Raw genomic sequence first — 68,286 nt, 5'->3', positions numbered from 1 at the left:
TATTACGAAATTACATAGTTATTGAATTTTTCCCACGAGCAACAAAATCCATCTACATTTCATTGTTATTACATCACATAATTTATGGTTACCACTAGGAAATAATAATGATGTGATTACAAAATCTCTAAAAGACAGATGGTTATTCATAATTTACTTTGATTTTGTTGCTGGTGAAAAAAATTCAACAACTATTTAAGTTCGTGTTTGTGATATTGTATGGCAAGTTCAAAGTTCGTAAGAAAAAAATAAATTTTTGAAAAGTTTCGTGGTAGGAAGCTCCACTATCTCTATGGTGTTTCACCTTATCTGTAAATTTTAAATTTGTTGCATTTCATGTTACTATTATGTTTCAGGACCTATGTTCTACAATAATATGCATTTTTTATTTTGGAAACTCTTTTCTTCCTAATGAGGTGATATCAATTATCTACTAACAATACTTTAATATATTTTTTTTTACCTCTCTCTTACTTTTTCAATTATTCATTAAAATTCGTACTCAACCAAAAATACATATTATTATGGGACAGAGACTCGTAGAGAGTATATTCTTATGATCTACCGACTACCAGAGTACCCGTAGTTAAACTAGTCCGACTAACTGAATCATACATCATGATAGACGGATAGTTTTGCTGGTTCACTTAATGTTCTCATTTTCAAAATAGCAAATTATGGTGTAGCGCATCATGGACTCCACCATTTAATGCATTAACTACAGAAATTAAGATATTAATCATAATAATTTAGTACTGTTGGCAATTGAAACTAAAAATATAACATATTACATATCCCACATCGGTGTCAAGAGAAAACTGAAACTAGTATATAAGTCTCATGGGCCCTCCTCCTATCACCAATTGGTTTTAGGATAGAACTCATGGATTTCTATCAAGTACTTGTAGATCCGAAACAAAATACACATTGATCTCTGGATTCTCCCCTAGTACAAGAAACTAGGTGGATGAATGGTGGCACAAACTCCGGCCCTTCAAGCCACATAGATACCTCATCCGCGACCGCGCTTTAGGCGGCTTCTTCTGCACCGTGACCGCCACCACAGCCTTGGCGCTCGGGGGCACAAGGGGCGCATCAACGTGCCTATCGAGCCATGATATGATGTCCGAGAAAACCACCTCAATGTTGTCGTCCGGCTCCCCTGCTGTGAGGCCGTGCCACATCCCCGGGTAAAGCTTCATGGTCTTGTCCGCGCTGCTGGCCCGCTGGTACAGCGCCCGGCTCACCTCCGGGTCAGTCACCGTGTCCGCCTCCCCGTGCAGCACGAAAAACGGCAGTGTCACCTAACACAACACAATGTAACATATCCATCATTTTTCTTGAATTTCATAAAATTGATCATACATTATATGTATATACCTCATTCAAGCTATCTTCAAGATCCATGCTAGTCCGGAGCATTTCCAACGCGGTCTTCAGCCTAGGCTTCTGCTGATATATCAGCTTGTTGCAACGAATCTGCAGCAGCACGACGAAAATAGATAAAATGCAACAGCAGCACCAGCAACAACAACGAGATTTCTTCAACTGACCTCTTCGCGCTTTGTAGGGTCCTTGAAGGCTGCATTGATCACATCTTTGGTTGGGACTATCTTCCACTTAGGTATCACATCTTCAACTTGGGTTAGCATACTGATAACTATAGGGTGTGGCTTCACCTTCTCCGAGATCTAAAGAGGCGAAAAACGAGCTACACGGATGAGACCACAAACCTAGTGCAAATCAATAGGCCTAAAACAGAGGAAGCAAGCTGTGGTGGATATGACCTTACACATAGGAGCAACAAGAACAGCGCCGTGCCAGAAACTAGGATCCTTCTTGTGAGTCAGCAGCGCCACTGCCCCGCCCATCGACTCCCCGTATAAGAATCTTCTATGCTCCCTATACTCTTCCTGTGCTGAAAAACAAGATTCCAAGAAAATGGCCTTGGTAAACGCTTAACTACTACTAGAATTGATTAGGATTTTTATCAAAAAAAAAACAACTGGCATTTCCTCCATTCACTCAATTAAAATAGCTGTAGTTATGATTATAAAAAAATTAAGGTGGGAGAGTTTGGTAACTTACCACATATTGACTTGAAATGGTTGCTACAATCATGTACAATGTTGTCAAACCTCTTGATGTAGCAGCGAGCGCCCATTGACCGGCCATGGCCCTCGTAGTCAATTCCAAACACGGCATATCCATGCCTCGCAAGCTTCTCCCCTACACCTAAATCATCAAATTTGAGTTGAACAGTATCAGAATTTGAAGTTTTAATAGTGTAGTATATCCCTTGTTGAATGTTTTTATATGCTTATAAACATTAGTTGGTTCATAGTTCAAAATTCCATTTTTTAATGTATGTTAGAATTTAAGGTGTGAATAAGTGACATTTGATGCTTACATATAACTGCTAGCTAACCTAATCAACCAAAGTAAGCCACCAAACTCATTTTCAAACTCTGATCACATAACTTAATTTCATGTTTCCTTATGCACTTAGGAAATAGTTGTGAGCAAGAAATCACACAATTAAGGGAAAATAATAGTAACACTATTGAAAAAGCACAGGTGATCATTATTGAAGGTTGGTGTCGGTTAGTAGTGGAAATCATGACTAAAGATCCAATTTTATTACAGTGATATATCTTAGATATGAGCAAGGGTAAAAAACTGAAATGTCTGAAATGCAGATGCTATTATTGTCTGAAATAGTAAAATAAGAAATAAATAATGAAGTTGCTATATAGTATGGGGCTTACCTTTCATGAAATTACTACACTCCATGCCATAACCTGCAACAGCACTCATGAATGCCATTTAATTTTTACAACAAGCAAACCCAAATAAAGTTTCCAAACTTTACACCAAACACGTGACACACACACACACATAGAGAGAGAGAGAGAGAGACCATGGCAGAGAAAAACCAGAGCTTTAGGAGAAGACAAAGGCAGCCATCTGCAAGTGAAAAGCTGCACACCTCTGGAGTTCTTTACATACTCCTAAAAGAAAGGGGGAAATATCATAACATTCAACTTAATACTAATTTCACAAATCCAAGAACAGGAGAAGTGCCATGTATCATCACTCCAAATATCACAAAAAAGAAGAAAAACAAAAAAACAAAAGAGGAAGAGAGAGAAGAATTGAGCAACCTCATGATACTGAACATCCATGCTTGATTCTCAGACTCGGCTCTCACAAAACAGCATCAAATCATGGCCACCACAATTCAGCTAAATATCAAATGTTTTCAAGAAAAGAATAATGCAAAGCCAACGTTTCACATTATGCATAGCATCACATCTCTCTCTCTCTCTATATATATATAGTAGTAGTCTCTAAAAAGGGGGAGCATTTTCATCTTGGCGTTATAGTAATATTAAGACCATATTTAGGTAGCATACGTGTCAATATAATTGGTGGATTGTCAAAATGGATTTATTATTGGCGGGTGGGCTGCAATTATTTTTTCACCTACACCTGTTTTACTAGCCGAACCCAACGCCCCCCCACACCTCTCAATCCAAGCTATTCACTACTCATTGCTAATTCTTTTAGCAATCAATTCTAGACCTGCCCAAGGTTTACCGAACCAACAGTTAAAACCGAAACCGTAACCGTTGTTTACGGTTCCAAAACTTTGAGAATTTACCCGAACCGAAACCGTCGATTTTTGAACCGAAACCGTGCCGGAACCGCCGGTTCCGAGCGGTTCCAAACCGGAACCGCGAAAAACCGCCGGAAAACCATGAAACCAAGCCGGAACGGCAAAAAAACGGCGGTTCGGAACCGTGAAAAACCGCAAAAAACCGTCGGAAAACCGCCGGTTCCGAACCGAAATCGAAACCGGCAGTTTTGGAATCGGAACCGCGAAAAATCTCCGGAAAACCATGAAACCAAGCCGAAACCGCAAAAAAAACGGCGGTTCGGACCCGTGAAAAACCGCAAAAAACCGTCGGAAAACCGCCGGTTCCGAACCGAAATCGAAACCGGCAGTTTTGGAATCGGAACCGCGAAAAATCTCCGGAAAACCATGAAACCAAGCCGAAACCGCAAAAAAACGGCGGTTCGAAACCGTGAAAAACCGCAAAAAACCGTCGGAAAACCGCCGGCTCCGAACCGAAACCGAAACCGGAACCGCGAAACACCCTCGCAGTTCGGTTCCGGTTCAACAATTTCCAGAACCGGAACCGGTGGTTTCGAACCGGAACCGCCAGTTCCTGAACCATGGGCACCTCTTCAATTCCACTTTTTTCCTATTTCAAATTATCACAATACTAATAACTCAATCACAGAATTTCAGCCATAATTTCACTTATTTCATTCATCATATTATCATCTTCTAGTAAGTATTTCATACAACTTGGGTGCCTTCAAACAATTTCCCACATGTGTTAGTACTTAGAAATTAGAATTGCTTTCATTGTGACCCTGGCTAAACCGATCTTAACTAGATATGCCACCATATTTGCTACTGGATCCACCAAATCTATGCAGTCTTTTCCTCTCATTTGAGGGAAGGATGTATTGTAGCGATTGCCAAAAAATTAATACACCGTAAAATGATAAATGATCGATCGATCATGTATTTGAGCAAGACATTTTTGTCTAAAAATGTACTAGTATATTTTATCAAAACTAAGTTGGTTTCTAACAATTAATTTCTACTTACCATTTTAATTATTTCGAATTGTGCCTCTATAATAAATCCCATTATTGTTTATTATCAGCTAGTACTCTATTATCTAATTTAATTACAAGAGGCGTGCTTTGAATTAATCCATGTGAATAAAATATTGTAGGGGTAGTGATAAATGTACATAAATGCATTAATTTTAATGCATGCATAATTGAACATTTTAAATATTTTATATTAAAAATTAATTTATAAATATAAATTATATGCTAATCCTTCTCTAATTACAATTGAGGAAAATATAAAATTTTAAAATTAAATATCTATAAATTTAAGAAAAAAGTAATTAACTACTCCATGAAATATTTTATAATTATTTTGAATTAAGTTCAAAATTATGTGAAAATTTGTTATAAAATTTTCATAGCACTTCTTTCGCATTATTATAGCATAACTAAAAACAAACTAATTTAAAGTATAATTCATTTAAATATAAATTTTGAGGATATTATGTACATGTATTTATTATATATTTATCTTTATTCTAATTGTAGTTGTTCTGGTAGGGGAGTACTATGGTGCCACCATAAAAAGGGTAATACCATACCACAAATATAGTCTGTTAGATCTCATTTATGGACGTCTAGGATGAAATTTCGTGAACATAACACGGATTGCAGTCGTGATAAACTGCAATATTGTTGTGGTAAGACTGCAATATTCAATTAATAACATTACAATCTGGTAATGTAAAAATTAAAGATTTCCTATTTTACCCCCTCTGCATTTTTAATTGATTCAGCATAATGCTGCCACATGACAACTTAACAAGCACACGATTTTCAGATCCAATTACCTAAAATAGTAATATAGTATCGTGACGAAGACTACAATACATCTATGTTCTCTTATTTAATCATCAACAGAAACTCCTAAATTATCGACAGATACTATTGGTTACTCATGTAGGCTGTAGCCATATATATACCATATTCGAAGACAGAAAAAATGTATATTAATTATATAATGAAAGGTTGGAATCGATTTAGACAAAGTGGAACTAGTACAGCAAGTGGTTAGAGATATTTAATAATTCGGCGAAAAGGTAATTTCGTAGAGTTTACCTACGTTTTTATATAGTAATAATAATGGCTAATATAACAATAATATGGGTAATGGCGTATTTGATGAAAGTCCTTATTAATATATTAATTACAATTAAGGCTGTATTTGTAGCTTTAGCTTTACCAATTCCATATATATATGTACCCATAAAGTAGACAAAGAGATGGATATTTATTTATGTCAAATTGCATTAAATATGTGCAGAGGTACCGATTGCAGATGTACTCATATTTATGGATTGTACTAACATTTATTGGAAAATTAAAATTTAATTTCTTGTTCAATTTTATGAAATGGGAGATTTTCAGTGAGAAAAAGTTAGCACTTCATAATTCAGCATAACCTTAATGCATTCCAGAAATTTTTAGTAAAAAATTCAAACCCAGTTAGAGCTTGTTTCATAAAAAAAACAATTTAAAGCTAATATAAATCATATGAACATTAAGGTTTGATTTTAACTAAAAAAATTACTCCTTAAGGCTCAAATGTGGCTTCATGGTGACCACAGTTCAAATCTCTCAAGTGTGGCAAGGGGTTTTGATCACTCCAGAACTAGATATAAATGCAAAAACATAGAATAAAATTATATGGAGAGTATTTTTAGGTCACTGGTAGTTTATTTTTAGGTCATTTCAATAAATGATATCCTAAAACGGTCTAACAATAACATCATATCCAAATTTATAAAATGACATGAAATAAATTAATAATAACTTTCCATGTTTTTGGTCAATTATTGACCATTAAATCACCTAATATTAGGTCAAACTTTGAGCTACATTTCTAGGTTCAAATGTATTATTGTTTGGATCACCCAAGTAAAAATAGTTTATTTACTATAATACTTGGGGGCTAAACCACTTTAATAGGTGTTGGGTATTTTACGATGTTGATGTCGGCGTCACCAAAAGCTCGAATAATCAAATTTGCAGTTTTACTATAAGTACAATAACGGGTGAAAGTAAATCTTTTAGTATGATTTTTGAATGTCGATCAATACATTTTAAAATGTCGATATTTAGTTGTTTGGAATTTTTCTATCATTTGATATCGGTATTGCCAGAAGTTTAAAATAATCAAAAATTTTAATCAGCGTTGTATGTATAAGAGGAATCTTTATAGGGTGTTTAAATGGCACAAATTTATATATCAAATCGTGTTTGAAGTGAATATTTTTTATGATGTTTAAACTATACCACTAGTCTTTATTCTAAAACATTTATATTTGAAAACTTAAATTATGTGATAAAAGAGACTATAAATGTCTACATTAATATATGATCCCACTTTCCATATTATGATCCACATTCCATGTTGAATATCCAAGATTGGAGATTTTATTCTCTATTATTAATCATCATAAATGAAACGAAGAAACATTTTTCTGGTGAATAAAATAACCCAAACATATTGAACATTAAAAAAAAATCCAAGTCCATGTAAAATAGATTATTGTTAATACTCTAATCACGTGTATATATATATACTCCATAACACACTTGAAAGTAGTAATAGATATTCATAAATATATGAGAGGTCTAATCTCCCCATGTAACCGGAAGGGATCACCTCATACATAGCATAATACATTTTATAATACACTACTAAATCTTTGACAAGTGTATACCATTTTATAGTAAAAAAATTATTTCTAAAAATTATTTCCTTTAAACTTTCTCACTACTATATCTAATTAAAATAAATTTGTTAAACTCTTGTTAAAAAATATCGCAGGTCAAATTTTACCTTTTTTAAAGATCTATATAAAAAAAGTGTAATTTTTACGAATTCCAAAAATGTAAAAAATTTCCCTTTTTATTTCTTTTTTTTATTATGATGATTTACTTTTAATATCACTAAAGAACGTCCGTAGCTCTTATATAAAATTGTAATAAATAAAGCTTGATCAAATATACTATGTTTTTTATATAGCTTCTATCTCAATATAAAATAATATAAAATTTTATTATATATATTCTATAAAAACTATTGCAAAATTTTAATAAGTTAAAAAAAAGTTGACATAATTAATTAGTTGACTATGTTTTTGTAAAACTTGGTCTCGTTATAATAGAATCAACTAATCATGTCAAACTTTTTTTAATTAATTAAATATTCAAAATTACTTTTATGGAGTACTATATTTTGTATGTATATTATTTTATATTTTGATAATAGTCGTATAAAACATGAAATTTGGTCAAATTCTAGTTAATTACATTTTCTTTATAAAATTAACATCTTTTACATATATTAACAATTAAATAATCTCAATAAAATTAAAAAAGAAATAAAAAGGAAAATTTTTAATTTTTTTGGAATACATAAAAATTTAATCTTTTTTATATAAATATTTTGAAGTAAATAAAATTTGACTTATTAAATATTTTTAACAACATACGTAACTTCTTTGATTAATGTAATAAGTAAAAGTGCATGAATATAGTAGTGAGAAAGTTAAGGAAATAATTTTTAGAAATAACTTTTTACCATAAAATGGGATACACTTGTCAAATATTTAGTAGTGTATTATAAAATGTATTATGCTATGTATGAGGTGATCCCTTCCGCCATGCAACTATATGGGCATGGCTCACTTGTCTTCTAATGTCAATCCCAAGATTAACAGGATCAAATTCAAAGTCTCCAGTGATCTCCAGGATCACAAATAACTCCCCATATTTATCCTCGGATATTTTTCCAGACTTTATCGATACAAACCCTGTAAATCACAAAAGATTGTCAAATTATGGTCATTCCATATTTTCCAAAATCTGAATTGTAAATTTCAAAGTTTACATTTTTACAATCATTCATCCATCTATTTTACGATAAAATATGTGATGACCAAACAACCGATTTTAAATACACTACCTACCATAACCATATTTATGTATCACCCTTAGAATGAGAGATAACAATCCTAACTTAGTCATAACTCTTAACATATTATGTTGAAAATCAAACGATTTAGAAAATTACAAATTTTACAAGCTCTATGATTTAATTCTTAAATACACTACCTGTTCATTCTTAAATGGTGGGATAAGACAGGTGATTTAATAGACAACCTAAATAAAAGTCGAACAACAAGTAACAATCTAATGATTAGGGAAATACCACTCTATCATTAAAATTAATAATGAAGCTTATCACAAGTAATAAATAATGAAACTGATTAATAATTTAATTACCTGGAAAATTCTCTACAATATCAATGGCTGTTTGTTTTAGTTCCTCAGGAGACTTTGAAATTGGTTTCTTACCAATTACTTTTGAAAGCATAGATAGAGATTTCATTTCACTCAAAGGCACACGTAATTTAAGCACCTGTTACGTGAATTAAAAAAAAAGGAAGATTATTTAGTCCCTACCAAATAAAAGAAAACAAAAATAATTCAACAATAATTTTATAAAATACACCTTGTTAGACATTGTAGTTTCTAGATCGAGCAAAGGTATATGCAAATTATGCGTGCTATTTATAGTTTTTCTGGAACAATGTAAAATTATAATACAATGCAATTATTATTTCGTTTAATGATTAAATATTTCATTAATAAATGTCGAAATATTTTTTTGTTTGTACTATTTATTTAGTTAAGAAATTTTCGTTTATAAAAATGTGGAATATAATACGAGGTAATTAAATGAGTACATAAAACCCCCGTGTTTCATTATATTAGTCGACAAAATTGTTGTAGTGTGGAAAATAACGTCATTGAATTTGGATCCAATAATTTTTACTAAAGAAATGAATTATATATGCTACTATTAAATATATATTGTTAATGTATGATTTTAATTAGACTTCTAAAATTGTTTAATTAATATATATATGCTGATTTTAATAAATAATTTCTTTATTATTTATATTTGACGTGTAATAATTTGACATCAGCCAAAAATATGAACTTTTGAAAGAGCACAAGTTTTAATGCATGATTGATAAAATAAAAGAGGTCGAAAGAAAAAATTATTAATGTATAATGAGAAATTGGTCCCAACATTATTAATTTTGGCCAAAATTTAGTATTTTCTGCAAACTTTAAAATGGGTCTAAAATATCATAATTTTTACTATGTTTTATTTATTATTTCTCGTGGCGAGTAAATTATCATATCCAAACTTACAACATTTTTTTTATCTAACTTGACACTACAAAATCAACGTGGTATTTATTCTATGAGGCTTGTTATCCATTTTGTGACGAACTTAAAAATAGGTCTAAAATACCATAACATTTCACAGTTATTCACATAGAATAAGTTTTTTTGTTGAAGATATATTTTTTGGATTGAAACAAAATTTAAACTCTTGAGAATTACTACTAAATTTTGGCTAAAATTCATGGTTTTTAAGAGTAATATCTCAAATATTATTAATGGAGAATGTATTCTATGTCATTAGATAAATTATTTTTTATAATGTACTGAAATTTTTTATAATTATATGGGATGTATCAAAAATTGGGTGGGAAGAGCACGTAAGACCCATTGATAAGGCATCAGCGGTGAACGAACCGGTTCAATCAAACCAACCCGGGAACTCTTCAATTCCAAAACCCTAGCCCAGCAGCCTCTCTACATTTATTCCGTTTCTCTCTACACACACATCACGCAGTTGGCGGCCGACTCCATAGACGTAAGCTCCACTCCATTACTGCTATGTATCTGAACTCAATTTCAAAATTTCTCATCGGAATTCGTTGATTCGGTTGCAGGAAGGCGGCAAAGATGAGCAAAGGCGCGGCGGTGGCGGGGGCCAAAGGCGGGAAGAAGAAGGGGGCGACCTTCGTTATCGATTGCACAAAGCCGGTCGACGATAAGATTATGGAGATCGCCTCGCTCGAAAAGTTTTTGCAGGAGCGAATTAAGGTCGGCGGAAAAGCCGGAGCTCTCGGGGACTCCGTCACTGTAACTCGTGAGAAAAGCAAGATCACCGTCACTGCTGATTCCGCTTTCTCAAAGAGGTAATTTTACTTTTCAGTTTGTTGGAGTTCGTATTGACGATTTATGCTGCCTTTCTTATTGCAGGAGTCTCTGAGTGAGTATAACGTTTATATAAAAGTTGTGCCAGTGAATATTGAACTCTAACAAATACTATCTGTTTGAATATATTGGCTCATTTATGATGTCACTACTCCTAATTGCAAATGCTTGCTGTTGTCTTCCTCATATTCAAACTATGTTGTGGAAGAGCTTCATAATCTTTTGGAAATTTTCCTACAGATTGAAAATGTTGGTTTTCTCTTGCGGTATGTGTGATTAGTATAACCTTCATGGAGGCTAGAGTAGTATATGCCGTTGGATTATGCAAGCACTAAACTGGATAAAAGTATCTCAAAAGGGATTGTGATTTAAGTCTATCTAATTATTTTGAGTAATATATAATCTAGTCCATATAATTTTTGGATCTGCCACTTGATTATGCAAAAGCTGATACTAACATTTTGAAAAATTATTGACCCATATGTAGTGTTAGCTTAAGATGCCAGTACATTAGTTTAATGAAATACTCCTTTTTTTCGTGGTTTGTAAGAAATGTGAGTTGAAAAAGTTAGTGGAATGTGAGTAACACTTAGTTTGATAGACCAAAATGGCAAAAAGAGGCTCCTATTGCGGATGGTGAGAGTATTGATTTGGTGTTTGCTCAACCTACCTGGTACAATTTATTAAATAACTGAATCAAATGACCCGCTTAGGATACAAGTATCTGTTTTTTTCACTATATTGAAAGTGGATGAAGTTTCTATGATCTTTTTCGCTGCCCTGTCCAAAGCAAATTGAGGTGTTAAACTTTTCTATACCATACATTTTTTGCCATTTAAGCGGTACAGTATTTTGTAAGAATCTTAACAATTAAAGAGTAAAAAAACAATTCTCATAACTCATATCTTGTTTTTTGACATTTTATTATCATCGCCATTGTTGTTGTTGTTGTTGTTATAGGTTATTGAACATAGATAGATATTGATATATTTTCTCTCATGGTCTTTATTCCTCATTTATCCTCCAACCATTGTCATTTTCAATATAGACTTAGTGTCGTTTTATCTTCAGGTATATCAAGTATTTGACTAAGAAATACTTGAAGAAGCATAATGTCAGAGATTGGCTTCGGGTGATCGCTTCCAACAAAGATCGGAATGTTTATGAACTGCGCTACTTCAACATTGCCGAGCAGGAGGGCGAGGAAGAAGATTAAATGTGCAGCTTGGGTGGGTTGCGGTGCTCCACTTTTTGGATCAGTTCGAGTTGTTGATTTTGCCTTTCATCTAAAAAAATAACAATTCCCTTGATTTTGTGCTTGGATTTTAGCTCTCTTATTACTTTATGTTGCTCGTATTTCATATAATGATTCAGCAGCAGTAGATCCCTTTTTTCAGAAGTGTATTTTTGGTATAGTTATTGCCAAGATGCTTAGTGCTTTCTGGAGTATGTGTATTGTGCGGCTGATGAAGTTTTTAGCAATTTCATCTCATCTCATTTTCCATTTCTACTCTTTCAAGTTTCAACTAAGTGTAGCTTTCTTTCATCTTTCGATATAAAATCCTCATCCTGATTCCTGACTATTTGAGCTTTTTTCGATTTTCTGATTGATAAATTAATTCTCTTTAACAATATGTTTGATTTACATAATTAGGTGTATTACAGATTATTGACCAACATCTAATTATTCCATTGCATGATTATTTTCTCACTCCAAAACTGGAGAAATTATTGATCATTTTCTAATCTATAATTAAAACATTCCAAAATTCCATCATGACTCATGAGTATTAGACTATTAGTTTTGTTTGTTTTTTATTTAGTATTTTCATATTTGTTTTTTTTTAAATAGTATTTTTTTGTATTTTAGTCATGATTTCAGTTTATCTTATTCGACAACCAATTCAAACAAAATTAAATAATAAAAATAATTCAATCTTATTTGTTTTATTTATCAATATAATTGCTCCCTTAAGTGTTTACTAGTATTTCCTATGGTTATTATCTGATTTGTCCCTTTACATTTTGCGGTTAACACTTTCTGCCATCTGACTCGAATAAATTTATTGGAATTTTCCAATGTTATTTTTCTCGGGTTCTATGAGATTTTCTCAATACTTGTAAAGAAGATAATTATACTCCTTTCAAAGAAAAGAAATAAGCAAAGGAAAAGACAAAAGATCTAATTTACTCACGTGATACTCGCAAGATTTTACAGCTTGCATCAGATCATGATCACCTATCCACAGCATAATTGCAATTGCCTTGGTTTTAATTCGATTAAATGAATATGGAGTATAAGATATGTCAATAATCATTATAATCGCATGTGTGGCCATGTCGTACGTGCCACGTTTGCGGTTGTGCTACAAGGATAAGTGAGCTAGATATGCTGACTCAGTTGGTATGACCGCCTTTTTTCTAACCATATGGAGAATCATTATTGACCATTTTTAAAAAATAAAATAAATTATAAATTTGTAAAATTAAAAATATCTTTTAATGTATTAAAATCAAATTAAATATATTAATCAAAACGAATAATGTTAAATATGCTTCGATTGAGTCATTGAGTGTGGTGCTCACATAAGATATGTAGCATATCATTTCCCATTGAGCCACTAATGAAATATGTTAAAAGAGTCTTATTTACATAAAATAATATCAAGGTGTCATCTATTTATTTTCCTATAATTAGTAATTTTGATAATAATACCGAATTAAAGTTTGACAAATAATAGTAACGGATTGACAAATGTGGTTACCAAATACCACCCAAATATTGATTTGAAGGACGGTTTTTCCATTTTTAGGCTATGTGTGGCTAGTCAAAAGAAACTAAAATTAAATAAACAAGATATTTATTTTATAGTACTCCATTCGTCCTATTGAAAATGATTCACTTTTCTTTTTAGTTTCTCCAACTAAGATGACTTATTATTTAAAATAGAAACATTTATTTCTACTTTATTTCATCTCTCTTACTTTACTCTCTCCTCTCACCACGCAGAATAATCCCGTGCCGTATTTCGTGTAAATTATTGTAATGAAAAAATTAGCACAGCATTAAGTGACATGTTCTGAAGTCGCCTGAATACGACAGCTGAGATATATTTGTAGTAAGGTCGGAACCACACAAATCACGTTTGCCAATCAAGTCTCCTGTTCCCTGCCGAATTCAATCAACTCAAACTAAATTCATCGCCTTTTAACGGCACCGATGATATTGAGAATGTGACGGTGCTTGAATTTGCTCCGTTCCCGTAGATCTCGCCGCCGCCCGTACTCTCTCTTTCTCAAGCAGTTTTTTCCTATTTAAAATGATCGAATGCGTTTGGTGAATTTGTTACTACTTAGTGGGAATTAATCGTAGAGACTTGATTAATTGGTGTTTTGTATGTTTGATCTGATTGAGTACTACTTTCTATGTTTAGCCTGTTTTGTCTTAATTCTGCTTCAACTTCTCTTTGATAATAATATTTTTGCTTGTTGTTAATGACTTTTAATGGTTTAGGCGATTTAGACTACTTGATCAAAATGAGCCTTCTTGCTAATGCCACCATTGGAAACATAGCTGGAGGTTCCAATACTATTGTGGTTGAGAAATGCCAGCTCTACTTTCTTTTCCATTCTGAAAGTGAGCTTAGTAATGGTGTCCGGGGCTTCTTGTATTTTGCGGCTCTGGCCTACTGCTTCATTGGACTGTCGGCTATAACTGCTCGTTTCTTCCGGTCCATGGAGCATGTTGTTAAGCATACTCGGATAGTCCAAGAGATTGATCCTTGCACCAATACCATAGTTGTCAAGCACAGAAAGGTTTGGAATTACGCCATAGCCGACATCACCTTGTTGGCTTTTGGGACTAGCTTCCCCCAGATTTCGTTAGCGACCATTGATGCGATAAGGAATATTGGGCAAGTGTACGCTGGAGGTTCGTTTATCCTTCGTTCGTAGTATTAAACTTATCAGGTTTTATATGATATTGTGAAGAGCTGGAACTGCCTCAATTTCTTCCTTTTGGAATTTGATTGCTTATAGTATTGTTTTCATAGTTTATTACTACAAAGAAGACATAACAAAAAGACTTGTGTAACAATAAAAACAAGTACTAGTATAGTTTTTAGTTGTTGGTGAATTAGGAATTCAAGAATCTTGAATAACGCTGTATTGATGAATTAGGACACTGTATCACTTGAATATAATTTGTCTTACCATCCTTTATCTAACAGGTTTGGGTCCTGGTACACTTGTTGGTTCGGCTGCTTTCGATTTGTTTCCTATCCATGCCATCTGTGTTATAGTTCCTAAAGCCGGTGAACTGAAAAAGATATCAGATATAGGAGTCTGGCTTGTGGAACTCTTTTGGTCTTTCTGGGCTTACATCTGGCTTTATATAACGTTGGAGGTAATATTTTTAGTACGACCGATTAAGAATACCTAAGTTGAGTCAGTTAACAGGCAAGGCCTCGTTAAAGCTTCATGGTTCTTATAAGTTGAAACTTGCAGGTATGGACACCAAATGTGATCACTCTTTGGGAAGCTTTATTGACAGTGTTGCAATATGGGCTATTGTTGTTGCATGCATATGTTCAAGATAAGCGTTGGCCCTATTTGTCTCTGCCCATGTAGGTCTTTGGTTGATATACTCGATAATTTCGTCCTTGTTCCCTTAAAGAACCAGAACAGTTGCTCTACTTGCTGCTGATCTCACATTGTTTGTTTAGACCAAGATCAAAGAGGCCAGAGGAATGGGTACCAATGGAAATGCCCCCGGGCAGGAAGGGAAACTCGGATTATGGTAAGTACTCGGAAATGCTTGATGAATGTAGCTGACATCTTTCTATGTCCATCTAGGTGACACGTATGATCCTAAAGTATTTTAACTTTGTTCGTTTTCTAGTTCATAAAAATGGGAATACTACTCTTTTAGCCCAATAAGGTGGAATGGTTTTTTTTCAACCCTTAAGTTTGAACAACTTCCAGTTTCCCTTTAAATCCCTGTCTTGTAGTTTTATCGTTTTAGTTTCTCATTTTAACTCGCAAAACCCAACATCGGAACTGCATGATGTCCTGATGCCAAAAGTGAGTAAATAGCAAGCTGAACTGAGCCTAAGTTCTGTATATTGTGTGACATGATTCCTAATTATCTGAGACGAAAAATGTACTACAATACTTACTAGGCTAATTATAGTTTTTAAGTTTTCTGATTCTAACGTTTCCTTTGAACGTGTAACCTGTAGATGAGTATCAGAAGTTGCCAGATACTGAGGTAGCTGAATCCTCAGAGCAGTTCAACAGAACGATTCCTGATAAAGATAACTTGCTCTCAATCTGGAAGCAACAGTTTCTTGATGCCTTGACGGTACTGTATTTCTGTATTTCTGCTGTATGAGATGCCAGAATCGCCATTGGTTTACTATATTTGCATGCCCCCACGGTCCAATCCAAGTATCTCCACGCAAAATCTTCCAAATGTGGCTTGTGCGCACACTCTAATGAACTTGCCAGTTTTATGTACTCGCCTATCATATAAAACAGTCTGTCTTTCGTTGTGCTTGATAATTCTTCGTTAGTATGTGGTAGTTACAGCAGTTTAACGGTTGGAATACTGATAAAACCATGTTATCAACTTTACGCTGCCTCTTTGTTTGCTGAACAGTTGGAGAGCCCAGAATCAAGAAAAATGAATAACTTATGCCTACGGATAGCAAAATTATTCTGGGAGTTGCTTTGTGCACCTTGGAGATTTTTGTTTGCTTTCGTACCTCCATATCAGATCGCGCATGGATGGGTGTCGTTCATTCTCTCCTTAGCTTTTATCAGCGGGATAGCTTACATAGTAACCAAGCTTACGGATCTAATAAGCTGCGTCACAGGTTCCTATTTTGCTGCAGAATTTTACTATGTTACTGAATTAGCCGCTTTCATCATTCCTTTCGTAACATCATCTCATGCCAATGTGCAGGTATTGATGCTTACGTTATAGCTTTTACAGCACTGGCCGCTGGAACATCATGGCCTGATTTAATGGCGAGCAAGATTGCAGCAGAGCGGCAGATCACAGCTGACTCCGCCATAGCTAATATCACGTGCAGGTTCGGTTATTTTCTTCTGAAACATTTTGGGATGAAAACATATTCGAGCAATAGCATTATTGACAGATCGAATAATCCTTTTTCTGCAGCAACTCTGTGAACATATATATTGGCATTGGTGTGCCTTGGCTCATCGACACACTATACAATTTCTTCGCCTACAATGAGCCATTGAGGATTGAGAACGCCGGCTACCTCAGCTTCTCATTGCTTGTATTCTTTGCTACATCGGTAGGCTGCATCGGCGTACTTGTATTTAGGCGTCTCACTTTGGGTGCAGAGCTTGGTGGTCCAAGATTGTGGGCATGGGTAACGTGTGTTTATTTCATGTTGCTATGGCTCATTTTTGTTGTGCTGTCGTCTTTACATATATATGGCCTTATTTGAGCAATTCTGCAGATTTGTGATTTATTCATAATTTTCCTTGAGAGTGAGAGAGAGAGAGAGAGAGAGAGAGTTGTAATGTGTTTGAAATTGCACAAATTCTTCCATTTACATCAAATATATAGTCTTAAATATTTGTTACTGTATATGGTAGTATGGCAAAAAAAGACAACAAATCTTAAGTGGTGATGATCAATCAAGTTCATTCAGTATTGAGTATTGGAAGGGCATGACAACATAAAACCTAGAACCAATCAAGCAACCAACTCTAATGTAGTACTTACAATCACCCTCGTTGCTTGTTTTTCGAGCGAACCAATATACGGTCCTTGGACATTGGTTTTTATGACACCCATTCCAGCAGTTGGAACTAACAGATAAAAGAGAAATGATACAGATACAAAAGGGATCATTCCCCCTCTCTTAGAAACTTGGCCGATTCATCTTTTCGACTAATTCCTGCTCAGGCAGCCATACCTGTACAAGCCGTTGCTGGTGAATAGCTTGGCTGCTTCGCGGAACTGTATTTCCTGGTGATGAATCTGATACAAGAAGATATTAAGTTTCGGAACAACAGAAGCCTTTGTATCTCTGTTACAGAGGTCGAGAGAAGTACAAAAACCACAAGACCTAACCTGAAAAAATCCCTCCACAGAAGCTCGTACATTAACCAGTTCATTCCGGTATCGCCTGAGCCTGCTCCACCATTTGGCTTGTTAGAAGCAGCAGAGATCACACTGTCAAACATGAGGTTGGCATTAGTATAGCAGACAGTGGCAATGATCTAAGGAACAAATACGCACAAGGAAAAGGACACATTAGCAAAAGAAAAGAGAAAGATTGAGGTTCTTTCGGAAGACCTTGAAGCAGATTTCTTGAGCTCCTCAAACATGGAGCGAGGAGAGAGGCAACCCATGGCTAGCCAGGGTGATATTTTGCACGAGAAGTTTGCACCGTATATGCTATCATTGGCTCCATCCTTAGATTGATTCTTAGGCTTTGCATGGCATTCAGCAGCAAAAGATTTGAGCCTCTGCAAGGCCTCAGTCTCCCCACCCGAAAGAGAAGCCGTTTTCCCATTCTACAAGAGACGATGCAAATGACTATACTCATAACCCAGAAAAGAAAGTTTTATCTCAGTCCCATGTAGCTATCAACTACCATATTTTCTTATTGTAGAACAATAAAATATAGATATATGTAGAGAAGTATATAGACATAGTAGAGAAGAGTAGTAGATATATTTCATTACTCAACATAGGCCACATATATATAGTACAAGAGACTAAGCTAGACTATGTCGCACCACCGATGTGGGATACTAATATTATTAACACTTATCATGAAACAGATAGTACGGTTATTACTTATCACAGTAGATACAATGCAGTTCTGCCTCTTAAAATTCTTAACTCGCAGGTTGGGCGAACATATTCATCAAAAGAAATAGTAAGTAATAATTACTGTATGTCTTAGCTAACTGTAATGAGTACTCAATCAGTGTTCTCCATATAGATACGAATGTGAAGAAGTACAACAAGTATTCAAGTGTAGTATAATATTCATACAAACCTTCCAGTTTATTTCCATCTTTATTCTCAGTTCACTAAAAATCAAGTACTAAATGTTAGCATGTCAAGATAATATTTGAGGACCTTAACTACACAAGGAGCAAAAGGTTTCCTGATCAATAACTGTTAAGACAATCAATATCCAAATTGCAATGCATGATCACAAAGGTATTAGCATTCACATATCCAACTTCTCAACATTTAAAACCAACCAAAACATGCTGATCTAGTTAACCATATAAAGCCAACGAACCGAAAGCCTAAATCATCACAAAACACTAACGAAACCACATCAAAACAGCCAACCATAAACCAAAAAAGCGTAAACACAATGCAAGAGAAGAATGCAGCATGATCAAGAATCAGCAATAACTCAATTCACAAAACAGATCACTCCAAATCAGCATCATCATCCCTACAAAGCAATCAATCAGCAAGAATACACATCGCACCTGCCCCATTGCAGCATTGGGATTAAGTCCCAAATCCATCAATGTGGGAATCTCCCCAAGCTCCACGTCCCCTCTCTTCGGCAGCCCCTTCAACCTATCCAACGCCTCAACCGTGTCCCTCACATTCAAACCCTTCACCTTCTCCTTAAAACCCCCATAATTCGTCGGCATTTCCTCCAGCTTAAAAGGAAGATCATCCAAGTGGTACAATGTGCTTCCCCAGAAGTACTTCACCTCCACCCCCTCATCCTTCATCACCTCCTCCACCTTCTCCTCCGCCCGAACCTCATCGTGTGAGACCTCTCTATGCACATACACCGCATCCGCCCCCACCGCCTTCGCCACCTCCAGCAACACACTCTCCGGCCGCCCAATTCTCACCACGAGATCCGACCCACGCGCCTGCAGATTCCTCCGCAGATCAGCCACGGATTCCGTCAGGAAAGTGGCGCGGTGCGGCCCGGTTTTGTCGAATCCGGAGGAGGATTTGCCGTAATCCCTAGGGTCGAAGCAGTAGACGGGCAGGACTGAGACGGAATCGTTGTTGGCGGCGGTGAGGCACTCGTTGTCGTGGATGCGGAGGTCGTTGCGGAACCAGACGACGGCGGCGCGGCGGAGGGCGGCGACGCCGGAGGGGTTGGAGGGGCGGATGGGGTTAAGAGTGAGGGTGTTGAGCAGGGGGATGGCGGAAACGGTGGATTTGAAGAGGGGTTTTGCGGGGGAGGGGGAGGGGGAGGAGGAGAGGGAGAGGGTGGAGAGGGATGAGATTTGGGAGGGGATTCGGGCTTTGGAGGGGGCGGCGGCGATTTGCTTGGGAGGGAGGAAATGGGAGGGGAGGAGAGTGGAGAGAGAGAGGGAGATTGAGGCTGCGGAGGCGAGGGGGAGGAGATTCTGGTTCTGGGATTGCTCTGATTGGGATTCTTCCGTTGATTCTGAGCTGCTATCGGTGGTGATTCTGGAATCCATTTTGAAGGATTGGGGAAATTTGAGATGAAGAAGATGATGATGGGATAAGCTGAATGCTCTGTTGTTTGAGCTCTGTGGTGAGTTTGTTGGTCGAATTTGGGGTTTAGTATTTTTTTTTTAAAACAAAAAATAGGTGCGTTTAGTGACAAACTTGTAAATACTTTTCTTTTTCAATTTCTGTTTACTTTACCATATTTATTCATCTTAATGTAATTGCATAATATGATTTGATCAATTTGACAAAAATTTGTACTTATTTTTTTATCACGGAGAATAAAGCATAAATCATGAAAAAATAAGACGAGAAACGTGAATAAAATTGGCAAGATTAGTATACTATAAAACATGATATTGGTGATTTTTTTCTTATTCATCTAATACTCGGTTAAAAAAGACAAAATCGAATTTGTTAGCACTTCAAATAAAACCATGCACCAAACATTATTGCGACTATGTAATCCTCAACTACCAAAAGAGAAACGTATCTCTATATTTTGGTTGGTGGGGCTTGACCCTCAATATGTGGTTGGTGGATGGAATATGAATAGAAATATGTTACAGATTAACACATGCTTAAGGAGAGGTTGGTTTGAATTAGGTTTGCAAGTCAAGATTTTTTGTGTAATGAAATTTATTTATCTTTATGGCTAGTGTATATGACAATAGCATAATCAAACGGCGTGAACTTATTATGCTTAGATTAGATGTCTAGAATTCAATGTTCACCGTTCCCCTAATCCCAACTACACAAGACATATTAGCAAGATGTAATCTCAAATGATACTCCTGGTGTGGTGTATACTGTATATGATACGATCCAATTCCTCCTAGATTCTATATAACTAAAACCAATGTTTAAATTCATTAGATGCAATACATTCAGATAGTACGAATTCACTTGCACTTCAAAAAAATTAATCAAACATGGAACCTGTTGGCGTCAGTAATCTGGTTCTACAAGGTGAAGGAGACATCACCTACGTACAACATATCACAAAAATTGCAACACAACTATACTAACACACTAATACATAGAAATAAGGAAGCCAGGGGACAACCAAGTCTACGGCTCTAACTGCTATTAATAGTCAGAAATGCAATAAGATATCTCGAATTTACAGATATAGGTTTAAGTAACATTAATTCACACACTTATCGGACTTCAATTTGCAAACCAAATCTTGAATGAAGAGATATGGGATCTGAACGACAAGAACCAGATCGGGCGAGTAGCTTTCAGTCGCGAGATTATAGAAGATTCATCGACCACAGATTGCCTTAAAGCAATCAAACTAATTCCCAACGAATCCTGAGGGAGAAGCTTATCCATTACAACATATTGTTGCTATGAATTTTACTGTACAAAGTACACCACAAGTATCATACAAATCTTAGTTTTGCATGTAAAAGGATTTGGTTGCAAGTAATGGAGGAGCCTAAATCATTCCTGATGCAAGTGATGGACGAGGTCTTACAACGTTCAGTACCCCTCTAGCAGTAGTCTGCCAATGCAAACAAACACATATTATGATATGTCGTCTTAAACTTGGTGGATTTAAGAACTTAAGCCAACCATTCTTCCCAAATTTTACCTCAAAGAAGGAATTGAAGTTGAGTCGCAAAAGAAAGCGCCTAAGAAATGGTGCTCGCTGACTCCCAGCTATCCTGCTACTACGGAGTATAGTGTACAATGAATTTGACTTCTTACTAAATTCCTGTATTAATCAAGCAGAAGAATGACCATTAAAAAAGAAGAAGAAAAGTATATTTCAATATATATATATACACTGTCCAACTTATTCATGCAATGTCCAATAGACTAGCAAGTCATATGTTGCCTGTAGTACCTCAGCTATGTGTTCCAGTTCAGCAGGGCTTTCTTTATTCTCTTGGTTTTCAATCTTCCAGCAAAACTGGACGCACAGTTTCATTATGCCATCCAGAATACGAGACACAGAACCAATGTCCAAGAAAGACTGTGAAATTAGGGCAGATAAATACCTAGAAGACATAAGTTTGGTCATGAAAAATCTTGCGTACTACAAAAAAAAAAGTTTACTTGCAAAAGAAAACATATACTACTCTGTACTTAACTAGAACATTTTTAAGAGAAAAATTATGCTCAAACTTTCCACATTGCAAAATGATACACATGTTGAGATGTGTGAGCTCAACAAGTCATCAGAGGGGCAGTTATAAGTTTTGGGTGAGAATTTGATGGCACAACTTTTTCCCCGCGTCATATTTAAGAATTTTGAAGATGAAACTACAAATCAAAACTTCAATTGCATATTGTTGCAAAGTTTGTGCATATTTTTGCAACTAACCCACACAAAAATAGATCCAACATTCCATGACCAGCCACCTCTAAAATATGCGAACACCAGAGTCATATTTCAAGCCCATTAACCTTAGAAGGGCGTCCATGTCTAACATCCAGAAATGAAATAGCCTACACGAAGAGAAAGTAAGATAGAAAATTATTCAATGACTGCACTCACTCTTGGTGGAAGCCCACCAGTTCTGTAAAATCACGAGAATTTTGGATATGAGCTTGCAGGACGTTCCACTGAGACTCTATTACATCCACCTAGCAACACAGCAGTTTAATTAGTACATCTATGAAAAAACATCGAAAATAAGATGCGAAGATATTGTAGCTGCAAAAGTAGCTTATTACTTTTATATCATCAAAATGATGAAGGGAGCTTGCAACACAATCTACATTAAAGAGTTTTCACCTCCAGACATAAAACTTATTTAGAGGATGTAATTCTTGGGATCATGATAATATTCCACAAAAAATCCCCTAGATATGAAATTTAGCTATCCAAAAACATAAACCAGTCCTATATAATACTCCCTCGGTCCATGAAAAATAGAGCACATTTGCCATTTTTTTATTGTCCACGAAAAATAGAGCACATTTAAAAAAGGAAAGTTTTCAACAACTTCTCTCTTACTAATAATATGGACCCTACATTCCACTAGCACTGCTTCTCTCTTACTTTTTTCCTTTCTCTCTTACTAATAATATGGACCCCACATTCCACTAACACTACTTCTATTTTACTTTTTCCCTTCTCTCTTACTTTACCAATTCCACATTAAAACCCGTGTCATTCACAATGTGTCCTATTTTTCGTGGTCGAAGGGAGTAATATATATAATACTCAGATAATCATTACACCAATCCAAATACAAATTTACACTATAGCCCTTGCATTAAATATCTCACTAACTCGCGATGAAATTAATAATAGTTGAAAGGCTTGATCCAACACAATAACACCTTTTTTCAGTCACATTCTTCACGAAACTACTTCACATACTTATTCACACATAACTCTTTGAATGAACATATTTACCGAGAGCCAACAGATTCACTAAGGCCAAGTATGCACTGGAGTTCAGTTTGCCTGATACTCCCTCCGCTGAGTCGTATTCCATTTCGGGATGTCTCACGTTACTTGAGTCAATTCCTTATATGGCAAAAAACAACACCACTTTTTTAAATACTAGTTGCACTCTTTCTCTCTCCTAGTTACACTCTCTTCTCTCTCAACTTAACTATTAAGCACCACTTTTTAAATCCTGTGCCCAAAATAGTCAACTCAAGTAACGTGGGATGGAAGTAGTATTATTTATTCTCCTATAGTCCTATGTATAATGTATTAGTTCTGATTTCAGCAAAACTCAAATGAACAACAACAAGCAAACACATAGCATATATCTTCTGGTATATCACCTGTATGTAAAACTGAAGATTTCTGATCAGGAAGGCCATATGTTCTCTGACACGCCACATTGGTCTAAAGCGCTGCCGCTTCTGTTGGGATATAGAATTGGTTTTACCTCCAGCATGATGTTTGGCAAAATCACAATGATCTTGATGCATTGCAGAAGCCCACGACTTCTCCAATTCCATCTGGGTTCGCTTTAGACGGAGCAAGTACTGAAAGATCCTAAGATACCTGTTCAAAACCATGTGGTTTACACAGATGAAGTTTCTCATTCATCTATAAGGATGCTAGTGCTACAAATCAACTATAAAGATAGTTGATCAAGTAATTATTTTATCTACTTCAGCTCGGTTTGGAAATAAAGGAGCATTCTTTAAGCTGATGAAGCTTACTTTGAAAGCACTTCCTGAGTGAAGAACAACTGTAAAGGCCAGTCAACTGAGTATTCAAGGGCAATGCCATCCCAGCCATCAATTGACATCTCTGCAGAAGCATCTGACGGGATACTTGAGTCTCCATCAAAATATGGTTTTGCTTTTGGCAACTCAATATGAGAGGATTTCAATGTGATTCCTGGCACTCTGAAAGTCACCGAAGGAATTGAGGAATTTTTTTTAAAGAGTCACAAATTAGTTTAAGCATTATAAACTAAATAGTCCATACCGTAAAGACACTCTAGAGAAATATTTGTCCTCTTCTGCAATAGTCTTTAATGCAGCCTACACCAGTGACTATCCAAGTTCAGTACAGTATTAAAAAGAAAAACAGCTTAAAATTCAGGCTGGGGAGGGGGGGGGGAGCAAAGTTTGGGTAGACTAAACTGAGTGGCTCTGGCTCTAGACACTGACAAATGCAGGCACACGGTGGGATGATGCTATGAGTCTTACTTTATAGGCAAACAAGAACTAATGACCTATCACAATAATCTATCTTGACATTTCTTTTAAATTCATGCCGGCAAACAACCTTGAGTTGCAGATGGCTCAATGGGAATCTGGTGTATCCCAGGTTCCTAGAGGCACAGGACAAGAAGTAAAAAGTGCCATGAAATAGGATAAATTGAGCAATAATATTTTCGCTATAGAGCAAGCACTTACCAGTTGAAAAGGAACCATGAGATCAGCTTCAGCAGTTGATTGACGAGGTGGTAAGCGCATCAGCACCCGACTCTCCTCAAGAAAACTCTAATAAGAATATCACCATTCAATGTACTAATACAAAGGTTGAAGAGAGCAACATTCTGCTACAGCTTAAATAAGAATCTGTGCTTGAAGTCCCAATTATGGAAGGATGTCTTAACAAAAACAAAATTCCTCACCGTAATTGATGCTAATATCTTTAGAATGCTAACGTTTTAGGAGTTCTTGCAACTTCACAAAAAGATCAGCTCAAGAAAAGAATGTGGGAAGAATTTGACGGATATAAATGAAGCAAGATTGGCTTATATTCCCGATAAAAATGCTTGCAACAGGAAAAAAAACATTCTATACCTGGAAAAAATCCCCTTTTGCTAAAAGGAAATAATCTTTGAGAGCTTTCAAGTGGCCATTAAGGTCAGCACGCACAACAACAAGCTGCAGATACGACCAAAACAACTAATTTAATTTGATTTCCAAATTAAAAAACACTGAGTTTACGCAATCAACACCTGCCAAAGATGATTTGCTGCAATTGCTTTAATTGAGTCGACCGCAGTCTCAAATGATCTCTTATGGAACTCAGATGACTCCTTCACATTACAGACCAAATAACAAATGTTAGAAGAAAATAGAGTAGTGTTTGATAACTATGCAATATACATAAATTCATAATAGCATGAGTACAAATACCTGGGACATGGAAATAGTAGAAAGTATGAAGTAGAAAAGTATGAAATGCTAACAATAATCAGCAAGCCTCACCAACAAATGTAACAAACCATTTAGGATATAATGTGCAAAAGGAATTAGACCTTCAAATTTTGAAGCATGGCCTCGATTTTGTCAGCCTCAGATTGTGGAACTAACTCGACTCCGGCCAATATAGTTTGGAGAGAGGAATCCTTCAGTAGATGAAGCCTTCCTATCGATCCTTGAATCCTTTGTGATCCTTTTTGTATGTGCTGGCCCTGGGATTGGACAATTGGACTTGGATTTTGTAGAACTCTGATGGCTTTTCCAGCAAACAGTATAGATTCAGCAATGTGCATTGGGATGTACTCAGGAAGCATGTCCTGAAATGAAATTCGAAAATATATAAGTGTCAATATTTTCTCTCTATCTTTAACTTCCTCCCCTGGGTGTTGTTACATGGTTATTTACTTATCTTTTATTCCTTTTTTGGAGGGGGAGGGATCTGTATAAAGATTTGTTGCTGAAAAAGGAGAAACCATCTCATTCGAACAACATAAGTAATGCAAACACTTCAACATCTTCTTTATGTTTACACAATTGATATACAAAACCCAGGAGCTAGCATAACTGAGACCAGAACCAAGATCCATGTACCAGAGATATATGAAAGCCTATATGCCAATCAGTTACATCGTTAGTTGACAAGCGAGCCAATTTCTCAATTGTATCTGCTGGCAAGTTGTGTTCAGAATCCACATCCTCTTGCCTGGACAAGATAAAATTACCTTAACATAGATTTATAAAGCTATTGTGACAAGTGAAAAGGAAATACACAAAGCCCATACCTACTGATGAAAAATTCTCCATACTGGTCATGAAGGATCCCATAAACCATCCATGATATAAGTTGATTGTACATTACCTGATGCCCATGCCACAGAAGCCTGCTTGAAAGTAAGTTGTTTCATAAAATTGAAAATTATGCAATGCATGCATGCAAAGGATCTCAACTTCAAGCTTTCATAATCCAAATAAAGACAAAAATTTAACCAGTATAAACCATGTTTTCAGGGTTTTGATATGTATATCCAATATCCAAACTTAAGAGAACTTTGCAATTTTCCATGGTGACCATGATAACCCATTCTAATCTATTATAGATTTTGAATAGAATCCACTCCTTATCCAACTAAAGTATTACGAGCTAATTCTTCATTGCGAGAGAATTGAGATATTTTCTATAGATGAATCTTAAACTACATTACTGATCCCAACCTTGTTAGACATAAAAAATGGTTGAACTTTATGCAGCCAAGAGCTACAGCAATCGATTTTGAAACAATACCACGGACTTCCTGAGCTATGATAATATGGTTCAAGGAACCCTTTGGTTTTTGGTGTAACAAATATTGTATTATATGGCATACTCCCCAAATGTTACAGAGCTCCTTTACCGGATATGTGACTTGGAACCACATAATATAGTATTGAAACATAAATGCATATGAGAACTGGACAAATAATCCATACCGCTGAATGCATGTTTGCAGCTCAGGAACCCCACAATGGCATCGTTTATGTAAGAGGTTCAGAAGTCTCCCTCCACTAATATTATCATGCTCAATCTCCAAAATGAGCTCGTAAAGAGGTGGTAGCAAAACAAAAAACTAAAAAATGTATTACAAGTTAGTTAGAACTAGATTAAGGCAATACATAGATGTCAGAAAAGAATATTAGAACTTTGTTTAGAGTAAAACAATACCAACCTTACGCCATCTAGAATGCAATTACTAAAACTATGCTTGCAGTATGCATGAGTTGATGGCCCTGCTAGTTTACTATAAGTGCAGACAAAGAAATAGGAAAGCAGAATAATACTACCAGAACAATCTGGATGAACTATCTCTACAGTTACAGCCTATTGTTTCAAAAGGAAGGTCATATGAACTGTCAAAATTCAAATATCCAACAGATACAAGTCAAACATAGTGTTTCAATCAAATCTAAATGGAATTTTGGAGCGGTTTTTTCTTCACGGTTTTGCTCTTTGTATTTCAATACCAAACAAAGATTGATAAAAAAAATCAATAAAAATGAAATGAACTTATGGACTCATTTTTCCGACTTACATCGATTATCTCTGAAAAGGAAATATATATAAATATATACACACACACATCAACGGGATGAAATTGTTTTATCCAGTTTAGGTTAGAAATGCAAAATGCAGACAATGCACAGGCTGTTAACAAACAAGAGCTAAACCTAAATATTAGTAGTAGTATATAATTATAGTTTAAAACCAAACCCTTACCTTATTCAGTCCTTGCGTCACAGTTGCCAAGATGGGCAGCGAATCTGACAATAATTTCTGCTCAATTTGTAAAACAGCAGACCTATAAATGGACAACACCTCAACGATTCCATTAGCTAATGCCCTCCTATATACACTAGGCTTCAAATTCTTCCCTTTTAAACTCTCTGTTGCTCTTGACAAAGGAGACTCATTTGAAGATCTGATCCAACTCAAATTTCGACAATTAGCAGCAAAGCGTTCTAGCTCCCTGTAGTAGAAACCTAAGGTAATTACCCTCTCAATTACCTGTCTGCCACCCAGAATCAAATACCACGTCAACAACATGAACATAATCCATCCACATTCAACAAATATGCATATACACACCATATGACATGCAATGCGAAGAATTCAACTAAATACAGTGTGTCAAGCAAAAGAACCGTAGCATGACTTTCCTCAATGAATTCCCTCGCAATCAAACCAATGTAGATCCAAACACACATAAGCTACTACGAAAAACAAATTATCCCATGCCCCCCACTAATGCCACACTGTGACAACAAAATCTTAAGATTCTAGAGGATTAGAAACAAAGAAAGTAAACTAATTGTTAAAATTCTAATATCTTGCCCCACATCGGCTTGGTGATGATCCTATCTGTTCTATATAAGTGTGGATAACCCTCCCCCTTATGAGGCCTTTTAAGGGGTGAGTGGCCCATTTCTAATATGGAGCAGGGCATGGTTTATCTCTTTATCTCTTCTCTTGCCTACCCACGTGATGGAAGTCCGATGTGTCATTCCGGCCCACACGTGAGGGGGCGTGTTAAAATTCTAATATCTTGTCCCACTCGGCTTGGTGATGATAAGTGTGGATAACCCTCCCTTTAAGGGGTGAGTGGCCCATTTCTAATACTAACTTGAGGCAAGTATCCAAATCATTAAGATAAAACAATCAGATAACAGTACTGAAATCCAAGTGTTATCACCATCTTGATATGTTTCCTAACAATCATCATAATCCAGCAATGCCACAACAATACACCACCCAAAAATATCTTCCACATCTCAATGCAAATTGAAGGAGAAGGGGGAAGCTTACTAAATTCAACTGAAGTAGCGAAAAAAGTAAAAGCAAAATAATGAACATGGCAAAAAAAAGAGAGTAAATACCTATCGCTGGGTTCAATGAACGAAAGATCGGGAGCGAGCTTGAAGGTGGGCTCGTCGGCGAGAGGCGCCGTGGGAGATAAGTTAATGCAGAGTGATTCCCGCCTCTCTCTCTCATCGATTATGAGATCCCCAGTGTAACCTAAGAGTGCCAGTAGCAATTCGTGAAGCATTGTTACGGATTAATTCAGTGAGAGGTTTATAGCCTAATTGGCCGGAGCATTCAGCGGCGGCGCAATTATCCGGCCACTGTGTTTGGGATTGTCTTCGGCTAGTTCAGTGAGACGGGAGTTTTAAGTAAGGTCGGCGGGATCTCCCAATTTGTTTCTGCAATATTCCTTTAAATTATTTTTCTCCCGTTTTATTTAGTAGTAGTACTACTACTATTTTTTTCTAATATCCACATAAACAATTCTCCTATACATATACTACTTCCTCCATTTTTCTATATAATTGTTCACTTCTGTCATTTCAATCCATCAGTTAAATATTGTCTACTTTGCGGGCCCACTTTCCACTATTTAATAGTTCCGTTCTATATTAATAGAGTTATTTTATTATTTTAGTACGTTCTATATAATAGAGTCATTTTCATTTTTAGTAAAAGTAACACATTTTTCCACACCTATTTTACTCTCTCTTACTTTTTTCTATCTTTATCTCTCTACCATTTTTATTTTCCACTTTATTCTCCATTTACTTAACTCACCTAACACAATTTTTCTTAATCTCCGTGCCGAAAAGAAACGCATCTATTACTATAGAACGGAGGAAGTAGTATAAATGACATTCCACTATTTTTTTCTATCAATTTTCTTTTATACTTTTTTCTAAAATTTGCGTTGAGTTAAATGTGGATGATATTTCATAAAATTAAGAGTAACACATTTGACATTTGAACGGATATTTTTGGTTTACCAACAAAATTTATATTTATCTTTTTATGGTTTTAATAAGGTGAATTTTATTTTCTATTAATAATACTCCTCTTAACTAGTACTTTTTCTCTTAATAAGTCAACATAAACTATCTTTTGATTTTTATTTTTTTGATAGAAATCTTTTGATTTCTAACTTGTTCAAAATGCATCAACCATACTCCATCGGTTCCACGATAAGAGCATCTCCAATAGCGGCTAGTCCACGGGCTAGCCGATTCGCGGTGCTAGCCAATCGGCTAGCCGAACTATTGCAACCGGCCAGCTAATGCACTTTTTATTAGCACTAAATAAACCTGCAAGTATACAGAGTATATATAGTATAACTAAAGGTTAGTACCGGATATCGAACACGGGGAAGACGAACACAAAGTGTCTATCCTCTACTAAGACTCAAATACTATCTGGAAAAACAATTGAGTTTTGAAAACTTTTGAAAAACTAAAAACAATAGAAAGCATAGACCAACTAAAAAGCGAATAAAACACAGAGAAAGACGATAGAGATAAGGGAATCACGGGGATGTGTGTTCACAGTTATGGTTATACAAAATTTCAGGGATAAATCCCCTAGCACAGTTTATACTTTGAAAGGACGAGTCACCTAGCTTATGCTCATGCGATACAAATGTTGACAAGATTAGGGTTGTCAATCCTAACACGTAACTCCAAAAAGCTCCTAAGACCCTTGAAAAGTCCTCACTCTCAATTAACAGTGCCGTTTTAAGGGAAGCTAACTGTAGTGTCTACTAAGTGAATCTAACTCGCTAGAACTCTGTCACAATTATGAAGCAAGTTATATTAAATCATACACGATTGTGTCACTCAATTATGCAGCATCAAAACTACTTAGGGAAGAAACAAAGTAAAAACAAAATGGATATTAGATAGAAAAAGGAATTTGTATAACCAAATTCGTTACTAACACATCCCTAGAATCCTATGAGTTTAGTTACACATAAGTGAATAAGCTAAAAACATAGATTGAAGGGAAGACAATTTGAACATAAAATTAAAGCAAATAAAACCCGTGGGTTGAATCCTTGTCGTTCTTGATGTTCTTGAAATCCTTCTCCAACTCCTTGCACCAATGAAGTACTCTAGGTCTTGATCTCTATGAATTATTTTGCAAGTAGAAGTTCTCTCTTTTTGATGAAGCTTGAGGCCTTATTTATAGGGAAAAGCCATGCCTTGTTGTAGAAGGAAAAAATCTCCAAAATATGGTAAAACTGGGCGTAAATCTAGGGCTTCGGGTCGCTTTCTCCGCGGTCGCCTTGGAGTCAGAGAGTTCCCCGGCGGTCGCCGACATAAAAAACGGACCAAATAATGGCCTTAAAACGGTGCAAAATCCGAGCGTATCACCAGCGCACTTTCGGCGAGAAATTAGGTGATCGCATGCCGACGGCAACCGGTATGATATGGGCTACTACTTGGCGGATGGGATATACCCTAAGTGGTCCGTCTTTGTGAAGACGATCGTGCACGCAAATGAGGACAGGAAGGCCTACTTTGCAGAACGGCGGGAGTCGGCGCGCAAGGGGACGTGGAGCGCGCATTTGGTGTGCTCCGGTCTCGATGGGCGGCAATTAAGGGTCCAACGCGTTTGTGGGATATCGGCTGCATTGTTGATATAATGTACGCATGCATTATCTTGCACAACATGATCGTCGAAGACGAAGGCGTACAACGACTAATTGGGCCAATGGACGATACTTGATGCGGCCGGTCCAAGCCACGGCGTGCCCACCCCCAACGTACGAAGGGGGTACCTCACGATGAAGCTAGTCGCCTCCGGGCACATGCCGACACGCGCCAAGTGAATGCCCATATTCAACTCCAAAAGGATTTAATTGAAGAGTTGTGGGCACGGAAGACTGTTCGGCGATATTTTTTTTCTTTATTATGTAATTTTTTTTAATGAATGTACTTTTTTTTATATGAAATTAATATGTCTCGTAAATTTAATTTTGTAATTTATCGTAAATTTAATTCCGTAAATTTAGTTGTTTTTGAATTATTTTTATTGCGGCTAGCCTATTTGCTTAAAATGATGATGTAGCAGGTGGAATTTTAGTGCTGATGACGTGGCAGGGAGAGAGAGTGGCTGGCCTAAAGCCATTGGAGATGCTCTAAAAGTTCTATTTCGTAATTTTCTTTTATTTCATTTTTACTATAAATGGTGGGTAGGACACACTTTCCACCAACTTATTTCACTTGCATTTTATTATACTTCATTCGCCCACAATATGAGTGCATGGATTTTAAGAAAGATAATGAATAGTGAGTTTGAAAAATTAGTTTTATAATATAAGAGCATCCACAACGGTGCTCTTGTGGAAGGACGTCGTCCGTGCCGACGGCACGGCACCCTGCTGTCCGCCGATGTGCTCTTGCTGTTGGCACGGCCCCGTCATATGCATAGAGCACGTCCGTGCCAACGGTATAAGCATGAGCTGCCGACGTGACATGCTCTGATTGGCCGTTGGTTTATCATTTATTATTATTATTTTTAAAAATTCAAAAAAATTTGAAAAAAACGGATTTAATAAAAAAAATATTTTCCCACTTCCTAATAAATTATATCAGTTTTTTTCACACTTTTTATTTATTTTTTCATTATTTTTACACCAAAATTCATACTTTCATCTATAAATACTCTCATTTCAAACACAAAAAAATGACATTATACCAAACAACTCTCTCAATCTCAATTTTTAGGATTTTAATTATGTAATTTTTAATTTTTATGATTTTAATTATGTAACTTTTAATTTTTAGCATTTTAATTATGTAATTTTAATTTTTTTTTATAATTTGTAATAGTATTCCGGGTATTTTTAATGCATTTTAATATTGTGGAAATATTTTTATTTAAATTGAATAATAGAATGGTGGGACCCTTGAGCATGTCCTTACGGAAGAGTATGGATGTGGGTATTGTGCTTTTGGGAAAGAGCAGAGAGTAAAAAATGAATAAAAGTGGATTCGGGCCCACTTCCATGCTCTTTGGCAAGAGCATGAATGTGGATGCTTTAATGTGAGTGAAGTGAGTTAGTGATATGTAAGAGCATCCACAATGGCTTTACGCCAGCCACAGGCTAGCCGCTCTCTCTCCCTGCCACGTCATCAACACTAAAATTCCACCTGCCACATCATCATTTTAAGCAAATAGGCTAGCCTAAGGCTAGCCACAGGCTAGCCGCAATAAAAATAATTAAAAAACAACTACATTTACGGAATTAAATTTACGAGACATATTAATTTACGGAATTAAATTTATCAGCAACTGGACAAGCAATAGGCTAGCCACATCATCAGCACTATTAAAAAAACAACTAAATTTACGGAATTAAACACAAAATACGGAATTAAATTTACGACACATATATGGAAAAATTCATTAATTTCATTTTTAAAAAAAAGTACATTAAAAAAAATTACATAATTAAAAAAAACCGAGCTTCCACACACGAGCCCCAGTCGCACTCTACTCCTCACTAATTTTTTAAAAAAATATACATTAAGCTAATAATATACTACTATATAAATGTGACTCATGTTCCACTAACTTATTCAACCTTTTTTTTTTATATTTCTTAAAACTTGTGTCTAAATCAAATATGATTCCATGAAATAGTGAAAGTATTAAATTAATAATTCTGTCATCAAATAAACTTTTATATAAATATAGGAAATTATGAGAATAATTTTTTTCTAGAAGTTAAGAGCATCGGCAACGCTGCCGATGCGGCTCCCGTCTCGTCTCGACGAGACGAGATGTCTCGACGCCCGACGCGTCCCGGCGAGGCCGGCCTCGAGCTGGCGAGATACGCGCCCGGCGCCACGTGGCGCGCGCAGGCGGCTGGCGTGACGCCCACTCGCCGATCCGCGAGTGGGCGTCGGATTTATGACGTCATAATTCAATTTTTTTTTAAATCAGATTCTTCGAAAAAAAAATTAAAAAAAAGCGGTAATATGACCGTTCAACGGTCATATTTTTTATTTTTTAATTTTTTTATATTCTATATGTACTCTTCTCCATTCTCCATTTTACACACAAACGCACATCTATTCTCTCATCCCTCTTTCTTTCCTCTCCAATCACTTCTTTAAAATCATTCCTTTATTTTTTTCTTCTCCCAAATTTAACCAATTATGGATCCATTTGAGCAAATGCGTCGAATAATGGAAGAATCGCTAGAAGAAGATCGACGTAGGGAGGAGGAAGCCGCCGCGCCTCCTAGGCGACGCGGACATACATCCATCGTAACCGGAAGGAAGTCGCCGCAAGGTTGGAACGTGATTACTTCAGTCCGAACCCGGTGTGGGGAGATATCTACTTCCGTCGCCGTTTCCGTATGTCACGCGCGCTATTTTTGCATATCGCGAGTACATTGGCGGCACGAGGAAGAGTTCTTCAGAGAAGGGTTCGACGCCGTTGGCCGTCCTAGCCACACGACGCTCCAGAAATGTAATGCGGCGATCCGTCAGCTTGCTACTGGACAAACGGCGGATGCGTTCGACGAATACCTGCACGTCGGAGAATCCACCGGGAGACTTTGTTTGTTGAACTTCTGCAAAGGCGTCCGGGCAGCCTTCACCGCCGAATTTCTGAAGAAGCCAACCACCGCAGATTGTCAGTTTCTGCTCCGTCTTCACGAACAAGTGCACGGATTCTCCGGGATGCTCGGGAGTGTCGATTGCATGCATTGGCAATGGAAGAATTGCCCTGTGGCGTTGAGGGGGTCATACACAAGCAGCCACAAAGACACCCACCCCACCGTTATACTCGAGGCCGTTGCCGACTACCGGCTATGGATTTGACATGCGTATTTCGGGGTCCCCGGCTCGAACAACGACGTCAACGTGCTCAACAACTCCGACCTCTTCGTTGAAGTTCTGAATGGTAAAGCGCCGGCCATCAACTTCATCGCTAACAATCGCCAGTATAAAATGGGGTACTATCTTGCCGTCGACATCTATCCGAAGTGGCCAACCTTCGTGAAGACGTTCAACAGGCCTGCGGACGAAAAGCAGTCTCTTTTTGCGCAGAAGCAAGAGTCTGCTCGCAAGGATGTGGAGAGAGCGTTCGGGGTTCTCCAAGCTCGATGGAACATTATCAAAGCCCCGGCTCGAGACATCATGTATACGTGCATAATCTTGCACAACATGATTGTCGCCGACGAAGGACCTGAGGCGGGAAATTGGTTCGACCCTGAAACCCCGGGAAGCTCAACCGCAAGTAGTCCGCCTCGAACGGGAGTGCATCCGTCTTTGCAAGAGCGGTTGTCTATTCGGGCAAGGACATGTAATTCTACCACCCACGCCCAACTCCAGGATCTAATGGATCACATTTGGACAAAATTTGGCAACCGTTAGATGATCGTCACTAGAGAACTCCTTCTTCTGCTTTTTTGCCTCCATTTTTTTTATCTGAGTTTAAGTGTGCAATTTGTAATTTCTAGTTTTTTAATTATGTCTTTTTTATTTTTTTAGGTATTTAAATTATAATTTTATTTTATTTATAATGAAGTGTGTTTTTTATTAATTGAATTTGTTGGAATTAAAAATAAAAAATGAAATTGAATGAATAGTTAAGAGATGGAGGGATGCAGGTGTTGTCTTTTAGTTAAGAGATGAGCTGAAAAGTACAGTGGGCCTATGAATAATGAAGAGATGAGACGAAGAGACGGATAAGAGATAACATTGCGGATGACCTAAAGAAGTCCACAAAATTAACCCAAACGCAATGAAAATGATTTTATTCAACGGAGTAAGTAAATCGATGAAGAAGCACCAAGAAATCGTGCCTCGCACTTACATTTCAACACCTCCTTCTCTAGTAAGCTTCTCAATTTTAAAAGCCTAGTTTAATTACCTCCAATTTAAAAAGCCCTCCAACTTCTCACTCCGCAAATTCTCTCTCTAACAAAACAATGGCAACCAAGGATCTCACAGTGGACGAACTCCGCGACGAGCTGGCCAAGCGCGGCCTTAGCACTGCTGGAGTAAAATCTACGCTGGTAATTCCAATTGATGTTTAGCTTTCTTTTTTCTTCTTCAATTAGGATTTTATAAGCGATGATTTTACTCTGAAACTAGTACTAGTATTTTCTAATTGCCTTTTGGAATTGGAGGCTCGGAGACTCGAAGCTGCAATTAGAGACGAGAGAGATAAACCGGAGGACGCAAAAAGTCGGAAAAGGCAGAGGGATGGTGAAGCCAATGATGCTGATTCGGAAGCGCCGGGGAAGCGGAAGGCCATTGATGAGCTGCTTAGTATGACTGTCAAGCAGCTTCGCGAAGAGGCCTCGAATCGAGGAGTTTCTGCTGCTGGAACTAAGCAAGTGCTGCTCGAGAGGCTTTCTGCCGCTGACGACAAAAATGCAAGTGGTGATTCTCAAGGTAATTGAATAAAACCTGCATTGTTACATGTGGCTTTGTTTGTTGTGTGGTACAATACTAGGAAGAGATGCAGCTCTCACATGTAGTAGTCGTTACTTTTGCTGCACTCAGCATGTACGTGTCAATGCTTGAAAGTAAATTCAACTATATTGAAAAATTAATTCGATTTTTATTGGATTTTTTTGCAGTGGATGAGGAAAGCGAGGAAGAGAATGTGGACTTCAGTGCACCACAGAAGGGCAAGTACATTGATGAGCTACGTAGCATGACTGTAAAGCAACTTCGAGAAGAGGCCTCAACTCGAGGAATTTCTGCTGCTGGAACTAAGCAAGAGCTGCTGGAGAGGCTTTCTGCCTCTGATGACAAGAATGCAAGTGACAATGATCAGAGTAATAGACACTCCTGCCACTGTTTTATTAATTATGTTGGATTAGTTTGTAGTGTGGCATGGTGTGGTTTGACCACCCTAACTTATAAGGTATAAAATGGTCAACTTGACAGGGACGCAGCTATTCAACCTTAGTTTATGGTGATGTATGCAGTACACCACCAGCCAGAGATGCAGCTATAACATGTAGCAGTTATTTTGATGTAGTCAGCGTGTATGTGCCATTGCTTGAAAATAAATTTGACAATATTGAAAACTAATTTCCATTTTAATATGATCCTTTTGCAGTGGAGGAGGACAATGGGGAGGATAATGTGGACTCCAGTGCACCACCAAAAGTGAAGGTCATTGATGACCTGCATAGCATGACTGTGAAGCAGCTACGTGAAGAGGCCTCAGCTCGAGGAATTTCGGCTGCTGGAACTAAGCACAAGTTGCTGGAGAGGCTTTCTGCTGCCGACAGCAAGAATGCAAGTGGTACTGCTCAGGGTTATTGAATCACCCCTTGCCATTCTAATAATTTTCGGATTAGTTCTTAGTGTAGCATTTGGATGTAGGTTATCCTAACCTGTATGATGGAAATGGAAAAACTTAGCCATGTATGAAGCTACTCTAACCTTAGTTTATGGAGGTGTATGTGGTATCGCATGTAGTAGTTACTTCGATGCAGTCATCATTGGTTGACATTTTTAAAAATTAATTTTGATTTTTATGGGATCTTTTCTGCAGTGGATGAGGAAAACAAGGAGGAGAATGTGGACTCAAATGGACCACAAGATGCCAACGTCATTGATGAGCTGCAAAAAATGAATATAAAACAGCTTCGAGAGGAGGCTGCCAAAAGAGGAATTTCTGCTAGTGGCACGAAGAAAGAGCTTCTAGACAGGCTTTGCACTCACAATGACAATGTGGAACGTGACAATGATCTAGGTACAAATCATTTTGTTTTTATTTGGAAAAATTATTTTTGCACAATGCCACTGTCAATTTTAGGTAGGCTGATCAAACTTGAAACATATTCATCAGCAACTAGTGAATTTCGTTACACATGTAGCTGTTCTATGTAAATATGCGTTAAATACGTTCTGTACAAGAATTAATGTAGAACATACTCTCAATGGGTATTATTGGCCTTCTACTACCATCTCATATCACTCAAGCCACATTTGCGACAAACCTGAAACTTGCTTCTGCTATTATTTGGTGTATCCATCAGTGAAAGAGGAAGCCAAGGAGGAGAAAATTGTCACAACTGTGAAGAAAGGTTCTGCTGTTATGGACAAATGCTTGCCTGACAATATTAAGGCTCAGTATCATGTCCTTCAAGTAGTAAGTCATTTCAATGGTGTTTTCAGCAAACAAAGAAAAAGACAAGTAGTGTTTTATTCGGTATTCACCTTTTGTTTTCTCATGCAGGGTGATGAAATTTATGATGCCATGTTGAATCAGACAAATCTTGGGCAGAATAATAATAAATTCTTTGTCATCCAAGTTCTAGGTACGCCTGAACTCCTATCATTCAGTAGTTGAGTTCATTCACCTAAAACTGAAGTAGTTAATTGGATAAACATCTAATTATGTGTAATTTAGAATCAACAAATGCATTGATGCATACAGTCAATTTTATTGATTAAAATATACATGTTTCAAACTATTTTGCTTATATTGTCATGAACTCTCAATTGCAGAATCGGATGACAGTGGCAGATTCATGGTATATTTCAGATGGGGAAGAGTAGGGGTGAAAGGTCAAACCAAGTTGAATGGGCCCTACACCTCACGGCAATCCGCTATCACTGAGTTTGAGAAAAAATTCTATGACAAGACGCGTAATTGTTGGTGTGATAGGATAAATTTTGTTAGTCATCCACGCAGCTATACTTGGTTGGAAATGGACTACAGTGAATCAAGAAATGAACCACCAGTGAGTTGTTTGATTCAAATTTTCTGTTTTTGCCTTTTGTTTTGAGGAATTGGTATCTTCATAATATATGGACTTATACTATGCATTGCATGAAATAATGGATCAACCTGAGTCGTAATTTATTTACACAAAAGCAGATAATGTACATAAATATTTTAGCTACACAAAAGGTGAAACACATTTTCCCATTTGTTATGCATGTAGCAGTTGAATTGTTTACAAGAATTGGGCAGCTAAATAATTGAGAGATTATTTTTAGGCTCAAACAGAAAAAGCACCTATAAGGACGCTGAGGCCTGAAGAATCAAAGGTGGAACCTCGAATTGCCAAGTTCATCTCACTTATTTGCAATATGAGCATGATGCAGCAACAAATGATGGAGATAGGTTAGTTTGTTTGGTTGGTGTTAATATATAATTTACTTTATTATGGCAAATGATGCATCTTTTATGCTTCCTCAGGCTTTATCTTTTTCTCTGAGTCATTTTTCCCATGTTTACTTGATTGTACTGTAGTGATGTGCTCTTGTTATTATGCTTTAATTTGTTCTGACATACTCACCAAAGGTTATGCTGTTGAGTTAGAAGCTATTAATGTTCTCTTCCTCAAAAGCTTTTATTGGATATTTCTGGTGAAAATGTGTTTGGTCGTGGAATAGTAAAGGTTGCAGAGATTACATAAATTTCTGGTGAAAATGTGTTTTAGCATTTCCGGAAATTACATAAATTTATTATTTTATGCGGTAATAGGTTACAATGCTGAAAAACTACCATTGGGAAAATTGAGCGAGGCAACCATTTCAAAGGTGAGATATATCTATTTCTCAGAAATGTGTACTCTAGTTCGCATAGTTTATGAATTGAAACTTATAGACATGCTGTAACTAAGCAATTAAGCAAGCAAAGTCACACAATATGTTCTAGCAATAAAGTGAGTGAAGCTATTGGAGGTCGCTCATTCTTGGTTGATTGTTTCTTTTGGGCTTCTAGTCTGCCTTCTTCTAAATAGGCAGCATTTGAATTTTGTATATTGTCATCCTTTTCCAGCATTGCTTGGGACTTTGAAAGTTCTGCTAGACCTCAACTAGTTAGCTTAATCTACAATGGATACTCAATTTTCTTTTGTCTGAGCTCTTTGTCTTGCCCTACTCAGATATTATTAATGAGATAACATAAGTAGAGATATATAAGACCTCTTTATCAACTATTGGGTAACATTTTTCCTTTTGTCTTCATTTTATCAATGCAGGGTTATGGTGTTCTGAAAAGGATTGCTGATGTGATTGGTCAGGCTGATAGGAAGTCACTTGAGCAATTGAGCGGGTACTATATCTGCTGTCTGATGGAATTGAGTTTATGATTTGTATGAGGGTTGCATGATGGATGCAATTTGGTAACTGCATGTTTGTTGAAAGGCTTGATTTGGAGCAAGCTTTGATTTCACATTAATTTATATTCTATCACTTGCAGGGAATTCTATACTGTAATTCCTCATGACTTTGGTTTCAAAAAAACAAGTAAGTTTCTTCGACTGTTCAAGAAACCCACTTCAAGGCTTTGCTGACTGACTTGATTTTACTAATCTGGAAAATTTCTTATATTTATTTCTTCTTTCATTGAAACTTTCTGATATTTGATTCTAAATTACATTCTGGCTGTATATTAATATGATGACAGGTCTGTTCATCATTGATACCCCTCAAAAGCTAAAGATGAAATTACAAATGGTGATTCTTTTTCTTGTATATCCCTCATAAGTTTTGAGATTCAGTTTACTAACTATATGGCCTGGTGAGCCTGGAAATACAATGCAGTAGTGTACTATGTTAGTGAAACTAGAACGGAATTTAGACTCTCAAATTTGAGTTGCAATTTAAGAAAACTGTTTCCTTCTGATAAAATAGGTTGAAGCACTTGGTGAAATTGAGGTTGCAATGAAGTTAATTGAGGATGGTACTGATATGGAGGTATATCATGTATATCTGTTATTCTAGTTTCTCTGTAATTTTCTTGAATTGGCTTCTTTTTTACCTCACGTTAACAGTATATGTCAATCTCGGCTTCTTGTCATTGCACTTAAGAATGAGATTGTAATGTTGTTATTAGTGCCTAGACCATATCTGATTTTACTGTTATATTATTTTATTTCCCTGGCTGATCATAAATCACTTGTTTGTTTATTTGATTGTGTGATTATCTGATTCAGAATTTACTGGCTTTTGGTTTTTCTACCTCACACTAATAGTATATGTCGTTCTCTTAATTTTTATTGAGAGGTTCATAGAACTAAACCTGTTTCATGCAGTGTACATATCCTGCATTATGGTTTAAATCTTTTGATCATTTGCTAGCTTTTGGCTTTTAGGACCCTCTGTATTCTCAGTATAAGCGGCTCCATTGTGAACTCTTGCCCCTTGAAGTTCACTCCGAGGAGCATTCCATGGTAACTTGGCCTCTTTTGTTTCGGGTGCTGGTTTCAGTTTTAATAGTTCTGAAAAACTTATTGACATTGACATGCAATCTTTCCAGAATCCAGATTTAAATTTTTGCCTAGCTCTCCCTTTGTTAAACCAAATCATGAACTATTTTTATGTATCAGATTGAGAGATACACAAAGAACACTCATGCAAAGACACATTCAAGTTATGATGTCAATATCATTCAAATATTTAAGGTGTCAAGAGAGGGCGAATCCAAACAATTTGAAAAGGCGAGCCTTGCATTTTTCGGTGGAATATTTATTGTCTTCAAATTATTTGTTATTCAATAATGACCAGCACTTCCATATTATGATTGGCAGTTTACATCGACAAAAAACAGAATGCTTCTGTGGCATGGATCACGTCTCACAAACTGGATGGGGATTTTGTCACAAGGTTATTTATTTTCATTATCATTAATTTTCAGGATGGGGATACTCAAGCAACATGTATTTAGATATCTCACCTGAAATAAATATGCCAGGTTTGCGCATTGCTCCACCAGAAGCGCCGTCCACTGGTTACATGTTTGGAAAAGGCGTCTACTTTGCAGACATGTTCTCAAAAAGTGCTAATTACTGCTGTTCAAGTAAAGCTGCTTCTACTGGCGTGCTGCTTCTGTGCGAGGTAATTTACCTTACTATGCTTGTGTCTCTGCATTAATGCTTTTTCTCTATTTTTTCGATGCAGGTAGAATACTGCTTATGATCTCCTCCTTTATACCTCTCAGCAACACATTATTTATGAATATAGGATTTAAAATGTGTCTGCTTCTTATGGCACGTATTACTTCCAGGTTGCATTAGGCGACATGGCTGAGCTGCAATGGGCTAACTTTAATGCTGACCAGTTGCCACCTGGAAAACTTAGGTATGTTCGTATGATATGTAGATAGATAGTGCCTTGACTTACTGTTGCATCCGTGTTATGGTAGCTTATATATTTTGCAAACAAGCAGTCTTGTGCCAAACTGCACCAGTACAATCAAACACTAACAAAACCAGGAATAAGCTACCAGCTAATCACATTCTCTCTTATTTTGAATCTTTGATCAAATTTTCATAGCACAAAAGGAGTTGGCTCGACTGCCCCAGATATTTCAGAGGCACGGACACTTGAAGATGGTGTTATCGTTCCTATGGGAAAACCAAAAGAGCAATCGGGCTCCAAGGTCACGATCCACCTATACTATATGCACATTTATACGAATCATAATTCGCCATGTCTTCTTCCTTATAACCTTACAAGCTGAATTACCTTTGGTTTTTGCATTACAGGGCAGTTTGCTGTATAATGAATATATAGTATACAATGTGGAGCAAATTAGGATGCGTTATCTTGTGCAGGTGAACTTCAACTTCAAGTGAGAGTTTTTTTGGCGACTAGTGAAATTGGTAGTTTTTGCTACTTTATTTTGTATTTGAAATTAGCAGATTGTTGTATAATTAGTTCATTTTCTAGTAAATAATAGTAGTACTGGTATTTAGTGTGGTTAGGTAACGCTTAATTCCCAGCTCAAAAAGTTGAATTTTGGGAATTCATGTTAAAATTGTGTATGTTTTACAATATGAATGATACTTGTTTTTCTTGCCATACAAAATTAGTCCATCAAAACGTTCGTAGTAGAGAGAAATGATGGTATGATTTGTCATAATGATTATTGAGTCCGATAAAACTAAAATTGAAAAACTATATGGCTATAATAATTCGTCATAAGGTTTAATTGAGTCCAATAAATTAAATAAAAAATTACTCCTATGACTCTATGATTAGCCATAACGAGAGGAGTATATTGGTAATTTAATACTAGCAAGTAAATCAAATCGAGAACTATTTTTGAAAGAAATGCGTCAAAATTAAAATGGGCAGAATTGAATCAGCAACGCTAATCATGTTTAATTCGACAAACGGATTTTAACTATGCTCCTCAGAAGCTGCCTCACACGATCTTGAGCCAATAAAGCTAAAAGCTTCTACGCTCTACTTCAGAAGAAACTGCCTCTCTCTCTTTCCTTCTCTCCTCACGCAAATACATGTGGCCTTAGGAATTTCGGAGATATTGATTAGGTATGTGATTTTGAAACTTCTTAACTTTCATATACACACGCATCTATATGTATGCTAATAATGTTGGAGGTACCTTTAAACAAAAATATCAGCATATTTACGATATTCCTCCACTGAAATTGACAGTTCCATGACATGCTAGGATTCCGAATTTGTGCGTTTTGCTGTGGGGTTTCAGTTTCGTCTTTTTAAATTTTGTAATTGTTCTATCAAAATTTTGGTACCGCACACCAGGTGTTTGTTGATTTGTCTGCGATCATGTTGTTTCTCTGTTACCTGCTTTCAAACTTAATTGTCTTCTGTTTGGGGTATATCGCATTAGTCTGATGTCCTGGAGAGATTATTGCGTTTTTAAATTAAGGTTAAGCTGGTCTGCGATAGAATTAGAACCTCCTAGTTTGGCAAATCCAAATTAAAACCACATTTGATCTTAAAGAAGGAATAGCGACAGTCACACTCGAGCTAGCAATTGCATTGTGTTCTGTTCATCCTAAAATTTAATTTTTAATCTAGGCTGCCTTCAGTTTTCAGCCTGTTTGGAAGGGTAATCTTTAAGGGTTGATATGGCTGAAAGACCGCCATTCGAACCTCAGCACGGGACTGATCCACAATTGCAGTCTACTCCTCCTCCAAAGGAAGACATGATCTCCCATGTGATGGCCTTGGAGGCTGCTCTGTTACCTTGCTTGCCTGCTAGAGAACTTCAAGCAATCGACCGTTCTCCCCATCCTTCTCACCAGAGTGAGTAACAAAATTTCCTATTCTTCATGAACGGTGCCAATCTTGAATATGGATGGACCTCTTTCGATAATGAAAGTCGTCTCTAATAAAACGAATGCTTCCCACATCTTGTTTTGATTCTAGATATTTGCTGACCTTTGAATTAATCTGAAAGTCTTGGTTACCACTTTATACCTTGCTATTCAAAGAAAAAGTAATGTGTCGTCAATTTGTTTTAGTTGATGTTGAGAGGCACGCTAGAGATTTCATGGAGGCAGCCAAAAAGCTTCAGCTCTATTTCATTGGTTTGCAACGAGAGGATCGACCTACCAGAGCAGAAACCCTTCAGAAGGTAAACGTACACAATGCTAATTTCTCTATGGTGCTGATAGTTGTGCATCTAATGGCCCGTATTCATTTCAGGAGATTGCTATGATGGAAGAAGAGGTGAAGGTAATGAATGAGGTTATCAAGAAGCAAGAAAAAATGATTGATGGATGGACGACTGAGTTGAAAGAACAACTACATAAACACAACGTTGAGTTAGAAAGAGTATAATAGGATGACGATGTCTTTTCTGTTAACTGTCACACATATCGTATTTTCCATACTCTGCTATCTTAGTCAAATCAGTATCCAGGACTATCCATTTAGTTAAGGTATTTGTTATTTGTTTATTTGCGTTTGCAAATTACCCATGTAATAGGAATTTGAGATGGCCAAGAAACAGTGGATTCGTGCACTCCTATAAACAGTTTTTTGCTAAATATTTTTAGAGGCATGTCTTTGTGCATATGAGTAAAAAATGCATATTAAGGTATTTACGGTTTTACACTGAAAGGTGTATATGATGGAACGACTTGTAATAGATGTGTTTGCATCAAATATTCAAACCTGTACAAATCCTTTAATGAGAAAGTTGTTTACGACACTATAACTGTATACTGTAGTAATCAGTTATAGAATTCAGGTTGTAGCAGGATCCAATGTATACAGAAAATAATATCACAATACAACAAAACGTGGATTGAACTGTCACTAGAATAACGACAATTGGTCAATCCTCAAGAAGCTACATGGAGAGCCTGGCTCAATCTGAGCGAAAAACAAACCGATCCCCGACGACTTCATCTATTTCTTTGCATAGCTAACCAACATAGGATGGTCATCAGTTATTTTAAATCCCTGAAGCCCCTGCATTGCAACCGTTGCCTGCATCTCATTTTCGTATTCTACGAAAGAAATTCCAGGTTTAGCTTCGATCATCCTAACTTCCTTAAACCCGGGACACTGACTGAAGAGCATTTGCAGCATCACTGAAGTTGTTTGGTGGGGAAGATTTTGAATGAACAAGATGTTATTTGGAGGGGCAGGACCCTCTGGAGCAGCTCTAGCACCCATAAATGGGATCTGGGATAACTGCACCATATAAAGAAGAATAATTAAGAAGCTAAACAAAAAAGTAGGGACGATGATGGGAACTCGAAACAATATTTTCCAGAAATTAAAGGCAAATGGAGATCAACAGAGAGAGTGGTGCATGAAAACAGAAATTAGTTAGTTGGCCCACCCATGGCAAAGGTTGCCAAGGATAATTTTTGGTCACTTGAATGTCAATAGAGGTAAAATGATAAGAATCTTGGAAATAAAGAACGAGTAGCCCTTGCTGAACACTCACAGGAGGGGCTGCACCATAAGCACCAGCATATGCGGGATTTTGACCCGCTGCTGCTTGGTTCGCATCATGCTGATCCTTCTTCTTTCTTCCTGTGATAGAAGCACACAAAGGCCAGAGAAGAATAGTGAGTGTACTAATACAAAAACAAGTACACCAAATAAATGCAGAACAGGCTGGCTGCTATGTAGATCATTAATGAGGGTTCAAACATTATTATCTCGTTTCAATGCCAAATATTCATTTAACTTATACACAATTATATCACTCAATGCCAAATATTCACTTAAACCACAATTTTATCACTCGATGACGCATTTAGTAAAGCAGAAAACTTTAGTATAGTATACATTACAAGAGCCAGCATGACTCTCCTGCCAAAATACTTGCTTTCTGTGAATGGTTACTATAAAAGTATTGACCAAAAGTTCGTTCAAGCGCATCAATGTGTTGTTTAAGTGCATCCATGCATGACACGTCTTCTGCAGATCATCTAGTTATAGTGCTAGTACTTAATCTGGATTCACTTCTATAAACTCTAATTAGTTATCACAAATTTTGCTACTGCAAAGAGTCCTTATCTAGAGGATTAGAAAAAAAGGTTTGTAGCTTGGAGTTGGCTAGTCTAAGTGTCTAACGAACATCATCATAAAGTGTATCAAGTGCAAGAGAAACCTCAATAATCGAAGCCAAAAACTTTTTATTAATATGCACAGATCAATGAGATCATAGTCTGTTAAAAGTGAACACTCAGAACCATTTTTAGGCATTTTATTGGCTTTGAGCCATTATAAATGGGCCAACCCAAACTAGACTCTGAATCATGTAGGGGAGGGACAGAGGAGTAAGAGTATAACAGAAGGCATGATTGGACATCAGATAGCCATTTTTAATATGTCAATGCAACATAAGAAGATTACTTACCTCTGTCATCACTCTTCTTTCTTTTTTCTCGAGGGACAAAAGTGCCGTCTGCCTTTGTTATGACATCAGATTTTGACTTCGCATATTGTATACGCTGAGATAAGCAAAAAGTATATAATTTCGAAGTCAAACACAATGACCGCCGTACTAATCAAAATATTACCATGTTAGTGGAATGTAGCACGCAATGAGTCAGAAATAGGTGAAGATAAGTAGATAACATTGTCAGCACAAACATTATTGTTTTTTACAAACCCACTCTAGTGAGAAAATAATAAGTAGAGAAAGTGAATGTCTGAAGGCCCTAATATTCGTGATCACTGATCATTTTCAGTGTCCGTTAAAGTCTTTAACCTCGTCAGGATATCACGCAAAGAAATACCTAATAGTATAACCTATTTTCAAAAAATAACATAGTAAGTACAAAACAAGATATTGAAAATATTTACTTCCAAAAGCCTTTGTTACAGTCGTCTACATTTCTCTTATTGTTAAATATAGTTCCTTTAATTATCTCATATACCAAGTACCAACTTATCTATAACCTAGAAACTAGGATGCCAGTGCTACTCCAACATGTGCTTCCATGACCATATATTGAAGTACAAAACTAGGATGCCAGTGCTACTCAAACATGTGCTTCCACGACCATATATCCTGTAAACCTTTCAATGTTTTCAGTTCTAATTCATACAAATAGAAACAATTTGCAATGGATCACTAAAATTTCACATTAGATCATCCACCATTATTATGCACATAAATAGGGATAAACTCAGAGATATAAACACATATAGATTATCTAATTGGTTCTGTTTCTTGTTCCAGCCTTCCAGGGGCTCTGGCACTTCGCCTACACAACGAACCTTTACCCATTTAAGCACATACTCGACCTCAAGGTCATAAATAACAAAAATCAAGAATATTAAGAGCACGGAAGTAAAACAGCATATGAATTCCAACTCATTAATGCATGAAGAAAGTCATGTTAACGAATATTAGTACAGTCTAGAAACTAAATACAGCTTACTTTAACTTCATACTACAAATAATGTGGGACACCAGACTGAAATTATAGCAAAAAAATTTCGAAAAAGAAAGATAGTTATATAGAAACTCAGAATTAATACCATGGGCTTGTCGTAGAACGGAAACCCCTGCATTTGACGAAGCGCATTGGAGGCGGAAGAGAGCTCGTCAAAAACAACCCATGCTTGCCCCTTATGCTTTAGGGTTTTGAACGCCAAAACCTCCAGTATTTTCCCGAACTGCGAAAACACCGCGTGCAGCGATTTCTTCAATTCTATCAACATAAGATTAAGGACAGCCGAGGATGAGTCCACCAAAAAACACACAAACTCCTCAAAATGCGAAATTCTCAATACAGCCATCAGAAATAATACCGTCGAGCTTAATTTTCTCGTTCAGATTGTTAATGTAGATCGTCTGATTCACAGCAGTTTCCGAAGCGGCTGGAGGGGGAGGGGGAGCGGGAGCGGGGGCTGGTGGTGCCTCCTCCATGGAACTAGCTTGCTATCTCTTCTCCGGTGACCGAGAAATTCACGGCGGCAACGGTGGATTTCGATTTGCAGATGGAATTGGGGTTTAGAATTTGGGGTTTTAGTTTGTGTGGGCTTATTAGTTGGGCTTTAATTTACCAAAATATTATCCAGATTTAAATATAGTCATCGCGTTTCGTAGCCCATTTGCACCGAAATTTGCAGTTTTTGTGATTTACAATATAGTAACAATTAATCTTCATACATTTTTATCTATAAATACCTCATTATTTGACAACTCATTTTACCATTCCTCTTATTCTATATTCTCTCTCCAAAAATAGTACCCCTAATGTTTTTGATGCTTCGCAAATGAGAACCAAGACTCTAGAAGCTCTATATGCTTTCTACACCTTTTACCGGGCAGCGAGATGGGATCCAAACAATTTCGACTCGTGGAACCGGTGGGAAGGATACGGACTAATAATGGCCCCATAAATGGGTACCCCGGTAGCACACGGCTTCAAAATCAATGTAGTCGGCGATTTACAATCAACACATGCGACTATGAGCTTTCGAATATGGAGCCAATTGATGTAACACTACCATCCCCTTCGGAGGTTGGTTCTGGTTAGCGCGCTGAGGGAAAGGACAAAGTGAAGGAGAAGTTGGCCATGGTTGGGGGAAATCGTGGTTGCTAAGTGCCACATTGACATTTTCGAGGATGAGCATGGCCTTGAGAATAGGATCACCTCAGCAAGCATAGATGTCGGGTTCAAGCAGAGGTGTCCAATATTGATGTGGGGCGGCACTCAAAGATTGGACGACATCCGTCACATGACTTTTAAGATATTTTATGTCGATGAAAAATATAGATTCAAGTACTACGATGTCATTGTTATCATCAATGATCACCCGAAGTTCATGTCAGGTTATGAGTGTGGCCGCCCAAAGAGGACTAAAATCAACACCGACGACAACTACTCCAGCAGCGGGGACGATGCATTACTTAAACCAATATGAAGGAGAGTGTTGATATGACAACATAAAATCGCCCCCATGGGCCAAAAGCTGCCAAAAGAAAGGCTAGGGGGGATGTGCAGTGCGATCGAGCTAGGCCAAGCGGATTACATAGATCCCATTGTGACGGCGACCAATGCGTCAACGACGAAAACGTTGAAGTCCAGAATGAAATTGTGGAAAGAGGTTGAAGATGAGGAAGAGTGGCAAATGCAACGCAACTTAATCCAGATTTTTAGTTATAGTTTTATTTAATCTTGTACTTTTCACTAATGCATTTTTTTTATGTACTCCCCTATCCAACAAAAGATGATCTACTTATCATTTTGTGCTTTTACTTTATGTTATTTTGTCCTTTTATTTGTTTCCTAACTAAAAAGTTACTAGAAAACGTGAAAATGCTAAGTGTTCTAAGTTCTAACTAAGTTTTATTTTGCAATGTTACTTGTGATTGAATATGGAACTTAGAATGGGATTGTCTTATTGCAAGTGTTCTGGCTAAAATAAAAAATGCTAACATAACAGTTCGAAAAAATGAGGCTGAAAATAGGAGGCACTATTATGGAACCTAATCCATACTTGCATATTTTGAGACAAAAATATAGATATGGATTAGGTTTGGTTGACTTTGCCAATGTCTAAGACCTTATAGCCAGTGTGATCAGTATTATTGGATTTTACTTTTTTGTTTCTAAGTAGAGTGTCAAAACTTTTTTTAGTTTCTCATAAATTTTTTTATTAGATTTTATATTTTAGAAATTTTTTCGTTCCACATTAATATTTAAAAATATATATTTTTCTTTTCAATTAAAATACAAAACAATATCCCCATATAATCCTATGTTATCACCCAAGCGTGATACTATAAGAACGGAGAGAATATTTTTTTTTTATGGAGTAGTAAATTTTGTATTCGTTGGGAGAAAATTAGGTAAGTGGGAATCTACGAAATATGGTCACCTGAATTTATTGACAAATTAAAGACTTATGCGAGGCATTCTACATAATAGTGAAGTGTCATTTCTAAACCTAATTTAAATATTTTATTGAAGTGTCATTTGTTGATTGAATGAAGCTACACCAAATTTTATTGAGTTACGTACAATAAAATACACGTGGGGCTTTGCATAATCACAAACGAAACAATACGAGATTAAAGTACTCAAATCAACTTGAACGTTTAAACCCTTGTCAGCAGCTTCACTCAGTGACCTCAGGCGGAGCTCAATGGCACCCTACATAGCCATCGTCGCCGCTACACTCCGCCGCACTTCATTCAAACACTCCCATTTCCGCCGCCGCTGCCTCCACTCCGCAATAGACTATCCTCTCTCTCACCCAATTTACACAATTTGGGCTTCCAACACCTCCCTCGGCAAAACCCTCGTCTCCGCCGGTCTTTCCATCTCCTTCCTCTCCCCCTCCTCCTCACCGCCATTTCCCAAGCGGCGATTCATCTATCTCAAGCCAATTCAGACCGGCTTTCCTCATGATTCCGACTCAGCCTTCCTCTACAGAAAATTCTGCCAATTTTACGCTTCCAAATCACTCCCGTTTTCGGTTTTCGCTTCCAATTCCGTTTTCAGGGCCTCCATGCCAGCCGCGAATGAAGTTCTAGGGAACGGTTCCGTGGATGATGGTGGTGAGGTTGGTTGTGGATTGAAGAATTTGCATTGGTATGAGGAGAGGAAATTGCAGGGGACTGAGTGCAATGGAGTAGAGCAGTTTCCAGTGTCGGAGGCCGTTTGTAAGACGCTCTATGCCTGGAAAGAGGCGGTTTCGCCTCATTTAGCTGCGGAGAGGGAAGGCGCAATGGTGTCTGATTCTGAGGTTTTGGATTTGTTGAGAAGATGCTTAGAGAATGATACTGTGGGAACTACAGAAGAGGTTGAAGTTATGACTGTGATTGAGACTGCTGGTGGCGTGGCCAGTCCTGGACCGTCTGGATCTCTTCAGTGTGACCTATATCGGTGCGTCACGCGTGTTTGTTTTATCTGCTTGCTGTTAGCATGCAATAGAATCACACGATTCACATTGTATTAGTGGATGTAGACGGTTTAGGTTTTTGAAATTGAACTTGAATAGTTAATGTGCCTAAGAGATGTATTGCTTATATTTTTATCTATTAATTCATCGTATAAGTTGCACTTTTCATCAGAGATGTCAGCAAGGTGCTATATTATATCGAAAAAATCTTAGAATCAACCGCCTTAAGGTATTAGTCGAAGGTGTGATGGAAAACTTGTATGGAGGTGCACAATTAAGATATTTGTTTTGGATAAATGTATGAGAATAATATATGGCACTATCTTACTCTGTTTTGTATGTTGGTGTTTCTTGTTTGTTGAAGCAGCCCTTTCCGCCTCCCCGGCATTCTAGTTGGGGATGGACGATTAGGTGGTATTTCAGGAACTATATCTGCTTACGAAAGTCTAACACTTCGAGGATATGACATTGCTGCCGTTGTTTTTGAAGATCATGGCCTCATGAATGAGGTTCCATTATTATCATATTTCCGAAACCGGTAATGAACTTCTGCTCATTTTTGTTCTTTAAAATGTTCTACTTAGTCAATGAGAAGTTGTATGTAAACTTGCATGCGATAAGTTCTTGTTGTCCATGTTAAAACCATGTCTTGATTTGCATTCTAAAAAGCATTCTTTGCCTTTCTTAGGGTGCCCGTACTAGTGCTTCCATCTATTCCAAAAGACATGTCAGATGACCTGATCTCCTGGTTCGACAAATCTCAGACAGTCTTCACTTCTCTCAAGGAGATAATGCTCTCAACTTTTCTGGAAAGGACCAAGAGATTGCATGAAATGCCAAAGAAATCATGTGATGCCTTCTGGTGGCCATTCACCCAGCACAAGCTTGTATCTGAGGAAAAAGTTACTGTCATAGATTCACGCTGTGGAGAGAACTTTGCTGTTCTCAAGGTTGGTATTTTTATTCTATAAGTATAGTCTTTCGCTTAGAAATAACGTTATTTAGTTTTACAGAGGATGTCTTTAACTTTCATGTGTATCACAACAAAGACATTCTTAATGCATTGCATTCACACGTTAAATATTACAATTGCTGACCAGGCTTACTTTGCTCACATGGATTTGTTTCAGAGTTCTGATATGATTTCTGAACAATTTGATGCTTGTGCAAGTTGGTGGACACAGGGTCCTGATGCTAACTTGCAGGTCAGTTTTCTATTTCTTGTATCTCACCATAAATGGTTATGATGTAATATAAGAATAAAAGATGCCTCTGGACATGTACTTTGGAAAATGTTTTGGCTGTGTCATGCTTTTGACATCTGAGATCCACTGATCATGCTGAGAATTGTTAGTGCTCATGCCGACTTTTTTTTTGCTTGACATTTGGTGTCACATTTGTCCATCTGAAACCATGAGACATTTTTGTATCATATTTATTTGAAGATAACAAAAAGTACTGATCTTGAAACTCTTATGTCATGAAAGCATAGGTCCTCTTCTGAAGATCTTAAACTAAAATTATACTCCCTCCATTCACCACCTATTTGTACCTTTTGACTGGCACGAGTTCTAATAGTTTGGTTGACTTAATTGATAGAAAGTTTTGTGAGTGGGACAAGGGGTCCCCTAGGTAGAATGTAGATTGTGTTGTGAGTGAGTTTTGTGGTGGGCCCAACAATGGCATAAGTATTTTGTAAATAGTGGACAAAGAAGGTTGAAAGCTCAGATCTGATGTACATTACTATTAATGGATGTGGCAATTTTTTTGTGGATGGACCAAGAAGGAAATTGTGACAAATAGGTGGTAAACAGTAAATATAATTTATTTTTGAATCAGTAAAAATTGTGGCATATTTTTGTTGGATCTTCAGCTGCATTACCCCCTGTTTTTAGGCGCTTACAGATTGAACTTGCTAAAGATATGGGCTACACTGCTGCAAGGTATGGGCATGTAATGTTTCCAGAGAATGTATATGAGCCAGCCCTCAAATTAGCTGAGCTTTTGCTTGAAGGCGTAGGAAAAGGCAAGTGCACATTTTGTTGTTTTTCTTGTATATTTTGGGTTTGCACTTTGCACACAGAAAGGCTGTTGGTTCAGTAATATGTTTGCAAGCATGTAACCAGTACTTAATGATGCATTACAACATTCTTCTGCTATGGAGCTCCTTTATTTTGGTGGGGGGCATTTTAAGATTTTGCACAGCTAAATATACGGATAACTGTCAAAATAGAATCACTTTACTTAATTTTGTAGTAAAATATTTTGAACATTTGTACCATCTTGTATTGTGTGTTTCAGTTCAATTCTGAATTCCACTGGTGATAGGGAATTTGGTGTCAATTGCTCATGTTGAAATATAGAGGACAATGATTTGCCTCTCTTTCACACTTCATAGCTCTAGAAAATATAAATGCTTTTACTCGTGTATTTGGAGTTGGACTGCTTCATTTTGGAAGTTAATACATGAATTTTGTCAACGTGCTGTACTGAAATACCATTTACATCCATGATTGGATACTTCCAAGGACTCTGTGATGCTTCATTCTTGTTCATAAATCATATGGTCTGAGTTTTCTATGTGGTGGCATATGTGATGATTTTGTGCTTTGACTTGTGGTTCTACTCGAGAAATTGCATGTTCCTCTGTGCTAACTTAGAGTCATGACCTCAGGATGGGCATCTCGAGTGTACTACTCTGACAATGGGTCTACAGCAGTAGAAATTGCTCTCAAAATGGCATTTCGCAAGTTCTTGTCCAATCATGAAATGCTCCCGGAAAATGTGAGCTCTGATGATGGAAATTACAGGGATCTCAAGGTGAGTCCGACCACTAATAATACTTCCTCCGTCCATAAGAGTATGCTCACTCTTTATGGTCACGAGTTTAACAAAGTTGGTTAATGTTGATTTTGAGTGGAGAAAGGGTCCCACTTGTTGTTGTTAAAAGAAAAGGGGTGTGGGGATAGTTTCTAATAATTGAATGAGCACACTCTTGTGGGACAGAGGAAGTATATATTGCTCAATCCGATCTAGTTATCTCTCTCTCTCTCTCTACCGAAAATCATTTTATGACCAAGTGTGTATGTTTTTACGTAGTTGTGTTTAATGTTTATTTTTGCTCTTCCCATTTGGTGGTGAGTGAGTTCAGTGTCCAGCTTCCTTTTGTGTGAATCAATCATCAGCATTTCCTCGAGATGCTTTGTGGTTGGGTTATGTGCTTAATGAAATGAAACATACATGGACATTACTAATTTCAGTTAAATAATTTCTACTGACCTGCATTTGGAAGTATAATCTGGACTTTATGTTTGCAATGGACTAGGTTTTAGCTCTTAGAGGATCGTATCATGGTGATACTTTAGGTGCTATGGAAGCCCAGGCACCTTCTTCGTATACTGGTTTTCTCCAGCAACCCTGGTATGGTGTTTTTAATGTAAACATGCACATGGTATTTTATTTCTATGCATGTTGTTTCTTTCTAGTTTGCTATGACATACTTCTCAATCCAATTTCATAGCTATCCTTTCCCTGTCGAATCTTATTCTGCTTTACCTAATCTTTTTCCAATCCACATTGGAATTCTGTAGCATCCATTCGGTACATATCATGTCGAATTTTGTTTTCTAATAGTAGATCACGGATTTTTGTCAGGTATACTGGAAGGGGTCTCTTTCTAGATCCACCAACAGTTGCTCTGTATAGTGGCACATGGAAAGTTTCCCTCCCTCAGAAGATGCAGTCAGTGATATCCGGTCGTGAAAGCCTGTGTAAGTGAAGCAGTTCAGTGCTGTATAACCAATCACTCATTTTATAAGAGTTCTCTCTCTTCCATTTTATTCTTCTTCTAGGTAATTCTTGTTTACTTTTGTAGCTTTCAGTTCACGTGATGAAATTTTCAAGAGAAGCCGAGATGGTTCAGGTCTTGCAAGCCTTTACACTTCCTCCATATTACAAGAGTTGGAATTGCTCTCAGATAGTAGCGCGCTTTCCCACATTGGAGCATTGATAGTTGAACCAGGCAAGAGACTACTTCAAAAATAACAAAATATTTCCTGTCAGAACATGAATGTGGAAACTAGTACGCCTTTGATATGAAGTCTGTTAATCTAGCCTCTCTGATTGTGTGCACTCCTACGTGTTGATCTTGTAAGAAGTTAGCAAGATTCATAAGCTTTTAAACACAATAATTACAGTTGTACAGGGTGCCGGTGGGATGCAAATGATTGATCCATTGTATCAGCGCACACTTGTTATGGAATGCAAACGTCGAAAAATTCCAGTGATATTTGATGAGGTCTTCACAGGATTCTGGCGCCTTGGAAGAGAGGTCAGTTGGCAAACTTATTCTGTACATTCTTACTTTCAGTTAGCATTTTATGCAAGTGGGTCAACAATTCTTGCAGACTGCAGCTGAAATGCTCTATTGCGAGCCGGACATTTCCTGTTTTGCAAAGCTGATGACCGGTGGCATCATACCCTTGGCTGCTACATTAGCTTCTGAGGATACCTTTGAAGCATTTACTGGAGATTCTAAGGTAGTTATGCATCATCTAGTCAACAAACATATGTTGGTAATGTTTTTTTTTTTTTCTTTTTCTTTTTCTTTTTCTGGGTATTCATCAGAAGCTGGTGCAAGAAAACTTTACTTCCGTATAAATCTATTGTTACTGACAAATAGGTTAGTTACTGAATGGACACTCCCAAATGTTACCTTTAATTTCAGCTCAAGGCACTTCTGCATGGGCATTCATATTCTGCACATGCCATGGGGTGTGCGGCTGCAGTTAAATCTATCCAATGGTTTAAGGACTGTAACACGAACATTAATCTGATACCCGAGTCAAGATTGCTTCAGGAGGTAACTAGCAGTTTCCATCAATAAAACTTTGATTATACAGTACATGATGTTTGCTTCACAACCCGAGAGACCCTCTCTTCCATTTTACACCTGGACCATACTCACCGGCATTTCTAGGCTACTCCATCCCTGATAATGCTTTCCCTCCACAGGTGTGGGATGCGGAACTAGTGGTGCGTATCTCATTGCTTCCGGCTGTTCATAGAGTGGTATCGCTGGGGACGCTCTGCGCCATTGAAATTCAAGCCGAAGGCTCCAATGCTGGGTATTTACTCTCTTCGCCTGCACTACTACTCCACTGCAGATTTTAAGCCACTTCTCTCGAAACTTGTAACGTTATCGACTCTGTTTTAAAAAAGAAATCTGTGGGGTGCATGATTTCAGGTATGCTTCAACGTATGCATCTTCGCTCCTGCAGATGCTCCGAGCAGACGGCATATACATGCGGCCACTGGGTAATGTTGCCTACCTTATGTGCGGCCCTTGTACGCCTCGGGACACGTGCCGCCACCTCCTTGACAAAGTATACTCTAGAATTCACGAGTTCGGCCAACAAAAAGAAGATCATCAGGCCTCTGCAGCGTGAGTGTGTTAGTTTGTTGATGTTTTTTTTTTTTTTTGCCAAAAGCATGGATACCAATGTTTTGACTTCCAGATTCATTGTTTTGGACCTATATCTTCGAGGTCCCAATTTTTTATGTATCAGTAGGTAGCATTTAGGAAAATGTTTTGATTAAGTAGTAGTAATACTGTACTCATGTACTGCCTGGGAGCTTAGTTGAAAGTATTTATAACTCCACTCTCCAGCAATCATAATTCCAGAGTTAGGGTCGTTGAAAAATCCAGGATTACTTTTTATCATGTCAGTTCAATCTTCTCATGAACCTGAATCTTGGATACTCCAAAGCCTCCAATCATTCTTGCTGGATCAACAAATAATAACCTACACATCATTCCACTAACACTACCTATCACTTACTTTTTCTCCTTCTTTCTTACTTTTTTCCTTCTCTCTTACTTTACCAATTTGACATTAAAACCCGTGTCATACACAAATACACTAATTGCTCTATTTTTTGTGGACGAAGAGAGTATATTTTTTCTAAAATGAGTGCTCAAATGAAACGCCCCTACTACAAGGAGTAATTTTCTTAAACGAATTGTAGTAAAAAAAGCTTTTTACCATCAATTTTATATGCTCTATGCCTCTATCCATCAATGAAAAATCTGTGTAAATAAGTTTCACAAATACTCTTTATCTTAGTGAATTTAAGAATGTTTGGAACTAAACTTTTTTTTCCATTATTTGGAGTAATTACGTAGTTTGTGATGATTTGATTTTAATTATTAAGGATGGAATTATATTACGATGAAAGTATTTAATACAATGGAGTATTGGACTACATAGTAGTATATGTTAGGGAGAATAAAATAAATAAATGCTCCTATTCAGCATCAAAATAGGGTAAATATAGTAATTTATCACTAATTTTTATTCCATTTGACACGTCAAATATTGTTCCTTCTTCCAATGCTAGAGATATATACAAAAAAAAAAAAAAGAGAGAGAAAACAGATCTTCTGTTCATTTTCTTCCCCCACGACGCCTCGCCATCCTCTTTCTTCATTCCTCTTTTCGCATAATTCTCTCGGCCTCTTCTCCACTTCGCCGCCCAAATCTTGTGTTCTCCATCTTAACTCTACTTTCAATTTTAGAAAATCGGGCGGCGGGATTCGCTGGCCCTTGGGGCGGAGACTGGTAGGAGGATGACTATGTAATGGGGAGTCTGGCTCTGGGGCTGGCCAAGCCCCCGTTGGCGCGGGGGCTTGTCCCCACGTAGTTCCGTCGCTGTATACTCCTACTACTCCCTCTATTTTAAGATGAGTTATTTTTATAATTTTTAAAAGTTCGTTGAGTCATTTTCCAATATGGTAGGAGTAATAAGTAACTCATTTTTCATTTTCTACTTAATTCTATTTCTTACTTTCTCTCTCTCCATTTAATACACGGATCATTCTTTTCATAAACTGATGCTAAAAAGAATCACCTCAATTATGACATAATGGAAGGAATAATAAATGTCAAAAATCTCAAATTTTGTAAAAAAAATATATTATGGTCCGAGGTTTTAGATGAAAAGAATATAGGCGATTCATTGCTTCATCGTTAAATTCTCAATCTCAAACCATAATTAAATTTTCTTTAGAAGTTTGGGAATTTTTAGTTGAAGACTTTTTTCAAAAAGAATCACATAAAGTCCTATTGATAATACGGTAAAGACGATGCGTCATTTCGTCTGATCCACAATTTTGGAATACTTCTCAAAATATCACAAATAATAGTTTTTTTTTTTTAAATACACATAGGCTGAGGATAAATTTTTCCGAATTTACTAAAATTGATTCACGGTATAAAATTTGGTTTCTAAATTTGGTTTCTACTCCATCACTAATTTAAAAAGGAGAATAAGAACGGTATAATATTTTATGCTATTAACTTGCAAACAACAAATTTGCTAATCACGAGAACTATATTTAATTAAGAAGCTTAATCATAGAGCTCGGAATCTTTTTCCTTTATACGTCACTTATTTATTAATATTCACATAACTTACAATATGATCATTTTAATAAATACCAATAGAAAGAGAAAACAATGAATGCGTGCAAATTATAAAAAAGTATTGATAGTTGTTTATGAACCACATAAAGAGAAAAAAGGAGTGGAGTATAAAATATCTACTATATTAGTAAGTATAATGTAAGGTTGTCTTTGTGTATAAATATTTTATTAATTATTTTAGAATTGTTGCCGCTTTCACAAACATTATTGATGATTGGTAGACTAGAGGTCTGCTTATACTATATATTACTCCTACTCCTACTATTTATTAAAAAAAAGTGACGAGACACGTTTGTGGAGAGTATGATTAGGCTTAATTTGTGGTCACACAACACGATAAACCTGAGGTTGAGATTTCATCTTTTTAACTTTTTTGCGTGCATAACGTGATTTTAGGTACCTTGCTCTGTCTCCCACATACATTTTTTATGGGAGAGACACTTATAATTTGAAAGCGATACTCTAATGAATTAAATAACAAATTGGGTTAATACGTTGCTTCAATATAATGGAGTATATAATCTTATGCAATATGCATGTTCTCATAAAGTGACTTAATAAGTGTATGCATTTTTTTGGAATATGTGGGGTAAAAATGTTACTACCATTTGATTTATGTTCATTTTTATGAGATCGTTATTTATTTTTTGTAGATCCACGTGACCATGTGAATAGCACATGTAATTCCTTTTATTTTTTGTAAATCCACGTGAAAAAACTTAATGACGTGCGAGTTATACTTTTATATATTAATTTTATAATAAAATATATGAGAATAAGTTAGTTGAATGTGGGGTGCATTACTAAAAATAATAAAGTGAAAGACGACAAATTTTGAGGGACATACCAAAATTGAAATAAGTGACAAATTTTTAGGGACGGACGGAGGGAATATAATGTACCCCATTCTTCCCATAAAAATAAAGATATTTGGGATGATATGTTTTAATGTATAATTAATAAAATAAGATAAAAATAAAAAGAAGAAGTATGTAATCACACTATTGTTAATGGAGAGTGAGAGGAGGGCAACTTATTAATGAGAAAAAAGTTATCAAAAATAGATAAAAGCTTATTTTTATGGTATAAATTAAAATGAAAAAAGTCTTTATTTTTATGTGACAAGAGTGTAAAATTTTTCATGAGTCTTTGTATATAAAGTAGATGATTTCCTTACATACTCCATTATTTAGAAGCTTAGTAATCGAATTACAAGAAAAGACAAAGAAGAAAAGAGAAAAAGGAGGTGCAATATAAATGTGATGGTACATGTGGTGTGCATAAAATTATAATTACGATTATTTACAAGAATATATTATACTACTATTTGTTTTCTCGTGGTAAGGAAACAAAGGCAATTAGAAAAGTCTAAAATGGTGGAGCGTGAATGCACCCGCCCACGAGAATCATACCTTGACCTCGCTAGACCAGCGATTCTAGAACGAAACAAAAATCAATAACGCGTTTCTCTTCTAAAATATATACCTATTTTTTGAGCTTTACAATTAATTATAGCTTAGTTGATGTTAACGTAGAAGTGCGTTTACCTTCGTGTCGGATGCACTCCATATGAAATAGCTATGTTAGTGCTGATTGACAAAACTCTTTTTGTGGAGCTAGTACTTGGATGATCAAAACTCCCCCAAATTGATCCATGCAAACAAAAAAAAAATGATTTTGTATCTTCCCCAAACCACTGAACTATGACTTATCTTTTAAGAACTTATTTATTTACTTAATTTAGTTGTTCTCAATTACTTTATTAACATTTGATTTTATTACCAGGCCGGTCCTAAACTTATTCTCCCAATACTAGCAAATTACTCAAACGTATAAATTTATAGAGTGAACTACATAAAAAGTTTCTAACGTTTTCATTTGTGTCACTGCAGGCCCCTAACAAAAAAAAATATCGTCAGACAATCCTAACCTTAAATATAATCACATATCGTGTATTTGTAGCCATTTTTCGGACCAAAATGCCCAAATGCCTTAAAGGGCGTTTTTGGAAATCCTAAATTCGCTGACATATGAATTATGTCACATTTCTGTCAGCAACTTCTTTGTGATATCCTAATAAGTTTTGGTACTTCATACGTGATTAAAGTTTTGTCAATATTTCTACAGAAAAAAAAAAAAAAAAACTTCTTAATCCCTCTATTTCTAGTTAGTGGTAACAATATGGAGTACTACTTATATCATGTAGGAGATTCATTGAGAAACAACCAAAAAATATAGAAAAATGAAGTTATTTATGAAATAAAATCTGAATCAATAATACATAGAATAAAAAATAGTATTTCATATTTAATCAAATGATACAATAATTATTTTCTTGAAAACACGGACATTTAAAATATTATTTCATTATATATCATGGAACTAATTTGTTAATCTAGGCCTAACTTTAAGACGATTTTATATTTATTGATATTTTACTAAAAAATTTAATTTAGTTCCAACTGAAATTTTTAACATCATATGAATATATAGGGTTTATTAATAATAGTATCTGAAATTAAGACAATGGAAATTTATAAATTAATACTGCAAAATTGGATACTTTCATAATAAATAAAATTGATCGATAAATCAAGGTAAAAAAACAAATAAAAATCAAGGGAAATACAAAATATTAAAAAAATATCAGAAAATGAGCCTTATAAGGAAGAAAGGGTCTCATTTTATTATTTTCATATTAATTAATGCGGTTAATGATAAATATGTATATTATAAAAAAAATAGAAAGTGTGAATAATAATAAAATTTTAATTACGTATGAAGTACCAGAACTTATTAGAAAATTACATAAAAAGTTTATGACAAAAATGTCTCAGAAATCACATGTCAATAATATAGTAGAATGACAAAAATACCCTTTTAGGGCGTAAGGGCATTTTAGTCAGAAAAAATAAGATATGTGACTATATTTAAGATTAGGGTTGTCTGCAATATTTTTATTTGTTAGGGGTCTGCAGTGACACAAACGTAAACATTAGGGATTTTTATGTAGTTTACTCAAATTTATAAATGTAAATTGGCGCAAAAGCAGTTAAATGTATTAGAACAATATCATAATATTAAGCGCCAATTGCAACGACATCGTTTTGCTAAGTCAGCTTCTAAATTTCAGAAAATATAAAGTTCTTATAGTTGATGTTTTTTATAACTAATACTCCCTCCGTCCCGGCTAAGATGACACATTCCTTAGCCGGCACGGGGTTTTAGGAGTAATTGGTTAATGTGTTTAATTGGAGAGAGAAACGGTGAGTGGAAGTATTAAAATAGAGAGAGAATGAAAGGTGAATATTTTAATAGGGGTGAGAAAAAGTGGTTGAGTGTATTAATTGGAGAGAGAAAATTTCCAAATAAGGAAATGTGTCATCTTGGTTGGGACAAACTAAAAAGGAAAACGTGTCATCTTAAGCGAGACGGAGGGAGTATTTAATTCAACTTCACTACATGAATTGTTTGTCGCGGGAAATTTTTTACAGCAAAAATAAGAGCTTTCGTATTGTTTTCAATTTTAAAACTTTTTTGACATTCCAAAATTCATTTCGATTTTTGGTGGACCATCAATTGTTAATAACAGCAAAATCATATTCCAAATATTTTAGCTAAAAAAATATGGGTTATTGCAATTATTTTCGGTTAATCGGCTAACTGATATAATTATGGATTTGGACTAATTTCGTAATCGATTAATCAACTAGTATTCACTTTGTTATAATTTTGTTAGTAGTAATTTATACTCACTCCATAATATCTCATTTTTTCTTTAATGTCTCATTTTTATTTTTGGCAATTAAATTGTACACAACAGAAATGAAGAAAAGTACACATTGACCGGGTGTCAACGAGGGCAAGAAGCAAATTGTATTTCCAATTGACGCGGCCCGCCCAATTTTGCTTTTTCTTTCTTTGAATTTTCCCTTCCCATTTCTCTATAAATATGGCGGCTCTCTTCCTCACTGCAACATCAATTCATAACCCTAGGGCACCTCCCTCCCACAAATATATCCATATCTTATTAGATAAAAAAAAATCAGCTGTATTTCCAAATCTTGAAAAAATGGCACGTTCTTTCTCCAACGTTAAAACCGTCTCTTCCTTCGTCGGGAACCAAATCTCCGCCTCTCTTGCCAGGTTCGTTATCAGATTTAATCAGAAACGAAGATTCTATGAAAAAACGCATTTGAATTGGAACATTATTGATTAAATTAAGTTTTGATTAATTGAAACAGGAGGGGATACTCTGCTGCGTCGCAGGCGCAGGGGGTGGGCCGGGTTGTTGGGGCACCGAATGTGATGCTGAAGAAGGGATCGGAGAAGGCAGGGGAGAGCGCATGGGTGCCCGACCCGCTTACCGGATACTACACACCCGAATCTAATGCGAAGGAGCTTGACCCGGCGGAGTTGAGAAAGATGCTCATCAGGAGCAAGAACAATGCTAAATGAACCCATCGAGACGGCGTGGTCTCGTTTGGCCCGGCCCGGCCCGCGATAGATGAACACCATAGATTTTTTATTGAATTTAAGCACAAATTGCCTGCTCATATTGCTCATCGTTCCTGCTATTATTATTAGTTATTACTGTGTTCAAATGGATCTGTATTTTCGTTGCTATGTTATTATTATTAAAATATAGTATTATAATTCAATATTTTGATCAATTTTACTTTTCATGTTCTACAAGTTTCCTTATTATTTACTCCTACTATTGTTTCGTGTGAAACCTTTAGGTTAAAGTGAGATAACTTTGCCTTTTGTTTTCAATTGTTTTTACGCGTAAATAATCTCATAACGGTTCTAGTAAGCACTTCGTCATTTCTACAATAAGAGTCACATTTTGTCATTTCAGCTCGTTCAATAATAAGATTCACATTTTACTTTTACTATAAATAGTAAATATATCTCACATTCAACTAAATCACTCCACTTACATTATATTATAAAATCAATATAAAAAATAGATCTCATATACTAACTTTTGCAACCTACTTTTATCCTATTATGGGATGGAAGAAGTATAATTCTACTACGTCCTAGTTCAATGTTCACAATAATGAATTTAGTAGTGGTGGATCCAAGATCCAAAAACAGAGAGGGCAGAATATATATAAGTATTAGCTTAATTTAGTGTGGACGTGACTATTATTTCGGTGTTCGGAGCGACGCCGGAGGTAAACGAAGTGGGTGGACATGGTAATTTTAGGCCTCGATAAAGGAAAATTAGTCGCACGGACCCCCACCCGATCCCCTAGTAGTAAATTTAGAGACATAACATAGGTCGCAACGAATATCGAGGGAATTGAAGTTAGTTTAAGGCTCTAAGCACCACTAAGAATATGATAATAGTATTCTGCTTTGTGAGCAGCGTAACTACCTAACAAAATAAAACGAGATTAAATGATGGAATAAAATTAGGTAAATAGCCAATCTACAAAATATAATGGCCTCGACATCTCATCATGCAGTTATGGACAAATTAAAGAGTGACAATGCATTCGACTTATTATCGAGGTGTCATTTCTTAATTCAACGAAGCTAAACCTATTTTTCATAGAATAATAACTTTAGTATTTAAAGTAAACAACTCTCGTTATTCAATGATATTATGATTCTTAATTATTTCCCTAAATACACGTGTTGCAATGTAGGACTTTCTCATAATCACAAACCAAGAGATTGTGGATTTGTGGTTATTTGATAGAGATGTATAATGTGAAAAAATATTTAATCTCGTATTTTTATAAATAGAATATGAGATTAATATAAAATGGTGCATAAAATTTGTAAGCGGTAAGTTATTCGGATTATATTAAAAATCGTGTACGTACATATTTACATATATATTCACATTTTTGTATAAAAAGCTAAAGAGCAAAGTCGTTTTAATTGGACATGGACTATAAGCTAATAGTAGAGTATATTATTAAAGCTATATACCTTAAACTTGAATTTCATTAGCATGTTAGGTTGGTTTAGTTTTTATACGGTACTCCCTCCGTCCGCCATTAGGAGTCTCATTCCTTGGCGGCACGTGTTTTAAGAAATGTTAAGAAAAGTTGTTGGAAAAAAGTTAGTGAAATAGAGATATTACTTGTATTATTGTATATATTAGTTTTATTTGAAATGTGAGTGGGATGAGTTAGTTGAATGTGAGACCCTATTATCATTTATGGTAAAAATGAACCGCGACTCCTATTCACGGACGGACTAAAATGAAAAAACGGGACTCTTATTTGCGGACGGAGGGAGTATAAAACAAAACAAAAAAAATATTGCCCTCTAACTACTTGGTCTTCTAGACTTCTAGTGTAAATTTGGCGTTTGCATGAGTCACGTTACTCATATGTAGTAAACATACAATGTCCACTCAAATTAGTAATTAGTAAATTACAGTTTTCTCTTCTGAATAATTTAAATTACAATCACAATTCATAGATACTTATCATGAGCAATAATATCTTGTTCACTCAACATTTAGTAGACATACAAAGTCCACTCCACCGATTAATTTCCTACACAATGTTGCATAAGAGCATCATTATGTCTCTTGACACTATTAATACACTTACACAGTAAACTATGATTTGATATTAGCAAAGTGGTATATCTTGAGTTAGAAAGCGACGCAGTATTTTGTATTCATTGAAACAACTGTCTGAGCTACGTACGAAGTTAGAGCCCAGCATCAAATTTCATTGAATTTTACATATTAAATCGATAATTAAACTGTTTGACCCCATTGATTGGCCTTTTGCCTGCTAAGCAAGATAAGGGTAAATGGATAGGAGGTCAGAGAAATTCAAATTTCTGACCAGATCGATGCTACAAAAGTGTCTGCATTTTTTCACCTTTTCATGCTCCAATCTCGAATTTCATTTTCGGAATGCATAAGCATCATTTAACTACTCGTATGAATCAACAAACTGAAGTATGATGGAAAGATGATTTCTTCTGGTGAAAATACCACTCCCTGTCCATCAAAATCGAATTGGAGTATCTTTCCACAGAGAAGTTGTGGTCATAGATTATTTTTGTAAGTATCCCAATCAGAGCTAATCCTGCAAATCATCACAGAAGATACAGAAAAAGAGGATTAATAAAAGGGTGACCTTAGAGACTAAACTATGTAGTCGAAAAGATCACGGTTCCATCTAAAATCATGCTCAGACGACTTAAATTGCTTAAAAAGATAGAACAAAGAGGACATGACAACTGATCACCTAAAGCAGAGAGAGGAGATTCACTGTTCATAGAGTTGCGAAATGTAACACTTAAAAGAGTGATAAAAGTCTGTTACAAGTTTCTATTCATACTGATAGAACTGATGAAGTAACACACTGGCATGTTCTGATACTAAAGGAAAATCACTACACTGACTGCACTTCATTATTCACCTTATATACAATTTTAGAAAAATATATAATAAAGCACACAACTGCAGATAATCATGATAAGATTATGATCCATAACATAGCCAGCAGATAATAATAGTGGGATAAGGCAGTAAGGCACAAATGCACAATCAAGCTATTTGCACAAAATAACAAGTAGAAGACCAGTTATCAAATTTAGATATTCAAATGGTTCATTATTTCCATAACCACCGAAATTTGTCTGCCTCTTGGTTTATATAGCTATTTGATGCTGTATAATGGATCACCACAGCTGAGTAGAAGCGGTGCATGACCTTCTCATATAATCCACAAATGCAAAAACTGACTAAAAGTGAGGCTAACAAAGGTTGAAGTGTGAAATTCATCAGAACCTGCAGTAGCTATGGATGGTTTTTCACTAAAACAAGGCTGTTTTGCCTTTCACTAGGCCTATTCATAAAATTATTGTCTTGTTAACGAAGCACAATTGCACTCTCCAAATTCTCTCCGACTAGAATTATCGATTGACCCCCTAAGCATCCAAATCCCAATGCACAACGTTTTGCTCTTTCTGTTTTGCTGAATACTCTTGTTCTTGTACAGCTCTTTGAAGCTTGCTCTTAGAGTAATCCTCATGGAACACCTAGTGGATTTGGGAAAACTACAATTTTCAAATGACTCCAGAACTTCAGTGCTTGGTTTAACTATCAACAATTCATTGAAATCAATGTTTCTAGCTCTCTGTTCAATCCAGAATTACTCATGCTTTCTGCTCTCATCCAGAATTAACCAAACCACCACTAATTTGCACACCTAATAGCATACAGGACCATATCTACATATCAATGATCCCATTGTTTATTAGCAACTGATAGTGAAGATGATCAGCAGAGAACATTACTCAACCCTAACTCAATGCCACTCAAATAGCCTCAAACAATGCGTGAACACAATGAATAAGCAAAGTGAAATTGAGCACAACAATCTTCATGCTATCATACACTATTAATTTTATCACCAGTTAAACACAAAGTAAGCAAAAAATCCTAAATCAATTATACCTCGATTTTAAATCGAAGAAACAAGAGAATCACTCGTAAGATCCTCCCCGTCGAGGCCATTGCAATCCAATCCACAGCCACATTGGGGACAGATAAAGAAATTATCAATCGCAAAGCCTGCGGATGCAATCCCAACGGAAAATTCGAGCTTATCACCGTTTTTCCTGACCTCGACAATGCTCAACCATACAAACAGCACTTTGACTTGAACGCCAGATAAATTAGTGAGCTTATCTTTACGTATGTAGCCGCTGATGACAGATTTGTAGTTGAGCTGATACGAGCCTTCCAAAGAGAAACTGCAGGAACCGTTGATATAGGCGTTGAATTTTCCGGTTGAATCGTCCAAATCGTAGAGTGTTACACCCTTTGGGAGGATACCGATAGGGAAACCGTAGGATTGGATTGCATCGTACGCCGTGGGAGCGGCGCCGCCTGATAGGAAGAGGAGCGAGAGAACGGCGATCGACGTTTGGATATTCCACTGCATTCTGCTAATTCTCAATCTCACAATTTTATGGATTTCAATTTAACATTTGTTTCTTCACTTAAATTATTAAACAATTAAATACGGATATTGATCTTAAAAATTACTGCGAATGCTAAATAGGAGTATAAAGCCTAACAAGAATTAGTGGGCTCTAATTATGAGTTTCTTGGCACGATGGAATGGAATGGTGGAATGAAATGTGATTCCTACTTTTATTTTATTCATAATGAATGAGTGAATGGATGAAAATGCAAAAGAAATCCAAGAAAATGGACATTTCATTCCTATATTCGTTCCATTTCAACCTTCATTCCATTCCGCTCCCATTTCATTCAATTATACCAAGCAAAATGGAACCTTCATTCCATTCCATCCTCATTTCATTCCATCGTACCAAGCATGAATATGTTGTGTTAGATGGAAAGCCAACACAACTCTTGAATTATTTACTGTATTATTTTTTTAAATAAAATGTGCAATTTATGCTAAAAAAAAGATTATATTCGGATCTGGTTGAAAAAATTATAATCCATTAAATTATAAACTTTAAAAATTACTTCTAGAATTT

The 68,286-nt window shown here is 36.4% G+C and overlaps 11 protein-coding genes across 15 annotated transcripts; 6 read left to right on the top strand and 5 right to left on the bottom strand.

Annotated features, from left to right (window-relative positions):
* Positions 1-801: 801 nt before the first annotated feature.
* LOC125212271 (caffeoylshikimate esterase-like) lies at positions 802-3,327 on the bottom strand. The gene is made up of 8 exons (XM_048112385.1): positions 3,165-3,327; positions 2,921-3,011; positions 2,769-2,801; positions 2,089-2,235; positions 1,788-1,918; positions 1,554-1,691; positions 1,381-1,479; positions 802-1,304 (listed from the first exon to the last, which is right to left on the bottom strand). Exons 1-8 carry the CDS (start codon positions 3,183-3,185, stop codon positions 960-962), a joined length of 1,005 nt encoding a protein of 334 aa, XP_047968342.1. The 5' UTR covers positions 3,186-3,327; the 3' UTR covers positions 802-959.
* Positions 3,328-10,281: 6,954 nt separating this feature from the next.
* Positions 10,282-12,268, top strand: LOC125217127 (60S ribosomal protein L22-2). The gene is made up of 3 exons (XM_048118956.1): positions 10,282-10,417; positions 10,497-10,745; positions 11,836-12,268. The coding sequence occupies exons 2-3, from the start codon at positions 10,510-10,512 to the stop codon at positions 11,978-11,980; spliced, it is 381 nt and encodes a 126-aa protein (XP_047974913.1). The 5' UTR covers positions 10,282-10,417; positions 10,497-10,509; the 3' UTR covers positions 11,981-12,268.
* Positions 12,269-13,887: 1,619 nt separating this feature from the next.
* On the top strand, positions 13,888-17,389 carry LOC125211497 (magnesium/proton exchanger-like). Its single transcript, XM_048111324.1, has 9 exons — positions 13,888-14,046; positions 14,279-14,695; positions 14,994-15,169; positions 15,271-15,389; positions 15,489-15,562; positions 16,005-16,126; positions 16,424-16,640; positions 16,730-16,859; positions 16,949-17,389. The coding sequence occupies exons 2-9, from the start codon at positions 14,302-14,304 to the stop codon at positions 17,244-17,246; spliced, it is 1,530 nt and encodes a 509-aa protein (XP_047967281.1). The 5' UTR covers positions 13,888-14,046; positions 14,279-14,301; the 3' UTR covers positions 17,247-17,389.
* A 32-nt stretch (positions 17,390-17,421) lies between these two features.
* Positions 17,422-20,330, bottom strand: LOC125211498 (blue-light photoreceptor PHR2). Its single transcript, XM_048111325.1, has 4 exons — positions 19,267-20,330; positions 18,104-18,324; positions 17,879-17,980; positions 17,422-17,785 (listed from the first exon to the last, which is right to left on the bottom strand). Exons 1-4 carry the CDS (start codon positions 20,230-20,232, stop codon positions 17,707-17,709), a joined length of 1,368 nt encoding a protein of 455 aa, XP_047967282.1. The 5' UTR covers positions 20,233-20,330; the 3' UTR covers positions 17,422-17,706.
* Positions 20,331-21,136: 806 nt separating this feature from the next.
* On the bottom strand, positions 21,137-29,595 carry LOC125215730 (gamma-tubulin complex component 4). 2 transcript variants are annotated; one of them, XM_048117255.1, is made up of 16 exons: positions 29,279-29,595; positions 28,122-28,413; positions 27,338-27,474; positions 26,653-26,751; positions 26,462-26,573; positions 25,927-26,187; positions 25,624-25,704; positions 25,466-25,549; positions 25,073-25,159; positions 24,639-24,694; positions 24,368-24,556; positions 23,981-24,206; positions 22,734-22,822; positions 22,080-22,233; positions 21,825-21,947; positions 21,137-21,734 (listed from the first exon to the last, which is right to left on the bottom strand). In XM_048117255.1, the coding sequence occupies exons 1-16, from the start codon at positions 29,446-29,448 to the stop codon at positions 21,669-21,671; spliced, it is 2,226 nt and encodes a 741-aa protein (XP_047973212.1). In that variant the 5' UTR covers positions 29,449-29,595; the 3' UTR covers positions 21,137-21,668. The 2 variants fall into 2 exon arrangements, 1 of the variants encoding a protein (XP_047973212.1); XR_007175298.1 differs by lacking the exon at positions 21,137-21,734 and having other exon boundaries at positions 21,875-21,947; positions 22,080-22,208.
* A 6,484-nt stretch (positions 29,596-36,079) lies between these two features.
* LOC125210606 (poly [ADP-ribose] polymerase 2) lies at positions 36,080-42,998 on the top strand. Of its 2 annotated transcripts, XM_048110146.1 has the most exons (21): positions 36,080-36,234; positions 36,349-36,616; positions 36,805-37,005; positions 37,293-37,481; positions 37,734-37,934; positions 38,221-38,333; positions 38,421-38,502; positions 38,693-38,928; positions 39,188-39,314; positions 39,678-39,733; positions 40,177-40,250; positions 40,398-40,444; positions 40,605-40,654; positions 40,832-40,894; positions 41,293-41,370; positions 41,527-41,637; positions 41,728-41,803; positions 41,892-42,034; positions 42,204-42,277; positions 42,473-42,578; positions 42,685-42,998. In XM_048110146.1, the coding sequence occupies exons 1-21, from the start codon at positions 36,148-36,150 to the stop codon at positions 42,772-42,774; spliced, it is 2,472 nt and encodes an 823-aa protein (XP_047966103.1). In that variant the 5' UTR covers positions 36,080-36,147; the 3' UTR covers positions 42,775-42,998. The 2 variants fall into 2 exon arrangements, with proteins under 2 accessions (XP_047966103.1, XP_047966104.1); XM_048110147.1 differs by lacking the exons at positions 36,080-36,234; positions 36,349-36,616; positions 36,805-37,005 and adding an exon at positions 37,172-37,190.
* A 290-nt stretch (positions 42,999-43,288) lies between these two features.
* On the top strand, positions 43,289-44,975 carry LOC125214900 (mediator of RNA polymerase II transcription subunit 28). 3 transcript variants are annotated; one of them, XM_048116118.1, is made up of 4 exons: positions 43,289-43,474; positions 44,006-44,215; positions 44,434-44,546; positions 44,618-44,975. In XM_048116118.1, exons 2-4 carry the CDS (start codon positions 44,038-44,040, stop codon positions 44,750-44,752), a joined length of 426 nt encoding a protein of 141 aa, XP_047972075.1. In that variant the 5' UTR covers positions 43,289-43,474; positions 44,006-44,037; the 3' UTR covers positions 44,753-44,975. The 3 variants fall into 3 exon arrangements, with proteins under 3 accessions (XP_047972075.1, XP_047972073.1, XP_047972074.1); XM_048116116.1 differs by having other exon boundaries at positions 43,999-44,215; XM_048116117.1 differs by having other exon boundaries at positions 43,988-44,215.
* Positions 44,976-45,081: 106 nt separating this feature from the next.
* LOC125214899 (U1 small nuclear ribonucleoprotein A-like) lies at positions 45,082-48,422 on the bottom strand. Its single transcript, XM_048116115.1, has 5 exons — positions 48,197-48,422; positions 47,924-48,096; positions 46,794-46,887; positions 45,873-45,961; positions 45,082-45,613 (listed from the first exon to the last, which is right to left on the bottom strand). The coding sequence occupies exons 1-5, from the start codon at positions 48,312-48,314 to the stop codon at positions 45,326-45,328; spliced, it is 762 nt and encodes a 253-aa protein (XP_047972072.1). The 5' UTR covers positions 48,315-48,422; the 3' UTR covers positions 45,082-45,325.
* A 2,051-nt stretch (positions 48,423-50,473) lies between these two features.
* On the top strand, positions 50,474-56,969 carry LOC125216411 (bifunctional dethiobiotin synthetase/7,8-diamino-pelargonic acid aminotransferase, mitochondrial). Its single transcript, XM_048118113.1, has 14 exons — positions 50,474-51,282; positions 51,666-51,836; positions 51,987-52,248; positions 52,429-52,503; positions 53,204-53,324; positions 53,973-54,118; positions 54,624-54,718; positions 54,953-55,068; positions 55,173-55,319; positions 55,495-55,628; positions 55,705-55,836; positions 56,025-56,159; positions 56,312-56,424; positions 56,544-56,969. Exons 1-14 carry the CDS (start codon positions 50,540-50,542, stop codon positions 56,743-56,745), a joined length of 2,592 nt encoding a protein of 863 aa, XP_047974070.1. The 5' UTR covers positions 50,474-50,539; the 3' UTR covers positions 56,746-56,969.
* A 5,782-nt stretch (positions 56,970-62,751) lies between these two features.
* LOC125211128 (protein SENESCENCE-ASSOCIATED GENE 21, mitochondrial-like) lies at positions 62,752-63,455 on the top strand. The gene is made up of 2 exons (XM_048110831.1): positions 62,752-62,928; positions 63,027-63,455. The coding sequence occupies exons 1-2, from the start codon at positions 62,855-62,857 to the stop codon at positions 63,238-63,240; spliced, it is 288 nt and encodes a 95-aa protein (XP_047966788.1). The 5' UTR covers positions 62,752-62,854; the 3' UTR covers positions 63,241-63,455.
* A 1,952-nt stretch (positions 63,456-65,407) lies between these two features.
* Positions 65,408-67,762, bottom strand: LOC125211126. The gene is made up of 2 exons (XM_048110830.1): positions 67,229-67,762; positions 65,408-65,852 (listed from the first exon to the last, which is right to left on the bottom strand). Exon 1 carries the CDS (start codon positions 67,716-67,718, stop codon positions 67,236-67,238), a length of 483 nt encoding a protein of 160 aa, XP_047966787.1. The 5' UTR covers positions 67,719-67,762; the 3' UTR covers positions 65,408-65,852; positions 67,229-67,235.
* Between the last annotated feature and the right edge of the window lie 524 nt (positions 67,763-68,286).

The sequence above is a fragment of the Salvia hispanica genome, chromosome 3 (genome assembly GCF_023119035.1).
Source record: "Salvia hispanica cultivar TCC Black 2014 chromosome 3, UniMelb_Shisp_WGS_1.0, whole genome shotgun sequence".
In the NCBI taxonomy this organism is placed as follows: domain Eukaryota; kingdom Viridiplantae; phylum Streptophyta; class Magnoliopsida; order Lamiales; family Lamiaceae; genus Salvia; species Salvia hispanica.
Note: the sequence above shows the minus strand (reverse complement) of the source record. Positions and strands in the feature narration are given on the sequence as shown.

Bases quoted from the DNA above. Each gene is read 5' to 3' on its own strand.
- LOC125211126 (XM_048110830.1), bottom strand. From the start codon at position 67,718: ATGCAGTGGAATATCCAAACGTCGATCGCCGTTCTCTCGCTCCTCTTC.
- LOC125211497 (XM_048111324.1), top strand. From the start codon at position 14,302: ATGAGCCTTCTTGCTAATGCCACCATTGGAAACATAGCTGGAGGTTCC. The intron at 15,390-15,488 runs GTAGGTCTTTGG...TTGTTTGTTTAG, and splicing joins CCCTATTTGTCTCTGCCCAT to ACCAAGATCAAAGAGGCCAG. The intron at 16,641-16,729 runs GTTCCTATTTTG...GCCAATGTGCAG, and splicing joins TCTAATAAGCTGCGTCACAG to GTATTGATGCTTACGTTATA.
- LOC125214900 (XM_048116118.1), top strand. From the start codon at position 44,038: ATGGCTGAAAGACCGCCATTCGAACCTCAGCACGGGACTGATCCACAA. The intron at 44,216-44,433 runs GTGAGTAACAAA...AATTTGTTTTAG, and splicing joins TCCCCATCCTTCTCACCAGA to TTGATGTTGAGAGGCACGCT. The intron at 44,547-44,617 runs GTAAACGTACAC...TATTCATTTCAG, and splicing joins GAGCAGAAACCCTTCAGAAG to GAGATTGCTATGATGGAAGA.
- LOC125211498 (XM_048111325.1), bottom strand. From the start codon at position 20,232: ATGGATTCCAGAATCACCACCGATAGCAGCTCAGAATCAACGGAAGAA. The intron at 18,325-19,266 runs GTGCGATGTGTA...CGTCTCTTGTAG, and splicing joins CCAATGCTGCAATGGGGCAG to AATGGGAAAACGGCTTCTCT. The intron at 17,786-17,878 runs GTTAGGTCTTGT...TTCTTGTATCAG, and splicing joins CTGTGGAGGGATTTTTTCAG to ATTCATCACCAGGAAATACA.
- LOC125214899 (XM_048116115.1), bottom strand. From the start codon at position 48,314: ATGGAGGAGGCACCACCAGCCCCCGCTCCCGCTCCCCCTCCCCCTCCA. The intron at 48,097-48,196 runs GTATTATTTCTG...TTATGTTGATAG, and splicing joins CGAGAAAATTAAGCTCGACG to AATTGAAGAAATCGCTGCAC. The intron at 46,888-47,923 runs GTATTAATTCTG...TGCTTATCTCAG, and splicing joins CGTTCTACGACAAGCCCATG to CGTATACAATATGCGAAGTC.
- LOC125217127 (XM_048118956.1), top strand. From the start codon at position 10,510: ATGAGCAAAGGCGCGGCGGTGGCGGGGGCCAAAGGCGGGAAGAAGAAG. The intron at 10,746-11,835 runs GTAATTTTACTT...TTTTATCTTCAG, and splicing joins GATTCCGCTTTCTCAAAGAG to GTATATCAAGTATTTGACTA.
- LOC125215730 (XM_048117255.1), bottom strand. From the start codon at position 29,448: ATGCTTCACGAATTGCTACTGGCACTCTTAGGTTACACTGGGGATCTC. The intron at 25,160-25,465 runs GTATAGAATGTT...TATTCTTATTAG, and splicing joins CAAAAGGGGATTTTTTCCAG to AGTTTTCTTGAGGAGAGTCG. The intron at 24,557-24,638 runs GTATGGACTATT...GGTGACTTTCAG, and splicing joins TTCTCTAGAGTGTCTTTACG to AGTGCCAGGAATCACATTGA.
- LOC125210606 (XM_048110146.1), top strand. From the start codon at position 36,148: ATGGCAACCAAGGATCTCACAGTGGACGAACTCCGCGACGAGCTGGCC. The intron at 38,334-38,420 runs GTAAGTCATTTC...TTTCTCATGCAG, and splicing joins AGTATCATGTCCTTCAAGTA to GGTGATGAAATTTATGATGC. The intron at 42,035-42,203 runs GTAATTTACCTT...TATTACTTCCAG, and splicing joins GCGTGCTGCTTCTGTGCGAG to GTTGCATTAGGCGACATGGC.
- LOC125216411 (XM_048118113.1), top strand. From the start codon at position 50,540: ATGGCACCCTACATAGCCATCGTCGCCGCTACACTCCGCCGCACTTCA. The intron at 51,283-51,665 runs GTGCGTCACGCG...TTGTTGAAGCAG, and splicing joins CTTCAGTGTGACCTATATCG to CCCTTTCCGCCTCCCCGGCA. The intron at 54,719-54,952 runs GTATGGTGTTTT...GATTTTTGTCAG, and splicing joins GGTTTTCTCCAGCAACCCTG to GTATACTGGAAGGGGTCTCT.
- LOC125212271 (XM_048112385.1), bottom strand. From the start codon at position 3,185: ATGGATGTTCAGTATCATGAG. The intron at 2,236-2,768 runs GTAAGCCCCATA...TTGATGATTTAG, and splicing joins GTGTAGTAATTTCATGAAAG to GTGTAGGGGAGAAGCTTGCG. The intron at 1,480-1,553 runs GTCAGTTGAAGA...GTGCTGCTGCAG, and splicing joins ACCCTACAAAGCGCGAAGAG to ATTCGTTGCAACAAGCTGAT.
- LOC125211128 (XM_048110831.1), top strand. From the start codon at position 62,855: ATGGCACGTTCTTTCTCCAACGTTAAAACCGTCTCTTCCTTCGTCGGG. The intron at 62,929-63,026 runs GTTCGTTATCAG...TAATTGAAACAG, and splicing joins ATCTCCGCCTCTCTTGCCAG to GAGGGGATACTCTGCTGCGT.